The sequence below is a fragment of the Myotis daubentonii genome, chromosome 3 (assembly GCF_963259705.1).
Source record: "Myotis daubentonii chromosome 3, mMyoDau2.1, whole genome shotgun sequence".
Classification (NCBI taxonomy): domain Eukaryota; kingdom Metazoa; phylum Chordata; class Mammalia; order Chiroptera; family Vespertilionidae; genus Myotis; species Myotis daubentonii.
The window spans coordinates 203983913-204055181 of NC_081842.1; the positions used below are offsets into that span (position 1 = coordinate 203983913).

At 47.6% G+C, this 71269-nt stretch overlaps 2 protein-coding genes across 4 annotated transcripts in view; both read left to right on the forward strand.

Moving 5' to 3' along the window:
* Positions 1-37985: 37985 nt before the first annotated feature.
* STMN1 (stathmin 1) lies at positions 37986-44614 on the forward strand. The gene is made up of 5 exons (XM_059690740.1): positions 37986-38067; positions 39547-39619; positions 40115-40287; positions 42651-42842; positions 44101-44614. Exons 2-5 carry the CDS (start codon positions 39607-39609, stop codon positions 44170-44172), a joined length of 450 nt encoding a protein of 149 aa, XP_059546723.1. The 5' UTR covers positions 37986-38067; positions 39547-39606; the 3' UTR covers positions 44173-44614.
* A 23438-nt stretch (positions 44615-68052) lies between these two features.
* PAQR7 (progestin and adipoQ receptor family member 7) overlaps positions 68053-71269 on the forward strand; it is an 11479-nt gene continuing 8262 nt past the window's right edge. The window contains exon 1 of one of the 3 annotated variants that reach the window (XM_059690751.1): positions 68053-68223. The gene's annotated coding sequence lies outside the window, so the exon portion shown is untranslated. Of the gene's footprint in view, positions 68224-68969; positions 71095-71269 lie in introns of those variants that run through there. The other 2 variants (XM_059690748.1, XM_059690749.1) reach the window with 2 other exon arrangements.

The window sequence follows — 71269 nt, forward strand, 5'->3', positions numbered from 1 at the left end:
GCCGGGGAGGGATGCAGGAAGTTGGCCAGCCTGGGAGGGACCGCGGGAGGCCTCCAGGGAATGTCTGGCCCATCTTGCTCAGTCCCAATCAGCCAGACCCCAGCAGCAAGCTAACCTACCAGTCAGAGCGTCTGCCCCCTGGTGGTCAGTGCATGTCATAGCGAGCGGTTGAGCAGCCTTAGCATATCATTAGCATATTACACTTTGATTGGTTGAATGGATGACTGAACACTTAGCATATTAGGCTTTTATTATATTAGATTGATTCCAGAGAGGAAGGGAGAGAGAAAGAGGGATAGAAACATCAGTGATGGGAGAGAATTATCAGTTGGCTATTTCCTGCACACCCCATACTGGGGATCGAGCCCACAACCTGGGAATGTGCCCTGACTGAGAATTGAACCATGATCTCCTGGTTCACAGGTCGATGCTCAATCACTGAGCCATGCCAGCCAGGCTCTGTGTCATTTTTATCCTTACTTGGGGACTCAGGCTGGCAGAGTTGCCACTGTCTAGAAGTGTTGGAAGAGCATGGGGAAGCTTTCTGTCCAGAGGTGACACTCATTATTTCCATCCCCATGTCATTGGCCCAAGCAAGTCATCTGGCCATACCTAACACCCCATAGCATCCCAGGAGAGCCAGAATATCTGTGGCCAGTGGCAGTGCAATGGCACCCTTTGGCCTGTGAAGATATGATAGCTCTTTGCACCTATACTACGTGCCTCCCAGCAGCTGTCCTCTTATCCTGGGATTGCATTCATAGTCTGTGTCATCTCCCTGTGGTCAGGCGGCCAGCCATTACTCTCTATTGCCTTTGATGTGCCAGCCCCTAGCAGCTCTCCCATTCACTTCAGATTTATTCAGATCAGCTACATTATTTACAACTGTCTAAAGTAAAAGTAGGTAGTTACTGAGAGAGGGCTTTAGGGACTCTCCTGCAACTAAGATGCACTGCCTTTAGTGCTTAGAATTTGAAACCCTTCCTTTGCTCAGAGGGGGTATAGCAAGGTTTTTGGTCCTTTGCCTTGGTTAGCTTCCCGGGAATCGAAGGACACCAGATACACGGCCTTTAGAAAAGATAATCCTACGTAGTAATTGTCATGGGCTGATGAACTGCGTTCTGGTGACTCTTTTCTGGAAGCAAAGGTGTCTTGGGTTTCTTTTGCATCTTCTTGTTCCCATGCCATTATGAAACTGTGCTCATGGAGGCCTCCTGGTGGTGTATTGTGAAGGTTCTGTGCCGGGCAGGCTATGTCAGTTAGGAAGGGAGGTGAGTCAGCACCGGATGGAATGAGACTCCTCGTCCGTCCCACTTCCTGGAAGCATCAGGCTGAGGCTGGTTGGGTTCTTGCTATGCTTCCAACACAACTGCCCCCTTGCCCTTCCTCATGAAGTCCACTGGGCTCTTGAAATATCACAACTTCATGTGCCGGCCTTGCGGGGACCTGCATCCGCCCTCTTTTTCTTCTGGGGCACCACTTACCCCTGGACCTGCCAAGTGACAGAGTGACAGGAGGGGCCCTGCACTGCACTCGGGACCCAGTCCTCATTAGGAAGCTCACTTCCTGTCCCATCACAGCCAGATGCAAAGATCAAGTGTCCCTGGCCATAGCTGTGTGGCAGTGACCACGCCGACGACGATGCTGATAGTCACTGTAAGAACCAGCATTGGGTAGGCCCTGGGTGCAGGTCAGGGACTGTGCTCAGTGATTTACAAGCCTTGTCGCATTTGCTTTTTACAGTGACCCCGGGAGGTCAGGTGGCATTAGCCTCATTTTGTGTAGGAGGAAACAGCCGTAGAGAAGTGATTTGATTAAGTTCTCACAGCAAGAAATTGGCCAAGCTGGGATTTAGGCATCAAAGTCCAAGCTCTCAACCACTGGGCCATACTACCTAATACACATACTTGGTTTTGCACCTCCCCCTCTCTCTTTAAACTGTCAGGGTATGAGGAATATAATTTCATGATAGATCGAATCAAGAATGTCAAATTTTCCAGGAATTTCTTTGTTTTAATTTTTTGTTGTTAATCCTTACCTGAGGATATTATTTTCCATTGATTTTTAGAGAGAGTGGAAGGAAGGACAGGGGGAAAGAGGGAAAGTATGAAAAAGACACATCCGTTGGTTGCCTCCCATACACTCCCCGACCAGGGCTAGGGATCGAACCTGCAATCCAGCTATGTGCCCTGGACTGGAAGTCAAACCCATGACCTTTTGGTGCACAAGACAACAGTCTAGTCACTGAGCCACACTGGCCAGGGCCAGCAGTTTCTATATGACTTGCATTGAGATTCAGTGTGTCCTTAGCACTACCGAGAAGTGGATTGGAGAGAATTGAGCTTCATTGAAGACTGTAGGGCAAGTGTTCTCACCCATGACAGGTAAGGAAAGCAGTTCAGGAACTAAGAACATGGTCTTTTTTTAAATATATTTTATTGATTTTTTACAGAGAGGAAGGGAGAGAGATAGAGAGTCAGAAACATCGATCAGCTGCCTCTTGCACATCCCCCACTGGGGATGTGCCCGCAACCCAGGCACATGCCCTTGACCGGAATCGAACCTGGGACCCTTCAGTCCGCAGGCCGACGCTCTATCCACTGAGCCAAACCAGCTTTGGCAAGAACATGGTCTTTGAAATCAGACAGCTCCAAAACTATTATCCCTGTGACTTTATGCTAATTTATTAACTTATATGAGCTTCAATTTTCTCATTTATAAAATGGCAATTTTAATAGTGCTTACTGCTTAGAGTTGTAATAAGTGAAATAATGCATGGAAAGCATTTAGCACAGTGTCTGTACTAGGGATTATTAGACATTAACTATTGGTGTTCTTTTATTTGGTCCTCCTTACCTATAAGGTGAGGTATCATTTGCCCTTGTCCTCAACAGCCCCAGGTGGTCTTGGTCTGAGTTCCCATTCCACCTTCTCCTGTTTCACAGTTACCTCCCTCACATGAAGCCTGCTAACCACCACTCAGCTACTACCATTGTGTGAGGGTGGAACCAGAGGAAGAGAGAGAATTTTTCCATTCTCTTTGCTCTTATTTCCCTGCCCCTCACAGCAAACATCAAAATCCACCGTAGTTCTAGCCTTGCAGGCTCTCTTTACCAGGGTCTAGTTTGGGTTTTTAATTTCACACCTGATCATCCAAACACACACATCTATGCACAAAATATAAACGAAAGGTCCTAAAATGTTGAATGGGGTGCTCAAAGGAGAAGGTGTGTGTAGAGGATGCGGGAATAGGAATTTGTAGGAGGGGCCGGTTGTGTTCATTCTTGTCTGCTGCCTCTGAGGCAGGGGTCAGAGCAATGTACCCCATGACCTCAGGAGAAACTTCCCCAGCCTGAGAATGGCCTGCGAGTTACCTCCGCACAGCTCTCTCCCTCACGGCCATATCTGATTTCCTGCCAAGTTCTTTTGTTTCTTCCCGCTTGGTGGATCTCACTCCCAGCCCATCCTTTCCATTTCATTCCAGCCTAGTCCCTCCCGTGGACTCACCCCGGAAGTCATTTTTACAGCCTCCTGGACTCTTAACTTCTCCTTTCCGCTGCATTCTGCTGCCAGATCTGCCTGAAACACCACTTTTATATCAAAATACCAGCCTGGCAAGGTGGTCCAATGGAGAGACGACCAAACTGATGGGAGCCCTGGGTTCTTGTCTCAGCCCTCACAGTCTCTCGGTCTATGGCTTGTGCGTATGCTTTTCCTCTCGTGACTTCAGCTTCCCTAACGGTAAACCTGGGTGTAGGGTGGTGGTGGTTGAACTGGCTGGTCCCTCAGGAGGGCTGGCATTTCATGTCTCTGTCACTGACTGGACTCTCTTTTTCCCTGTTCAGTTGCATCTCACCCCCTCATTCTGTCTGGCCTTGCTCCACTTCTGTCCTCTGCTTCCTCCCAGGCACTCTGCTTTTTCCACATTCCCCTTAACATGCCCACCCATTCCGCAAACAAACGTGCATGCCCTTTCCCCTGGTCTTTTCTGGCTTGCAGGGGGCCTTCCCAGCTGCCTCTGTATATCCAAATATGGCTGACCCTTGGGCCTAGTTCTAGTTCCACCTCTTCTGTGGAAGCCATTTTTATGAATTACAACTAACATTTGATCTCTTGGCCTCCTGCTGCCCAAGAGAAATCTATTCTGTGCCATATCTAGTATTGTACTTTCTTACATTATTCCAGGTGCAGGCCTATCTGCTGGACAGGGAAACGCATCCTCCTGTTGACTGACATGGGGAGCAGGGATTGCTTTCCCCTCCCCCACACCAGCGGGTTCTTGCTCCCCAGCCAGACTTGGGAACAGCTGGTATTTGCCCAGCCCCCTGATGTCTCCAGCTGCCCCTGCTTTTTTTCTTTGGTTTTCTCAGATCCCAGCTGTAGGGCCGAGGGCAGAGCCACCGGACGATGCAGCCAAGGGCAGCTGGAGCAAATAAGATACATGGACATGTAGCAGTTGCGAGTTAGAAGGAAGGCAGAACTGAGCACAAATCACACCAGTGTGGAAAGTGAGGGAAAGCAGTTTGCCAGCATATTTTCCCATCTTGCTTTCATCTAAAAAAAGAAGCTGCCCAGAAAGACAGTCCTCCTCAGCCTGCGAAGCCAGGTGGTCCCTAGATTCCTGCCAAGTGTGCATATATAATTACTCATCTTCATGGATTCACACCCAGGTCTGAATCTAAACACTGGTACTTCTTTGCCATTTGATCTGGAACCAGCGAACCTTTCTTTTTCTATGAATTGGGGTCACTAATGTCTGCCTTGCCCCCTCAGTGTTTGCGGGGGGGGGGGGGTTATTCCATGTAAAATGTAAGAGCACTTTGTAATTTATAAAGCACTGGGCCAATCTATGTTGCTATTAATAGGAAATGTGCCATACTTTATTTTTACTACAGTGTGCTACTAAATGAGCACTTATTCTGTGCCAATTACTGTGCTAAATGCTTTACATACATTGTAAATACATTTAATCCTAACAACTTTCCTGTGAAATAATGCGTGTTATCCCCTTTCAACAGATCAGGAAAGTGAGGTTCAGAAAGTTTGGTGCTGCCAGGACTTGAACTTCAACTGCCGGGTTCCAAAGGCAGTGCTCTTAATTCCTGTTCATTCCTGTCTCACAAAAACAAAATGGTTCTTCACCCCGCGTAAGCTAAGATAGCTCACAGTTTGATCTCCAGTAAATGCCCTGTGCGGTTGGGTCATATAAAGAGTCATTTTGTCAAAGACATGACTGAGTCCTGACAGTACACCTTGAATTGCTTTTCTGCCAGTAGAGATGGTCTGGCTCCATCCGTTCACCCATCCATCCATCCACCTACCTCACATAAAGTTAACCATAAGTGCCATACAAACCATGGAGCCACCAACTGGCAGAATGATATTTTTAAATCTCTAACTCATATATTATAGATTAGTGATTCTCAACTCTAGATGCACATCAGAATCACTTTGAAACTACATAAGAATACACATATCCTACACTGGCCAGGTAGTTCAGTTGGTTAGAGTGTCTTCCCAATACCTCAAGGTTGCAGATTCGATCCTCAGTCAGGGCACATACAAGAATCAACCAGTGAGTGCATAAATAAGTGGAAACCAATAAATTGATGTTTCTTGCTCCCCATCCCCCGCCCCCTCTCTCTTCCCCTCTTCCTCCCTCCCTTCCATTCTCTCTAAAAATTAATGGAAAAAATATCCTTGGGTGAGGATGAACAAAAAACATGTTCTGGCCATATCTCCAGAGATCCAGAGATGCCCATTCAAGGTATAGGGTGGAGCCCAGGGATGTGTGTGTGTGTGTGTGTGTGTGTGTGTGTGTGAGAGAGAGAGAGAGAGAGAGAGAGAGAGAGAGAGAGAGAGAAACTATTAGCTTTGCCCTGGCTGGTGTGCTCAGTGGTTAGATCATTTCTCCCTCTCTCTCTCTCCCTCCCTCCTCTCTACTCCTCTATCTAAAAAACATCCTCACTCCTCTGGTGAGCATTACAAAGAAGAGAGATAAAACTATTAACCTGTCTTCTCTTCTATGAAACAAGAGTATTTGCTGGCTGAAAAAAATAGAATCATTAAGTTTTAGACTTGGAAGAGCCCTTACATCATTTGATTCGTGAGGAAACCAGAGCCCAGAGAACCTCAACAAGTAGCTGGCAAACTTGAGTCAAAATTCAGATCTTCTGACTCCCAGTCTAGTGTTTTAGATCTATCCAGGGGCGCCAGGGCTGTTTGAATTACTAAGAAAGACCTCAGGTCCCACTCGCACGGCATCCATGATTCCCAGCCGTCACACCTTGGCGTTTTTGTGTAAGAGGAAGCCTGGCTAGAAGGCGCGTGAGAAGCAACTGAGATGGCAGTCCTCATGTGCGTTCACTTACTCTGCAAGCACTTACTGAGGTGCTGTGCGCTATGGCTGGCACCGTCCCCGGGGACTGAACCTAGAGAACAAGGAAGGCAAGTCAGCAGCTTGATGAGTGCTAACCAGGGCGTGTATGAGGCGCAGAAGTGGCACAGGGTGGGCTCAGCCTCAGCAGAGTAAAAAGGCGCCACAGAGTATCATATACTTGAGCTTGGTGTTTGTATTAGTTACCTATTGCTGCATAATAAATAGTCCTCAAATTTAGCAGCTTAGAGCAACAAGCATCTCATACTTTCTGTGGCTCAGGAATTCAAGAGTGGTTTGGCTTAAGGTTTGTCATGAGGTTGCAGTCAAGATGCCAGCTGGGCCTGGCTGGTATGGCTCAGTGATTGAGCATTGACCTATGAACCAGGAGGTCATGGTTCAGTTCCCAGTCAGGGCATATGCCCGGGCTGCAGACTTGATCCCCAGTATGGAGCATGCAGGAGGCAGCCAATTGATAATTATCTCTCATCATTGATGTTTCTCTCTCTCTCTCTCTCTCTCACTCTCTCTCTCTCTCTCTCTCTCTTTCTCTCTCCCTCCCTCCCTCCCTCCCTCCCTCTCTCCCTCCCTCTCCCTTCTTCTCTGAAATCAATAAAAAAAAATTTTTTTTAAATAAAGATGCTAGCTGGGCCCTAGCTGGTTTTGCTTGGTGGTTAGAGCACCGGCCTGGGGACTGAAGGGTCCTGGGTTCGATTCTGGTCAAGGGCCTGTACCTTGGTTGCAGGCTTGATCCCTGGCCCCAGTCACGGAGCATGCAGGATGCAACCGATCGATGTGTCTCTCTCACATCGAAGGTTCTCTCTCTGTGTCTCTCCCCACCCTCTTCCACTCTCTGAAAATCAGTGGGAAAAATAGCCCCAGGTGAGGATTAACAACAACAACACAAAGATGACAGCTTCGATTCCTATCATCTGAAGGCTTGGCTAGGACTGGAGGATCCCCTTCCCCGCCGGCTCGCTCACATGGCCGTCACATGGCCGTAGAGGAGGCCTCAGTTTCTCAACAGGCAGAGCTCTCCATGGGGCTGCTGCTCCAGCGTGGCAACTGGCTTCTCCCACGGCAAGTGATCCAGGGGAGTCAACGGAAGCCACAGCGTCTTCCCATCCTGGGAAGCCATGCTCCATCATTTCCACGGTGTCATATTAATACACAGGACAGGCCAATTCAGTGCGAGAGAGGGGGACACGAGGGCCTGGATACCAGGAGGTGGGGCTCTTGGGGACTGTCTTGGAGGCTGGCTACCATGGCATTGAAGATGGATGGAATTTCCCAGGTGGACAAGGGAGGAGAAAGGCATTCCCGGCCGAGGAAAGGCAATAAATAGCAGGGCATTGTAGCTGGATTTTTGAAAACAGGTGGGAAATAAGGATATGGGAGAGCTTACAGAAATCAGCCTTCTATGCCCAGCGCACAGGTTAGGCCTTATCATGTTGGCTAGTGGTTTGCAAATGTTTCTGCAGGTTGCAGTCACCTGAGGAGGTTTTAAAACTTCCAATGCCAAAGCGACACCACTGTCAATTAAATAAGACTTTCTGGGCAGAGACCTGGATATCTGTAGTTTTTATTATTATTATTTACTTTTTTATATTTTTATTGATTTCAGAGAGGAAGGGAGAGGGAGAGATTGAAACATCAGTGATGAGAGAGAATCATTAATCAGCAGCCTCCTGCACGCCCCCCTCCCCACCAGGGGTGGAGCCCACAACCCGGGCATGTGCTCTGACCGGAATCGAACCTGGGGTCCTTCAGCCCACAAGCTGATGCTCTATTCACTGAGCCACATCTGCCAGGGCCTGGGTATTTGTCCTTTTTAAAGTTTCTCAGTTGATTCCAAGGCTGAGAACCAGTGGTGCAGGCAACATGGAGTAAGGGAAAGCTTGAAACAGGAGAGTCATGTGATCAGATGTTCGGTCTCTTCTCCTGGAAGTACAGCTATACCTTCCTTCTCGGCTCCCCTAGGAAAGTACATATTAGAACTAGAAAGGCCCTGTCATCCGCGCTCACCTCCTCACTTAGGTGTTATGTTTCATCATTTCTACTACCAAAAATTGAGCAGAAACATTTAAACTCTAGCAGCCCCAAGTAAGTTCCCAGCATCCTAAATTACCTATTTAAATTTCCAAGCCCAGGGTCTATGTCAACATTCTAATATCAACATAACCACTTTTGAGGGTTTTCCCCACTTTCACATATGCGTTTCTCTGTTTGTGCATGGTCCTCACATGCAACTGTCCGAGGCAGTAGGGTGTAAAGGTTAGGGCATGGCCTTCAGAGTCGGGTGGACCTCTGGATCTGAGTCCTGATGTCATCATTTATTAACTGGTTGGGTGACTTAACTTCTCAGGGTCTCAGCTAACATCTTTAAAAAATGGCTATAATACCTACCTCAGGCCCTAGCCTGTTTGGCTCAGTGGATAGAATGTGGGCCCATGGACTGAAGGGTCTCCGTTTTCATTCCGGTCAAGGGCACGTACCTTGGTTGCAGGCTCAATCCCCAGCCCTGGTCGGGAGCATGTACTGAAGGCAATCAACTGATGTGTCTCTCTCTCTGTCTCTCCCCCTTCCCTTCCTCTCTCTCTAAAAATCAATGGAAAAATATCCTGAGGTGAGGATTAAAAATAAATAAATAAAATAAAATGTTAGTGCTTCCTTTAAAAAAAAAAAAAAATACTGCCCAGCCAGGGTGGCTGTCATTAAGCATCGACCTAAGAACCAGGAGGTCATGGTTTGATTCCTGGTCAAGGCACATGCCCGGGCTATGGGCTTGATCCCCTGTGTGGGGCATGCAAGAGACATCCGACTGGTGATTCTCTCTCGTCGTTGATGTTTCTATCTCTCTCTTCCTCTCCCTTTCTCTCTGAAGTCAATAAAAAAATATTTAAAAAAAATACCTACCTCAGAAGATGCTCAAGGATATGAAATGAGACTACGCATGCCAAGACCTCTGCTCCCCCTCCCCCCAAAAAAGACCTCTGCCCAGTGCACATAGTGTTGAATAAATGTTAGTTATTCAACATTCCAAAGGCATTTAATATTCTGTTGCAGCAACACCCATCCCCCCCACCTCCTGGGTCTGCCTAGTAGTTCTCCCCATTGCCAGACTATATAAGCCATTTCTTTCTTTTTCTTTTTTTAAAACATATTTCTTTATTGATTTCAGAGAGGAAGGAAGAGGGAGAGAAATAGAAACATCAATGATAAGAGAGAATCATTGATTGGCTGCCTCTTGCACGCCCCCTACTGGGGATCAAGCCCACAACCCGGGCATGTGCCCTTGGCCGGAATCGAACCTGGGACCCTTCAGTCCACAGGCCAACACTCTATCCACTGAGCCAAACCAGCTGGGGCTATATAAGTCATTTCTAATCCTTTTTAGTTATATTATACATTTCTTTGTATAAATTGGTGAGATGGATTTTTTAAAGTTATTTCCCTAATTTCTTTAGTTCTGGAAACTAAAGATTGGAGAGGTGAAGTATCTTGTCAAACAAAAGTCATACTACTTGTTAGTAGCAGAGCCAGGACTAGGGCCCAGGGCCCAGGTCCCCTGAGTCTTGACCTATGTTCCCTCCACCAGGACACCCAGCCTCCACACTCACTGGAGACTTGAGGACTAGCCCTCTTGCCTTCTCTCCTGAATGATTCAGATCTCCCATTGTGTCCTCTGACATCTCTCCCACCCTTTCATCAGCTCGAGTTTCCTCATCAATCCAGTATAATTGGAGCAGCATCCCTGCTTGTCCCCTGGGGAGTGGGAGCAGACAAGGACTGATGCTTTGGAGACCTGGACTCATCTTTGGCGCCTCTGGGTCTCTGTTGGCTGATGTTGTGCAGTCAGACGGAGATGGGGATCCTGTCTGGCTCAGACATACTCCTCCCTCCTGCCTAGAATGCTGTCTGGTTTCATCAACTCCACTTTCCCGGAAAATAGCACATAAGGGACCCTGAAGATTGTTCTCTAACCTAGCCCCTGTTAATCTATAGTAATAAAAGCATAATATGCTAATTAGACCAGATGGCCAAACGACCTTCCCGACAATATTCTGAATGACCTTCTGGACAAAGCCAGGGTTTCGAGGGCTGAGCCCCTTGCACAAATTTCGTGCATCGGGCCTCTAGTTAAAAAATAGCTGAGGCTCAGTGATGAAGGTTGATCACTGGCCTATCTGGGACTGAGACCCAAGCCTCCTGACTCCCAGTGTGGTGCTGGCAACAGGGCACTGGGCCAGGCTATACCAACTGTGTGAACTGGGACAAGTGAGTTAAAAGATGCTCAATTTCCTCTTCCATAAAATGGTAATATCCAGCTCAGGGGTGTTATAAGAATTAAATGAGATAACTGATGCAGAGTCTGGAGCACTGTGCTCTGGCAATGGTAGTTATTATTCAGTAGGGTGCACTGGTTAGGAGTCTGGGCTCTGGAATCAGAAAAACGATTAAAATCCTAGACACCCACTTACACGCTGGGTGATCTGAGACGGCTTATTTAAAAAGAGCTAATAATTACTGAATTTATTCTAGGCATCAAGCCAAGTGCCTTAGAAATATTATTCCATGTAACTTTCCCAACAGTTTTAGGAGGAAAGTACTATCAGTATCCTGATTTTATAAGTGAAGATACTGAGGCATGGACCAATTCAGTAACTTTACTTCACTTTCCCATTGGTTTTCCTGGTTATTCTCTAGTTTGAATTCTTTCTGCCAAACACCCATCTTCCCCTCAATGCTTAAGAATTGTCTCCTGACTTTGAACTTTGCAACAGGCTGTACTCTCTTAAGCGCGCCCTTACCTCTTCTCTTCACCAAGTCCTGTTCCCCACTCTGTTCCAGCATCACCGACTCTCCTCTGAGAAATCCACCCTGCTCCAGCCGCTCTCTCTCCTGCCCCCTGTCATCTGCTGGATCTATTCCCAGGTTTGTTAGTTTCACTTTTCCTGGTATGTCTTTCCTAGCCAGGTCTCTGTGGTGCACCCTGGTTCCCCCTGACACCAGGGCTTCCTGAAGGACAAGTGCCCCTGCCAATCAATTCAACCAACACCACACCTGATGGTGTCACCTCTGGACCAGGTGTTGGGTGCTGCCCTGATCATTAAGTCAGGCTGACAAATCACATACTGCTCACCCCTGCTCATAAGAACAAAACTCAGACTTCATACCCAAAACGTGTAAGTCAGAAAATATGAGCGTCAGCAAAAATTTGGAACGTTGGGAACAACAATCCCCTTCTGGTGGGACAGCAGTAACCACTTATGTGATTAACAAAACCACCCATGCCATTAACAAAACATTAAAAAACCAATGTTTTCATTTATCTTAGCATTTTACGGCCTCTTTTTCCTTTTTGGCATAAAAGATATGTGCCTTTTTTCTAATCTTTGTACGTCTATGTTTCCCACCTTTTTATTAAGAAAAACTGCAAACATAGAGAAAAGCTAAAAATAATAATACAAGGAACACCTGTAGTCCACCATCTCGGTCCGATAATTTGGAGACTCTTACTCAAGCAGTTTATAAAATGTTACCTTCATAGGTCTTTTGGGATAGTTGTTCTGTTTCCTGTATCCCATTTTCTTTCTGGGATTCCTTTTTTTGTTGTTTTAAATATATTTTATTGGTTTTTTACAGAGAGGAAGGGAGAGGGATAGAGAGTTAGAAACATCGATGAGAGAGAACCATTGATCAGCTGCCTCCTGTACACCCCCTACTGGGGATGTGCCCGCAACCAAGGTACATGCCCTTGACCGGAATCAAACCTAGGACCCTTCAGTTCGCAGGCTGATGCCCTATCCACTGAGCCAAGCTGGTTAGGGCAAGGATGCCTACTTTTTGGGAAGGTTTGCCTGAGAGGGAAACCTGGAGTCCTTGGAGGACCTCGGAGATGTAGCTACTTTGGCTGGGGAGAGAATTCTCGGGCCTGTCTTTCCCCTCAGAACTTGGGAGGCCTTACTCCTTTGTCTTGTGCATACAGCACTGCTGTTAAGAGATCTGATGCTTTCGAAGTCTTGGTCCTTTATTTCTAGAAACCTTGGAAGCCAACCTTTATCCCCAAAGGTCAGACACTTCACTAATATGCGTCTAGATATGCATCCCTTTTTGATTGAAAGACATCCTATCTAATAAAGATGGAATATGCAAATTGACCATAACTTCGTGACAAAGATGGTGACGCCCACAGCCAATAAGGAGGGAATATGCAAATTGACAAGGCAAGAGGCGGAAGGCAGCTCTGGCCAGAGCAAAGGCGGAAAGGCAGCTCCAGGCCGGAGTGAGGGCAGTGCCGGAAGCCAGGGGAAGGAAGGCCTATTCTTGCACGAATCTTTGTGCATCAGGCCTCTAGTTTATGAATAAAGGAGCTGGTGATTAGTATGGATAGCTAGCTGTAGGCTTCCTCTGAAGCCTGGGAGGTGCTCTGTCACAGAGGATCTCTTTCCTGAATGGGATATCTGACTGTGGGATCTGACAAGTGGGCAGAGCCTGTCAATTAGCAGGCTTCCCTTGAGGTGATCGTGGGGTCCCCGTAAGTGCCAACATAAGGAGTGGAACACTGTGTTAGGGGTCTGTTAGTTGCCAGTGACAGAAAGCAGACTGGATCCAACGTAAGCAAAAAGAGAACGTATTGGCTTAGGAACTTTGAAGAGGGGTTGTTGGCTATCTGCATGGCTACCAAGGTAGTGGCCAGCAGCCCCAGACTCCACAATCCCCAAGGAAGATCTTGGAGATGTTCTTTCGCAGGGACCATGTTATCGGTCCCTGTGAAAGGAGGCTGACTCTGCTTGAATCCTGTGCGCACCTCTAGGGTCGCTGTGGACAGGTGATCAGCACTGAAATGGTCCAGGTCTGAGCCAAGGCCCAACTCTTACACCAGGGCAGGCACAACCCTGTGACTGATGGTTTACCAGAAATGTGGGGAATGGCAGAAAGACAGGCAGCCCCCGCCCCAAAGGGAAGAATTCAGGCAGACAGACCACTGATATCCTCATAAGGATCCTAGAGCAGCGTTTGCCAACCTTTCGGACCTCATGGACCACCAGTTGTCCGCGGATGACCGGTTGGCGACCTCTGTCCTAGAGTATTCATTCCCAGATAGAGCTGCCTCTTTCTCTCCCTCTGGGACCTCTGGCTTTTTCACTTGGAAACCCTCTCTAAGGTCTTTCACTTTAGAAAGCACTTCCAATACCTTTAGAAGATTTTAAAGCAATCATTCAACCATGGACGCATTGATACAGCACTACTCATATGAGGACAATTACCCTAAAAAACAAATCATCAGATTTATAGCTTTTATTTATTTTTACTTTCAAGTGGTACATGCAAAGCAGACATCCTCACTTCCACTCCACCCAGTGCCAACTCTCACCTCTGGAAACTGGAAGTGATCCACAGTGGAGAGGGGTCAGTGGCACGATGGAAATCAGGAATAGAGTCCAGGTCAATGGTGGGATGAAAGCTAGGGGTAAGGTGAGCATCAGAGAAAAAGGGTTGGATATGTCTTTCATAAGCTACTTGATAATTTTAAAATGGACTAGGACTCAGTTCTATCAAAATTTCTGCTGCGTCAAAATGTCCCCCGTATCAAATTGGCTTTGCCAAACTGCCCTGCTTTGAGACACAGTTAGACTGAGACTCAGATGGCTGACTCCCAGGCCAATACTCTTATCAGATAGGGCACCGTCCTGGGCAGAGTGGGCCTGGGTCCAGGCAGGACAGGTTCCAGGCCCAGATCTGCCCTCATTTGTCTCCCATGAGCAGCCTGAGCAGTTGGCTTGAGCAGATGCTCCACCCATTCATTCTCTGTCTTCCTTCGCCAACCCCCTTCCTCTCCCTCCTGGGTTGCAGATCAGGGAGGTGAGGGTGGGATGGGCAAGGGTGAGCTAGCTGCCTGCTTCTACCCACAGCCCCCACCCCAGCTTCCACGACTCAGTCTCTCTAGCCTCCTCGTCCTCCATAAATAAAACTATCCCCAGAGGATGCCCTCATCTTCCTGCTCCACCCAGTTCAAAACACCGAGTTCAAAAGCTGCAGAGCCTGTGAGACTTCCTCTCACCTGCTGGGTGGCTGGGGCAGAGATCCACTGCCCCTGCTGTCAACAGGGCCACTGACTCCCCAGGAGCCAGTCCCTCTTCACTTTAAGGTCTCAGCCTCGAGTTGCTATTTTTATTTTATTTTTTGTTTGTTTTAATTTCTCTTTGTTCCTCCCCGCCCCACACACCTGCTCTGTGTTTGACTCCCACCCCCACCCCACCATCCCCATTCTTTGAGTAAGAGATGCTGTCTTAGTCAGCTGAGGCTGTCATAAAATACCACCAGTTGGGAGGCTTAAGCAACAAACATTTATTTCTCACAGTTCCCATGCTGGGGAGTCCAAGATGAGGGTGCCAGCTGACTTGGTTTCTGGTGAGGGTCCTCTTCCTGGCTTGCAGACAGCTGCCCTCTCTCAGTGTTCTCAGAGGGGAGAGAGAGAGAGAGAGAGAGAGAGAGAGAGAGAGAGAGAGAGAGAGATGGCCTCTTTTCTTCCTCTTATAAAGGCACTAATCCCATCATGGGGGCCCACTCTCATGACCTCATATAAATCTGATAACCTCCAAAAGGCCCCACCTCCAAATGCCATCTCATTGGGAGTTAGGGCTTCAACAAATACATTTGGGGAAGAAGCAAACGTTCAGCCCATAATAGATGCTTATTGTAAAAATTTTGAAAAATACAGAAAGTAAAACAGAAGAAAAGCACAACCTATCCTACCATCTAAAGGTAATGTTTAAACTTTTAGCATATATATGTTTAAGAATAACCTTTTTAAAAAAATATATCTTTATTGATTTCAGAGGGGAAGGTAAAGGGAGAGAGAAAGAAACATCAATGACAAGAGAGAATTATTGATCAGCTGCTTCCTACACACCCCCAGATGAGGATGGAGCCCGAAACCCAGGCATGTGCCCTTGACCGGAATCGAACCATGGATCCTTCAGTCCACAGGCTGAAGCTCTATCCACTGAACCAAACTGGCTAGGGCTAAGCTTTTAGCATATTTGCTTCAAGTATTTCTCAGCACTTACTTTTAAAACTATAGATTATACATAAAGTTTTGTATCTTATAAACATTTTTCCGTATTAAACAATCTTTAACATTTATTTATATATTCACCATTTGTTGTTGTTGTTTTGTTAATCCTCACCCGAGGATATTTTTCCATTGATTTTTTTAGGGAAAATGGAAGAGAGAGGGAAAGACAGAGAGAAACATCGATGTGAGAGAAACACATCGATTGCTTGCCTCCTGCACAAGCCCCAACCAGGGCCTGGGACGGGAAGGAGTCTGCAACCAAGGTATGTGCCCTTGACCAGAATCAAACCCGGGACCCTTTGTCTGCAGGCCAACGCTCTATCCACTGAGCAAACCGGCTAGGGCTGTATTAAATGATTGAGTAATATTTTACTCTATAACTGTACCATGTTATGTGAACGTTCTCCTAGTATAGGACACAGAGATTGTTTTTACTTTTTTACAGTAATAATTAACATTATTCCTTGTGGTGGAACTGTTTTGTCTTGACTATGATAATCCCACAAATCTACACGTGACAAAATTGCATAGAACTAAATACACACACAAATGAAAGCACATAAAATGGTGAAATATGAGTAAGGTGTGTGGCTTCTATGAATGTTAATTTCTTGATTAAGATTATATAAGATATTATTGCTATAGACCATAGGTTTGTATCCCCTCAAAATTCATATGTTGAAACCTATTTTCCAATGTGATAATATTTGGAGGTGGGACCATTTAGGAGGTGACTAGGTCATGAGGGTGGAGTCCTCAGAAAAGGTGCCCCAGAGAGTTCCCTCACCCCTTCTGCCATGTGAGGACACAGCGAGAAGACTGCCATCTTCGCATCAGAAAAGGGGCCCTCACCAGACACGTCATCTGCCAGCACGTAAGTCTTAGACTTCCCAGACTCCAACACTGTGAAAAATAAATGTTTGTTTTATGGTGTTTTTGCTATTGCAGCCTGAACGGACTAAGACAGTTAGCATTGGGGAAAACTGGGTGAAGGGTATATGGAAGCTCTCACTTTTTAAAAAATATATTTTCAATGACTTCAGAAAGGAAGGGAGAGGGAGTGAGAGATAGAAACTGCCGGGAGCCGGTCCATCCTTGCTGTTTCAAAGGACCTGGCATACATGGCATACTGTTCTTAAAATGTTTGCTCACCTTCTTGGCACTATGTGTTTTAACCAAGGTTTCCTCTCTGAGAAAGGTTGTTTCCCCAGGTAGGGATTTTCCCCTGAAGTTAGAGAGGGAATAAAACCCCTCAACTAAGTGCCAGGCGGGTAATTAATCACTTTAACTATGAACAATCATGCTTAAGCTACATAATCTTTACACCCTGGAATGGAGATAAGAAACGCCCTAACCTTTGTAATAGAGATTGATAGGATTGAATCAACTGGTATAAATACAGATGTAACAAGACAGAAAGAGACAGAACTTAGAACACAGAACCAAGAGGCACAGAACCTAGACCAGAACCTACAAAGAACGTTCTCTAGAGACAGAAGAACTTTGCTGGAGAGAATATGGCAAAAGATCCTGGACAGAAACTGGCCTCAGAACCTAGAGACAGAACCTAGCGAGAGAACATGGCAAAAGATCCTGGACTGAACCTGACTACAGAAATTGGCAAGAGAACCTGACTAGAACCTGGTGACTGAACCTGGCTAGAGATCTCAGACAGAACCTGGCTGGAGAACCTAGCGAGGGAACATGGCTACAGAACCTGGCTGGAGATCCTAAGCAGAACCTCTCTGGAGATCCAGACCAGAACTTGGCTGGAGATCCTGGCTGGAGATCCTGGCTAGGCTGCTGATCAACTGAACACTGCTTCCGTGTCATTCCTTCTTCGCCGACTCTGTCCACACCTTTGGGGACCCCTGGACCCGCTGGGGTTGGACCCCGGCAAGAAACATCAATGATGAGAGAGAATCATTGATCAGCTGCCTCCTGCACACCTCACACTGGGAATTGAGCCCACAACCTGGGCATGTGCCTGACCGGGGGAATCGAACCATGACCTCCTGGCTCATAAATCGATGCTCAACCACTGAGCCATGCCAGCCGGGCTCAAAAAGTTCCTTAAACTTTTGTGGACATCTTTTCTATGTACATGTGTACATCTCAACTTCTAATTATTTCCTTTGAGTAAAATTCAGTTGGAAATAAAAGCTCTCCATCTTAGCACATTGGGAACTAGCTATCATTTGAGAAGCCTTGGGCATATGTCAGCAGAGGAAGAGAGGTTCGCCATACTCACAGACTGTCCTATGAAGCCGTGTGCCAGAAAGCCAGAGGACTAATTTACAATGAAAAATGTCAGTGGAGACCAGACCTCCCCCAACCTGCCCAGTAAAGCGACCTGTGGGCCCTCCGCCGATAGAGGCCACATTATAATCAGTCAGAGCAGGGAATTAAGTGACATAATCCAAATGTTAAAATATCAGGCTAACGCCTGCTGTACACATCTCCACATAGAGCTAAACCATTGTCACTCGGGGTAGACAGACAGGTTCTTGGGCCACGGCACCTTTCCCTCAGGGCTTGCATGGGGACAGCTTCTGTAACTCTCCCAGGGTTTACTAACCGCTGTTCCAGTCAGCACATTGTATCTTTGAGTGTGTGATAGCCAAATCCTGTTGGCTGGGAGCTGACCTCATTAGAGCACTTGTTCCTAACCTTTGGTTCAGTGGACCTCTGGAAGGTTCTAGAAGAGTTCCCCTGAGAATCCTATATAATAAAAGCCTAATATGTTAAGTGTCCGGTCATCCGTTTGTCGGTTCAACCAATCAAAGCATAATATGATAATGATATGCTAAAGCCACTCAACCGCTCGCTCTGATGTGCACTGACCACCAGGGGGCAGATGCTCAATGCAAGAGCTGCCCCCTGATGGTTAGTGTGCCCCCACAGCCAACCTCCCGTGGTCTCTCCCCTGTCCCTCTGGCCCTGTCCAGCAGGCCCTGTCTGGCAGCTGGCAGGCCCCCAGGCCCCAGCCTGCAGCCCCAGCAGTTCCACCCAACGGGACTGGGTGAGACTGCCCCCAATAGGCCCTGATCACAGGCCAGGCCTAGGGACCCCACCCATGCACAAATATTGTGCACCGAGCCTATAGTATAGTCAATAATATTCTGTAACCATGTATGGTGTCAGGTGGGTGGGAAATTTATTGGGATGATTCCCTAGTAAGTTATATAATGTCTAATCACTGGGGTTTATACCTGAAACTAATATAATACTGTATGTCAACTGTAATTGAAAAATTAAATAATGATTTTTTTTAAAAAAAAGAGCCCCCCTGAAATTGTATGTATGGTCAAATATCCATTTTCCTGGAGAGAGTTTGCGATGTTTACCAGATTTTTCAGAAGAGGATATCAATTTAATAGTGACATCATGTGGCCCCCATGTTCCAGATCTTGTCCTGAGGGGTTTTTGTTTGTTTGTTTGTTTTTTAATTTTGTTTTATTGCTTAAAGTATTACAAAGAGTATTATATATGTCTCCTTTTTTTCCCCTTCTTGACATTCCCCTGGCTTCCCCTATCCCCCAGTGTCTTATGTCCATTGGTTATGCTTATAGGCATGCATACAAGTCCTTCGGTTGATCTCTTACCCCCCCTCCTGCCGCCCAACCCTCCTCAGCCTGAGGGTTTTACATACATACATTGTCCTGAGGGTTTTACATACATACATTATCTCATTAAATTCTCACTGAGGTCAAGAACCTTGCCCCACGTTAACGTTTGGGCAGGTGGAAGAACTACTGCTTTAAAGAGGCTTTGTAAATCTTTTCTCTGGTACATTCGATGCCTGTGCTACAGGGAAGTGTTATCTCCCCACCCCTCTGTTATCTTCCTCAATGAAGAAAAAGGTGCTGCCAACAGGCGCACACGATCCGGCCAGATGGAGCCGGGGACTGGCTTTGTGGGTCCTTCCTGGAGACTGCGCGCTGCTGTCTGCCCCAGCATCTCTGGTTACCGTTTTATTGTCTCATTCACAGATCGCTTTGTGCACCTAAATTCACTTGTGAACTAGCACCTCGTATCGGCCTCTCACCCACTTTGACAGCTTGGATGCCGTCTTCTATAAATGACCTTCCTACCAAAAAGCAGGTCGACTGTCTGTCTGCCCCCCCTTTCACTCCATCAGAGTCCGGAACCTTTAGGTTTTCTCAAGGATCATGGGGTTGCTTTTTATTAAAAGAGGTGTGCTTGGCTTTCCAACAGAAAGCAGGCGAAGTTATTCACTGAATACTCATCAGTTTTCCAGATACTGTTCTAGGCATTAAGGACATGGATAGCCCGACCGGCATGGCTCAGTGGTTGAGCGTCAACCTATGAACCAGGAGGTCTGGTTCGATTCCTGGTCAGGCCACATGCCTGGGTTGCAGGCTCGATCCCCACTGTGCGGGATACAGAAGAGGCAGCCTATCAATGATTTTCTCTCATCATTGATGTTTCTATCTCTCCCTCCCTCTCCCTTCCTCTCTGAAATCAATAAAAATATATATATGGATAAAAATCTTTGCCCTCATGGAGCCTAGGTTTTAGGGGAAAAAAATTAAACAAATAAAATATAGTCTATCAGATGCTTTAAAGTATCCTAGGAGATAAATAAAATAGGGTTGGGGTATAGAGAGTGCCAGGGATGGAGGGTTGCATGTTTACCTCGGGTGATAAGGGAAGGCCTCACTCAGAAGTGACAACTGAGCAGAGACCTCTGTGGCAGAGTGGAGAAAACAGGTTTCAGGGTCAGACAGGCTAAGTTCAAATCCTGACTGTTTTTTTAATTGTGTGGCCTTGGGCTAGAGGACTCTTAGACTGAGCTTTAGTTTCTCCATTCTCAGCAGGTAGAGAAAGTACCTACTTCTGAGGATGGGGACAGTTGTCTTGAGGGTCCATCCAAACCAGCGTTCCCTTATTTCTGGAGGGTCTTACTGGGATCCAGAGGCCCCAGGGGAGGGGCTGGGGTCTCCTCCTTTCCCTGAGTCGGGCAGCAAGATGAGGTCTAAACCTTCTCTCCGGGTATTGAGAAGGAAGTCACTCTGCAGCAACATGAACACCTCTCTCTGAAAACAAAGGGTTTTTGTTTTTAAGAAAGACCCCTCATGGTCCCCTCTCCTCCTTGCCTGGTAGCGATGTGGTCTTCAATCCAGTTCACTGGTTGCAAAAACCCGGATTGGTTCAGCACACTTGATCTATTTTCATCTCTCCACCACTTGCTTAAAATAAGGAGCTCATTGCTATTCCGCCCACGGCAGCGTCTAAATCATAACTGGGCTGGGAGTTGAATACATTTTTCTCTCTCCTGCTAAATATCATTTTTATCTTTGCGGAGCCCACATGCCAGACAACGGTGTCTGCGTTAGCAGCCCGTGCTCGGGAGTGAAGGAACAGAAAGGTGTTGAGAGGCCCCTCCCTAGCTCAGAGTGAGCAGCCAGCCCCACGACCTGTTTGTTCCCCGCTGAAAATCCCCCCACACCCAGCGCTAGCGAATGCCACCTTCCACGCTGTCACAGTCCCTCCTGCTCCCACCATCCTCTGCCCTTGGTGGGGCAGGGCGTTTGGGAGCCTGGGAGCCTCCAGTTTCTCCTGCGAAGGCTTGAATCTAAGCCCTCTCTGGGCTGACGTCTCCCCTTTTTTTATAAGAGGTAGAAAATTAGCGAAATGAGGAATTCAAGGAACTCCAAAGAGCAGTTCCATAAACATGAGTTAAAAGAGACTCTTGTCCTAGCCTGCAGACCGAATGGTCCCGGGTTCGATTCAGGTCAAGGGCACCGTACCTTTTGGTTGCAGGCTCTTCCCCGGCCCAGACCCTGGTCGGGGCTTGTGCAGGAGGCAACCAATCAATGTGTTTTTCTCACATCAATATTTTTCTGTCTTTCCCTCTCTCTTCCATTCTCTCTAAAAATCAATGGAAAATAACCTTGAGTGAGGATTGAAAAATAATTTTTTTAAAAAAGAGAGACTCTTGACTCCTAAAAGGAATGATGTCATGCTCTAAATTCAGCCTGAAACTCATGCTTTTTCATCTCCAATCCTCTCCCATCCAAGCCTAGCTCCTCCCACGTACCTGCTCTCCTTCTCCTTCCCAGGAGAAAGGTTGACACTATTATCATTTTACAGACAACCGAGTCAGCCCCGCTGGGGAGGGAGCCAGTGGCCGGGTTCCCATTCGGACCGAGGCTCCCCTGAGGACAGCTGGAGCCTGAGGCGTTCTTCGACTGTCTCATTGTTTTAATCAGTTTGAATTTTCCCTTTTCTCTTAGCCCCTGTGCACTTGTGATAAGAAATCCTTGCCACCCACCATTGCGGACCTCAGGTATGATGAAAGGGACTAGGGAATAAAAAATAGAAAATAAAAAGAAAGAGGCTAGGGGAAAAAGTAAGCTCCCCATTCTGCTGTTGGGAAAACTGAGAGTAACTGGGGAACAAAGGGTAAGGGCCCCAGAGAGAGGAACACAGGGAGAGAGCGAGACAGCTGGCCTCCCAGCTGGAGCCATTCAGAAATGGCTCTATCGCCTGAAGGGTTTCCCAGCAGTGGAGGTGGAGAGCGGAGAGCCAGCTGCAACAAGGGCAAGAAAATGCTCTGAAGTGAGTCGGCCTCTAGCGAATCCTGACTCTGCTGTTTTTTAGCCGTGTTACCCTGGACAAGTCACTTTGCCTTTCTGAGCCTCAGTTTTCTCATCTGTAAAATGGGAATAATAATATTTCTGCCCTTTAGGATTGTCATAAGGATTATATGAGGTGACACCGTGCAGCGCTATTCAGGTTACAGTCTCAGCTCCAGCGTCCCATTCCTTTCCATGGGTCCTCGTGTTGGTTGTTGGTGGCTCCTGAGAGAAAGAGGGTCCGCTTGTGTTGGTTGGCTGCTGGCCAGTGTAACCTGCTCCATTAGTCAGGGATTTCTGTCAAGCCACCATGGTAGGAGTTGGCCAGCCATTGGCCATCCCATCCCAGGTCCGAGCAGGATTGGTTTTAATCACAACCCTCTGCGACCTTATGCAGAGAGAACTCAGGACACCTTCCTCAGAAGGGGCTGGGAATGGAGCAGGTACTTCGCTTCCAGAACTCGTCGCTTGGATGGCATTTAATCTTTGTTGTCTATTCTCTGAGCCCTTTTCCGTTGGGACATTAGGGTCCAAAGTTGCCATTTCATGATTTTTTTTCCCCTTTAATGTACCCCGAGTTTAATGCAGTTTCTCCTATGGAGAACTGTGTGGATTTCTCCCTTGGCCAGAGAGAGTGGGAGCTGAGAAGGAACCTTTAGAGGTCACAGTCCAACTTACTTTACAGATGGGGAGACTGAGGCCCAGAAAACGTGACTTGCTCAAAGTTGCTCAGCAAGTTAGCTGCAGGGCTAGGCCTAGGACCAGGCCTCCTAACTTCAGTCCGAATTTTTGGTCGATAAAGGTACTTCTGTGCTGTGGAGGTGTTCTGAAGGCACCCGCTGAGCACAAGGCAGTGTGCCGTCTCCTGGGAAGAGGCAGCCATGTTATCCCTGTCCTCTAGGGAGCTACAGCCAGGGTGTCAGAGCAGAAACAGAGAAAGATAGCTGTCCCATTTAAAACAGCCCTGAGGGGCCCTCGCCGGTTTGGCTCAGCTGATAGAGCTTCGACCTGCAGCCCAAAGGGTCTGGGTTCTATTCTGGTCAAGGGCATGTACCTTGGTTGCAGGTTCCTCCTGGTCAGAGCTTGTGCAGCAGGCAACCAATTGATGTTTCTCTCTCTGTCTTTCCCTCTCTCTTCCATTTTTTTCTCCTTTAATTTACCCATTGATTTTTAGGATGGAGAATCCTAAAAATCAATGGGAAAATATCCTTGGGTGAGGATTCAAAACAACAAATAAAAATAAGTAAAATGGTCCTGAGGTAAATGTTACTCTGTCCAAGGCAGAGAGAGACCTGTAAAGCTCTGAGTGCCCACCTGACCCTCACAACCTTCTGAGAAAGATGATCGTCGTGATTTTTTATGTTTTAGTTTTGTTAGACCCAGACAGGCTCCAGCAGGACTTCTGGACCCAGCCATAAGCCAACAGACAGCAGTGAGGAGCCTGAGGGCATGGAAAGGGGGAGGTTGGGGACCTCCTTGCATGTGGCCTGTTCCCTAAGCCATCTGTTCTTGCAGATCCCTAGAGCAGCCAGAGCAGCTAGTCAGAGGGACAGGGGTCTTTGAAACACAAATCATTAGTAATTACAAAGCCATGGGGTGTGAGCCCGTCTTTCCGCTCCACAAGTGGGTATGGTTATCAAGGACAAGCGGTGTGTCTTTTCTGGCTGGCCCAGCGTCCCTCTGACCAGCGGCGAAGGGGATGCTGTCAGAGGCTCCTGGGAGCTGGGAGTGGCGGTGGACTGGCTTCCAGAAAGACAAGTTAAAACCCAGCTCCAAGGTAAGCGGCAGAGCCTGGACCCTGGCAAATTAGTCTCTTGGCCTGGTTGCCATGGAGACAGACAGGCAGCAGCTGCGAGGGAAGAGGGACCAGCAGCTTCACCGACATCCAGGATTCTGAGGCAGCCATGATGGGGGAGGGGGCTTGACACCGCCCCTTCTCCCCCAGACGCAGAAGCTCCTGTCTGCCCCTGACGCCCAGACACAGGATCTGGTGAGTTGCCAGGGTCACACAGGGAGACACGGCGGTACCGGCTCCTGAGACCCCAGGTTTTCTGCTTCTAGGCCAGTGCCCTCCCGCCGACCACAGCTGCCTGCTGCTCGGCTTTTGGAGCAAACATCTCCCAGCGATGAGCTCCTGGGCCCTGGGAGGTTCCCAGGCTCCCTCCGTGCCATTAGAGGTGCATCTTGCAGTGTTGGCCACTGGAGGCCAATTTGGCCCTTGCTCTCGCCATCCCTCTGGAAAGCTTGGTAGAGGCCATGCGGGGATGTGACCAGCCATTGTCTGGGAAAGGAACTTGAAGCTGAGCCCAGAGGGAACTCGGCAAATGATGGGGTTTATTGTGTTCTCATTTGATGCTACACTGATACCATTCATTTGTGGCTTCAAGCCCTGTCCTCGCTGGCCTGGAGGCAGCAGCCCTCCCCTCCCCTCCTCTGGGTTATCTCTGGAAACCGAAGGTGGGAGAGAAGGGGCCTGGCATCCAGGTCGCCTGAGTCCACTTTCCCAGCAGAGCAGCCAGGAGGTTGTCTCAGCATCTCGGCGTCCTCCTCTCTGGTAAGAGGAGAAGCGAGGCCGGTCCTGTCTGGGGCTCTGCGCTCCTGGGCGGTGCACGTGAGCAGATGGTTACCTAAGAGAACAGAGCCCTAATGTTGAGGGACAGTGGAGCTGGGGAAAAGCAGAGGCTCCGGCCCACCAGCTGGGCTTTTAATGTTGTTTTAATTATGATTTAATATAAAGTAAATGGATAAAGTGTCCCAATCCCTCATTCCTGCTGGAACTACTGGTAATATTGTTGTGAATCTTTTCAGATCTTCCTCTAGGCTTATACTCCCCTATTATTATTATTATTATTATTATTATTATTATTATTATTTTAATTACACAAATGATATGAGAACGAATTTTTATAAACGATGGGAACACCACAGATAAATGTAGTTAAAAGCAAAAGTAGTCTTCTAGTCTTTGCCCTTCACCAGAGACAGCTATTGTTAACAGTTTCATGTTCTCCAGGCATTCAGCTTTTCTTGCTTTAGCATACATGCAACCATACATACTCATTGTTCTGCAGGTAGCTTTTCTCACCACAATAATGTTACCCTGTAGATTTTTTCCATGTTGACATACCTACCCCATTGTCCATAACTGTTGCTTAATAGTCTACATTTATGGGTGTTCTGTACTTACATAAGTGGTTTCCTCTCATAGACACCTGAATTGTTTACAACCTTTTGTTATGAATAATGCTCTGAGCCCTTGTGCATCTATTTATACAGGGTTTATTTCTGAAAGTAGAATCGCTGAGTTAATATGTCTGTAGATCTTTAATGTGTCTAAATACCATAGGAATTTATTTTTAAGTTTTTTCTTTAAAAAATTGTCCAAGACATGGGTGGCCATTACAAAAAAATAAAAAGTGGTAAGTGTAGAAAGCTATACAGGGGAGATAAGATCACTCACAATCCCTGCACCCAGTGGCCGTGACCGTGTACTCTTTGGCGTGTTTCCTTCCAATTATTCTCTATGCTGCTGTTGTCACCGTGTTCGGATTATAATGCACAGACAATTCTCTATCCAGCTCTTTTTTTTTTTTTTTACTTAATGTTATAAGCATTTTCCTATGTTACTAAGGTATTTTTGTAAGTGTCCATTTTATTATTTCATGATAGGTATTATATGTACTTACCATAATTTTCTTAGCTATTCCCCTGTTGTTGGATTTTTAAGTTGCCTACATTTTGTCACTCTTATACCCCAGTGAATATTTTTTTTTGTACAAATCTTTGTAATTTCCTTAAGCTAGATTCCCAAAAAGGAGAGTTACTGGGTCTAGAGGTAGGTTTTTAGTGAATCTATTTTTTTTAATTAAATTTTGAATTGCTAATATGTTCACAGGGTACAAAATTACAAAGGTTATAAAATGAAAAAAATGTCTTTCTCTGACTTAGCTGTGATTTTCCTCCTTAAGACCAATACTAATCCAGGAGGCAGAAAAGCATTAAGCGATTCAAAGGCAACACCATTGCTTGGTTTCTTGTGTACTTTTCTTAGGAAAAAGACCAAAAAATGAATATACACATATATAAACATACATTCCTTTTTTCATATAGAAATAGTAGCACATCAGATACATACTTTATACTTTTCTCTTTTAATATTTTTGATGATTATTCCATATATAAAAAAAATAGAACTGCCTCATTTTCTAGAAATATTTATATAGAATTTCTATAGCCCAGCCAGCATCCACCTATGAACCAGGAGGTGATGGTTTGACTCCTGGTCTGGGCACATGCCCGGGTTGCAGGTTCGATCCCTAGTGTGGGGTGTGCAGGGGGCACCGGATCAGTGAGTCTCTCTTATCATTGATGTTTCTGTGTCTCTCTCCCTCTCTCTCCACTCCTCTCTGAAATCAATAAAAATATGTATATGTAAAATAGAATTTCTTTAAGTGGATTTATCGTAATCAATCCTATTGATACATTTTGAGGTTATTTCCCATCCTTTGCTATTTGGGCAGTGCTGTGGTGAGTGTCTTTACCATTGTGTCCATGTGCTAAGGCAGCCATCTGTAGAAAGGATTCCTTCCTGTAGAATTGCTGGGCCCCAGGAGTGTGCATTTCACATGCCGGTAGCTACTGCTGTCTCCTTAGGCAGTGGTTCTCAACCTTCCTAATGCCGCGACCCTTTAATACAGTTCCTCATGTTGTGGTGACCCCCAATTTCATTGTTACAAATGGAACATAATTAAAGCATAGTGATTAATCACAAAAACAATAGGTAATTATATATGTGTTTTCCGATGGTCTTAGGTGACCCCTGTGAAAGGGTCATTCGACCCCCAAAGGGGTTGCGACCTACAGGTTGAGAACCGCTGCCTTAGAGGGTGACCATTTCCTCATTAAAGGGGATGTATAGTTTTGTTGTTCTTGATTCAAATGGCTAAACTGCTTTCCAGAATTGTTACCTACTTACACTCACCAGCAATACACCAATTACTCCTCCCACGATTCAAAAATAATATGGTGATGTTTGCAGTGTTTGTTCTCAATGGTCATTTTATCAAAAGGATCTGTGAAAGATTACCAAAAGTGAGCAAATAGTTAATTAAAAAAACAACTTTTAAATAAAACACAGCATCTGGGAGAATGTCCTAACCCACTTTTGCCACTACATATGTGTGATCTTGGGGAATTGCTTGTCCTTGCTGAGCCTGTCATATCTTGGAGTTGCCATGAGGAGGAAATGAGATCATACACCAAGGGCTCAAAAGGTGGTAGCTGAGGGGAAAAAAATGTTTAAGAAAAAAAAATGCTGGCCCTCCAAGTAATCCCAACTGAGAGGAAGGGAGCCAGTCTTCTAGGCTCTGGAAGGTAGGCTGGCGGGAGCCAGCTTTGTTCTTCCCCAAAGTCTCCCACGGGCTTTCCTGCCTTGAAGAGGAAGATGGAAAGCTGGCCACCAGCTCCTGGGGGAGAACATTCCACACCAGGACTGGCCCTTGGGGGGGCCGGGGCGGGGGGAGGGGCGGAGGGGTCAGGGCCTCACCCTCATTCACCTTATGCCCCTGGAGGAGCCCAAGCAGAGTTCACTCTTCGCCCTCCGCGGAGGCCCCTGCAGAGGAGCTTGCTCCCTGATGGAGACTGGGACGTGAGGAGCGCCGACCAGCCTCCCATTTCTCCCTCCGTGGTCCATCCTGCGTTTCCGAGCTGCGGGGCGCGGCTGGAGGGCGCTGGCTGGCGAGGTCCGCATGACATCTTAGCGCCAGGGCCGGCCAGGGGCAGCCCACCCGCCGGGCCCGGCCAGTGGCAGGAGGTGGCCCCGGCCACCGTGCGCTCCGCACCCACAGCCCAGCGAGGCTCGGGTCCCCCTTCTCCCAGAGCAGAGCCGCCCGCTGCAAACCCGCGGCAGGGACGCCATTGTGTTCCCGCCGTGTCGGGGCGGGAAGAGCCAATCAGCTCCCGTGTCGCTGTGAAAGCTGCAGGTGCAAACTGCCTCGGGTGGGCGAGCAGATCTGTGCGGCTCGGCGGAGCCATTTTCTGGGAGGATTTGGAGTCGTTTCCACTCATAGTATAATCACCATATTGGAGAACTGCAGCCACTCCCTCTTCGCCGCCGCCCCCAGCCCCTCGCACTCACCGGGTCTTTCCTTGGGCTTCCAGGGAGGGCTACAGGGACCACAGGGCGTGGTGCAAAGATTGTGCCCTGGGGAACCAGCTGACCTGGTGCTTACACTTGGCCCTGAGCCTGCTCTGTGGCTGTGATGAAGCGGTACAACCGCAGACCTCAGCCTTCTCAGATATAAAAATGTAAGGAGCAGCAAAATCAGACCACGGCAAGCATTGGTAAGGTTGTGGGGAAATGGAGGCTCTCAATTTGTCCTTGTCTAGGGAAGCTGAAGACATTCATACCCTGTGCCCTGACAATTCTCTCGGCTTCTACCCTGGAGAAATACTTGCACCTGCACTACAGGAGGCTGCCCATTGCGGGACCATAACTAATCACCACTGAAAACAGCTCAGTGGCCATCAACAGGGCAAGTTTAAATAAAATAGCGTTTATATTCATGGTGGGTCACCATATCGCTGTTAGAAGGAGTAAGTTAGATCTCTAGATGTAGGGACATGGATAGAGCTCAAAATCTACTAAGCAAGCACAGAAAGTTGCAGAATAATGCATACACTATGATACTATCAACAATAAGAAATATATTTAAAAAGGAAATAAAAAGAATTATGGAGGGCCGTGTGTGCCATGCTAGGTGCCAATATTAAAAAATCAGAAGAGTTCATAGGAAATACTAAATTCCAGCTTCTCTGGACACACATTGTTCCCTGAGAGCCATCAGGCAAAGCTAAGTGGGAGCCCCTTCTACGGATTGAATTGTGTCTTCCCAATAGATGCTGAAGTCCTGACCCCCTGTACCCATGAATGTGACCTTATTTGTAAACTAGAGGCCCAGTGCATGAAATTTGTGCACAGGTAGGGCCCCTAGGCCTGGCTGGCGATCAGGGCTGATCTGTAGGGCGACCGGTGGGGTGATCGGGAAGGAACCCCCACTCGCACCCACCTTGGCGACCAGCAGGGTGATGGAGGGGAGGGGGGCATTGGCACCCGTCTTGGCTGGCCTGGGGCCTGTGAGCTGGGGGCAGCTCCTGCGTTGAGCGTCTGCCCCCTGGTGGTCAGTGCTCATAATAGTGACCGGTCGTTCAACCTGTCATTCTGCCTTTAGGTCAATTTGCATATTAGGGTTTTATATAGGTAGATTGCATCTTTGCAGATGATCAAGTTAAGGTGAGATCGTCAGGGTGGGCCTTAATCCGATATGCCTGGTGTCGTTATAAAAGGGGGAAATTTGGACACAGAGACAGACACCCATAGAGGGAAGACGATGAGAAGATGTGGGGTGAATGCGGTCTGCAAGCCAAGGAACCAATGAGGCTACCGGAAGCTGGAAGGGAAGCATTGCAGATTCTCCCTCACAGCCCTCAGAAGGAGCCAGCCCTGCTGTCACCTTGGTTTTGGACATCTGACCCCCAGAACTGGGAGACAATAAATTTCTGTCGGCTAAACCACCCAGTTAGTGGTACTTTTTCAAGGCAGCCCAAAAAAAGTAATCCAGCCCCTCCTCCCACTTAAATGGGGCCTGCACTCTCCAGTGATTTGAGTTGGCAGGTGACCATGTTGGAAATGGAGGGGAGGGACCAATTAGAAGGCTGCTGTGGAAATCCAGTGGGTCTGCGAATGCCCTGCAGTGCTGATGCATACTAACTGATGCAAGGGCTTAGCCATAAGCCCCCGAAGGTCTGTAAATCAACCCTGAATTCCAGTGACACATCTTTTCTTCCCCTCGTGTATTTCCTCTTACACAGCATCCCACCTTTCTCTGCCTGACACCCCAGCCACCCCCACCTTCCAGGCTTGAATTCTACTCAGTGTATACTTCCCCCGCCTCGGAATGGGTGTGATTTCAGCAGTCTTGGTTTCGACTTCCTGTGATAGCTGTAACCTCTGTTCTCACTGAATTGCTAAGATTGTTGATGAGTGCCAACTGCTTGGAGTTTTGTGAGTACTGGGAATGTGTTCCCATGCCAGGCCATGGGAAAATGGGCTATGGAATGACCCAGAAATTTATTGAATTAAAAGTAACTGGTAAGACCCCTCCTCATTTTTGTTTTAAATAAATAGATTTTTTTAAATTTTTATTTTTATTCATTTCAGAGAGGAAGGTGGGGGGTGGGGGGAGAGAAAGAGAGATCAATGATTAGACAAATCATTGATCAGCTGCCTCCTGCACGCCCCCACTGAGGATTGAGCTTGCAATTTGGTCATGTGCCCTAACGGGGAATCGAACTATGACCTCTGGGTTCATAGATCAATGCTCAACCACTGAGCCACACCAGCCGGGCTGTTTTTAGGCCCACCAGTGCCCATTCGAAAAAAGGACTAGATCTCAAATGAAAACCACCCTCCTAGCCCCCAGAAGCCCAGCAGAGGATGAGGGCTCCGACCTGACCATCCCCCACATCATTTTTCTTGCTCACGTTTTGATTATTTGGAAAAGGTGTATTGGAAGAAACAATAGGAAGCAATCACCTTCAGCCTCCGCATTAAAATAAATGTCACTGGTTAAGGAGACATGCTGCCACATGCAAGGTGGTGTCCTGAATTGTATCCTCGGGGGATGCCTTGCCTGTGAGAAGGGGCACAGCTGGAGGAGGAAGGGCAGAGAGAACACAGCCCTTCAAAGTGCAGGGTCGAGGGCCAGGACCCTATTTGACATGTCTACAGAAGACACTGTCTCTGTGCCTCAGTTTCCATTAGGGTGGCCAACTCATCTGGGTTTGCCTGGGACTTTCCCAGTTTTAGCACTGGAAATCCTGCATCCCAGAAAAAGCCCTCAGCCCCAGGCAAACTGTGACGGTTGGTCACCCTCGTTTCCTCACCTTTATAATTAGGCTAATAATAGCTCATAAGATTGTTAATGAGGACTAAATGAGTTATTACATGTGGAGTGCCTGCTGCATGGTAAACATTCTATGAGCATGTATTAGCATGTTAGCTATTATCTTTTTTTCAATTATTTTTATTGTAATAAAATATGCCATCTTAACAAAATTTTTACTTTTTAAAAAAACATTTTTAAGTATTCAGTCCAGTGGTATTAAACACACTCACAATGTATTTAATAGTCACCATCCGTCTCCATAACACTTTCATCTTGTGAAACTAAAAACTCAATTCCCATTAAATACTAACTTCCTATCTGTCCCTCTCCCCAGCTCCTGGCAACCACTATCGTACTTTCTATTTCTATGATTTTTAAAAAATGTTTATTTGTTGTTAGAGAGAGAGAAAGAGAGAGAGAGAGAGAGAGAGAGAGAGAGAGAGAGAGAGAGAGAGAGAGATTGGTTTGTTGTTCCAAACAGCAACAATTTATGCATTCATTAGTTGCTTCTTGTATGTGACCTGACTGGAGATTGAACCCACAACCTTGGCATATCAGGACAATGTTCTAACTAACTAAGCTACCCAGCTAGGGCTCTCTGATTTTGACTAAGTATCTCACATATGTGGAATCATACAGCATTTGTCTTTTTGTGACTAGCTTAGTTCACTTAGCATAATATCCTCAAGATTCATGCATGTTGTAGCATGTGTCAGAATTTCCTTCCTTTTTAAGGCTGAGTAATATTCCATTGTATGTATCTACCACATTTTGCTTCTCTGTGTATCTGTCAATGATATTTAAGTGACTTCTACATTTCAGCTGTTGTGAATAATGCCGCTGTGAACATGTTGTGCAAATGTCTCTTCAAAACTCTGCTTTCAGTTATGTTGGCTGTATACCCAGACATGGAATTGTGGGATCATATGGTAATTCTATTTTCAATTTTTTGAGGACTCTCCATACAGTTTTCCACATTGGCTGTACATTCCTGCCAACAGTACACAAGGGTTCCAATTTCTCCACAGCCTCTACAACACTTGATATTTTTTTATAGCCATCATAATGGATGTGAGGTGTTATCTCACTGTGGTTTTTATTTGTATTTACCTAATGTTAGTGATGCTGAGCATCTTTTAATGTACTTGTTAGCTATTTGTATGTCTTCTTTGGAAAATGTCTATTCAAGTCCTTTGCCCGTTTTTGAATTGGAATTTCTTTTTAAAAATATATATATATTTTTATTGATTTCAGAGAGGAGGGGAGAGGGAAAGTGAGATAGAAACATCAATGAGTAGAGAGAATCATTGATCAACTGCCTCCTGCATGCCCCCTACTGGGGGTTGAGCCTGCAACCCAGGCATGCGCCCTGACCAGGAATTGAACCATGACCTCCTGGTTCAATGTTCAACTGCTGAGCCACACCAGCCAGGCCAACTTCATTCTTTTACATGAGGATATCCAGTTTTCCCAATATCATTTGTTGAAAAGACTGTCCTTTCCCCATTTAATGGTATTGGCATCCTTGTCAAAATCATTGGACCATATAGGCAAGGGTTTCTTTCTTGGCTCTCTATTTTATTCATTGATCTATATGTCTGTCTTATGCCAGTACCACATTATTTTGATCCTTGCAGCATTGTATTAAGTTTTGAAATCAGGAAGTATGAGTCCTCCAGCATTGTTCTTCTTGTAGCTATTATCATTTTAAAGGTTCCATTCTACTAGAAAAATGCTAAGTTTCTATAATTGGAGGCATGGAGGGTGAGAAAGAGGGAAGAGTTGAGTCTGACCAAAGTTTTAAACCTGGAGGGCAAGAGTCCAGCAAAGCCACTAGCTGAATGGGAAACCCTAGATGTTGTCGGTGGGAAGATGGTAGTTCAATGTGACTCATATGGAATTTGAGGGCCTTATGGGGTAGGGACATCCATGAGGAGATGTCCTTTAGGATTTAGAAATAGTGTGGTTTTGGAGTTCAGGAGAGAAATGAGAACCCAAGAAACAAAAGGGAGTCATCCCCATAAAAAGAATCATCAGAAGAAGGCGTGGACTTTTTTTTTTTTAATATATTTTATTGATTTTTTACAGAGAGGAAAGGAGAGAGATAGAGAGTTAGAAACATCGATGGGAGAGAAACATCGATCAGCCGCCTCCTGCACATCTCCCACTGGGGATGTGCCCGCAACCCAGGTACACGCCCTTGACCGGAATCGAACCTGGGACCCCTCAGTCCGCAGGCCAACACTCTATCCACTGAGCCAAACCGGTTTCGGCAGAAGGCATGGACTTTGATAAGAGGGATGAGGGTTAGAACATGGAGTGGGAAGACTGGCAAGGGCAGTGACGTCTTGACCTCATTCCACTCACACATGTAATATGTGTTTACCATATTTCACTGACTCAAAATGACATTGAATTTTAAGACATACCATTGTTTCATGTACCACTAAGAAAATATGCTGTCAATAATGATGACGTTATTTATTGACTATGAGATACAACTGATTTCAAAGATACAGAAATGTGGGGGAAATACGTCTTAGAATTAATTAAGTTATATGTCAGGCATTGTACCAGGCATCAGGAGGAAGGGAGTGGGATAAAGCTCTGAGAAAGACCCTGCCCTCAAAAAGCTTCCAATCTCATAGCAACACCTACAGGCACTTCTAAACCGACAGACTGATGGAGACAACTGCTACAGCGCAGACACCAGCTCTGTTCAGAGATCAGCAGCTGCTTGTCAAGTATTTATAGGAGTTATTAATATAGACAGAACTGACAGCCACCTCTTTCTTGGGATTTCTAGTCCTCCCCCTCCTTTTCCCTGATGCCTGAAATGTCTAGGGACAAAGCCTTTCAAACCATTATTTTTGAATGAATTGAGGTAATTCATTGTGGGTGTTGAACTGGTACAACTCCTATGGAAGGCAATTTAGCATTATTCAAATTACAAATGTGTTTGCCCTTTGACCTTGCAATATATATAGTGTAGGAATGTATCTTGCAGATATACTCACCCATGTGGAAAATGCTCTATATACAAGGTTATATTTATTCCTGCATTGTTTGAAATAGCAAATAATTTGGAACAACTTAAAAATCATAGACAGGGTTAGATTATGGAACAGTCACTCATACAGTGAATCCCAGATCAAGGGAGTGCTTGCTCTATGAACAGATCTCTGTATGAAAGGATTCCTGATGTGTATTGTTGAGTGAAAAAATCCTAAGTGCAAAATAGTTACAGTAGACGACCGTTCGTGTTTTAGAAGGGAAGAATACATATCTACTAATTTGCTTGTGTACATATAAAGAAACTTTAGGATAACAGGAAGAGAACAATGGTTATGCTGGGGGAGGGGGCGGTATCAAATTTGGCAGGTGGACTAGAGAAGGGAGAAGGACTTTCCATACTTTATTTTTAAATTATGTGAATGTATTATCTATTCAAAATGTTAAAGGAATTGAAATTTGTAAAATACCCCATGGGAAGAGTTAACCCAGTGACTATGATTCCCACCAAAGGGTGAAAGTCTGATATTCATTCATTCATTCAATAACCTATAGCAATCAAAAAACTTCTTTAGCAATAATAGTTAACAAGCGTTAGGCCAAAACCGGTTTGGCTCAGTGGATATAGCTTCGGCCTGAGGACTGAAAGGTCCCAGGTTCGATTCCGGTCAAGGGCGTGTATCTGGGTTGCAGGCACATCTCCAGTGGGAGATGTGCAGGAGGCAGCTGATCGATGTTTCTCTCTCATCGATGTTTCTGACTCTCTATCTCTCTCCCTTCCTCTCTGTGAAAAATCAATAAAATATATTTTTTTAAAAAAACAAAACAAAACAAAAAAAACAAGCGTTAGATACTCCTGTAGCTGTCTACACAGATCAAATTAGGTACTTTTGAGAAGCACCGTGCTGAGTACTTTCATGTACACAGTCTCATTATAATCCTCGAGCATCACAGAAGAGGAAGCTGAGGGTGAGAGTTGTTCTTGTCTAAAGTCAACTGCAATGTCCAGGCCCCACCATCCTGGACTAGGCCTGGATCCGGGCACTAGGGATATCACGACAAAGATACAGCCCCTGCCTTCTTGGACGTACTGCTCTAGTGAGGGAGCCAAGCGTGTGAAACGGCAGCTTCACAGACAGCATCTGAACAGGGAGGGGAGTGTTAGAGCACAATGTTAGGGGACAAAGGGAACAGAGAGGCTGGGGACAAGGAGAAAGCCTCTCCCACGACACCCTTCTGCCAAGGACAGGCCCTGTAAGCGAGGCGGAGCGAGTGCCTATGTGGGAGACAACCCCTGCGGCCTCAGCACCAACAATGGACAAAGGCTGCCGGTGCTCCGTAAGAACAGAGGAGATCTGACAACTGCCCCGGCGCGACTGATCCGTGTAGACATCCCTTCTGGACTTTGAAGCCTGAAGTGCTCCCCTGTAGCTGTCTACACAGATCAAATAATCTGGATGGCTGCCCTATCTCGACTTCACTCTGTGCTGATCCAGTTCCAGCCAGCTCCAGTGCAATCCGACCAAACCGTCTGAGCAGAGGCAAAAGCAGTTCTCATGGGCAAAGAGAGACAGAGCCAAGATGTGAGCATTAACTTCGTGCTGCCACTTCAGGGGGGACCGGGTTTTGAGTTAGTTTTAGGAAGCGTCCAAGAAGGGAGCTCTGTCCCTCTCCATGGTGAAGTGGCAAAACTGTTTTGTCTCCTTATACTTGACAGCCCTTCCTATTCCAGGGCTCATAGATGAACACCCCTAAGAGCTAACAATAGATAGCTCTGATCTGGCTCTCAGAAAGACAACCCTACCCTAAAAACAGGCATCATCCCACTGCACCAGCACCTTTTTATTCTTGGGATCATTCTAGGGGAAACCTTATCCCAGCCCCCTCAGTCCCCAAGCAACAGCGAGGCTCTCCGGAAATCCTTGTCACCAAACTGGCAGGACCAGGCATCTAACAACAAACCCAGAAGCTAAGTGGCATCCTTAACAAGGATTAGAAATCTACATGAGTTCTGACATCTTCTTGCTAGCTATGGTTTCCATGGAAATAGACATCTGCTCTAAGGAGAAAGAAAAGGTGGGGGAAGCGTTGTAAATGCTTTAAAATAATCAGTGTTTTGAAAGATTAATTTTTTTCCTGTCACAACATTAATAGTCAGAAATGTGAGATTTTTGCGTGGCAATTTCTTTCCTTTTCCTTTTTTAATGCAGCAAATGGGTGGGACCTTCCTCTGGAAACCTCCAGATCAAGTACAAAGACTTCAAGATAAAGGGTGGTTCCGGGGATAATAGAACTCTTGGTCTTGGGTTCCTTGCTCGGTTGTGTTGCCTGCCAATCTGTCGCTTCAGGGAGGTCGAGTCCTCACCTCTCTCCAGCTTTTCTAACGATTTCTGAAATTTCACTCAGAAAACTGAAAAAGATGGAAACACTTGGATGTTTCGTGGCCAAGTTTGGTCTGAGAAGGAGAAGCCTTTCAGGGCTGAGAATCTGAGTGATTTCTGGTCCTGCTCACATGCTAAGGGAAAACCACTTAGATTGGGGGCAGGGGAAAGGCTGACCCCACAGAAGGGCAATTGTTGTAGAAAATGCAGCAACAAGCACATTTCAGGCCACAGTACATTGCTAACTGTTTGCTTTGTGTGGTGTGTCTGCTGCCTGTATGATCCAGTTTTCCTTGTCTTGGCACCGATTCACTGCATTTATCTCCAGCACATCTTTAGTGATTAGCAGGACATGGAGAGTCTTTTAAAATTGGGACTGTTGTTTCAGCAGAGTTGGACATATTTGTTTCTGGGTTTGGGGAGAGGGAGCCCGTTGATTAATAAAATGAAGGTATTCTTCTACCCAGTTAGGATGTCAAAGCAGGTGCATTAGTGTAATGACCACTACCTGAGGACACAGCCTTGATCAGGGGAATGGGAGGAGGGGCCTGGGAACCATATTCATTTTATTTTTTTCCCTCGGGCCTTTTTGTGGGAAGAGGGAGGCCAATCATTCTAATCAGATAGCCAGGGTCAGACCAATTTCCTTTGTACCTCTGCTGTGCTTGGATCTATCCAGGCGTGGAGGAATAGTGACCTTGTGGCTCCTTTTGTTTTAAATTTTTTTTTAAAAAAGGCCCTGCATCGCTCTGGGGAGCACGTGCTCCGAGAACAAAAGCAACACTTAAGGGCAGTCTGTGTAACTGCTTTTGCTCTTCCTTCTCTATCATCTGGCCAAAGGCAGGCAGAACAGATGGAGTCTGCATTTAAGCCAAGTGACTGTTAGACCAAAGGAGATCAAATTCCAGAGCTTTTGGTCTAAGTCACTCACGCTCTCCCTCCTCAGCTCTGATCGCCAGTTTGGGGACCCGTAGGATGGTAGCGAGAACGCACAGAGTGAGGAAAGAGCCACGCCCGTGATCTGTTAGGGCGGAGTGGTTTAGGGATTATGATGATGTCACAATACAGGTGATACGCAGGTGCCAAGGTACGGCCTCGGGTGCAGGGGGCCTTTCCAAGGGTCGTAGAGTGGCATTGTCCTGTCACAAGGGCTTGGGCATCTTAGGTAGAGGCACCGGATGGGAAACCGTTGGGGCACTGCGCTATCTGAGTATTGTCCTTTCGACGAAGCGGAGCAAGTAGCCCAACCGAGGCGGAGTCCAGGCAGCCACCCTCGGAGAGGTGCGGAGGGACCCCGCCCCGCCCCGCCCCGCCCCGTCCTGCCCTTTTCCCAGGGATGGGAGAGCTGGTTCAGATCCAGACCAAGGGCCATGTCCTTTTCCGCCGCTAGACAACCGCCTGGGTCCCCGGTTTACACCTGGGGAGACCCCTAAACGCCCCCACCCCTCGCATTGTCCTCCTGCCACGCTAGCCTGGACTACATTTCCCGAGGTGCTCCGGGGCCCACAGGGGCGGGGTCCACTGCGCTGTCGGGGGAAGGGGCCGGCACGTGCCGCCCCTCTCAGCCAATGCAGAGCCCTCCGGGGAGGTCACGTGCCGCTGTTTGGCGCTTTTGTGCGCGCTCGGGTCTGTTGGTGCTCAGTGCGGCCAGGCGGCTCGGACCGGGCAGGTGGGTGTGGGGTTCTTGGAGGAGCCTGCAGGCAGCCAGGGGGACGGGATGGACGGGATGGGCTGAGTCTTCGAGTCGGCTCCCAGCTGGGAGACGGCGGGCGCGGCCGCGGGCCCCTGAGGGGCTGATGGGTGGGGGTCGCTGCGCTTTGTGTGTGGCTCGGGCGGAGCCTGGGCTTTGTCCCCACTCTCTGGGGGCGCGGCTGTCTTGGGGAAGGGGCGCGGCCAGCTGGGCAAGCCTCCGGCGTTAGCCCCCGGGTGCTGTCGAGGAGACAATAGGGGGCGTGGGTCCCCGTTTGCCTCCCTCACTCCTACTCCAGTCGTGGCCCCGCTGGGGTCCCCATTGTCTGAAGGGCCAGGGAGGCGCCTCCTGGCAGCAGCGCCCTTAGGGCCAGACTGCGCCACGCTTGGGCTGCGCCCGCTCCTCGCGATGCTCTTCACCCAGCGACTGTGGGGCCGCGCCCGAGAGGCTAACACCCCACGGAGACTCCTGCCCTGGCGATGCGGGGCGCGGACAGCCAGGGTGGCAGTGGGTTGGGTGGGAGCGCAGGGAGGTGGTGGTGAGCGGGTGTGGAGGCTGGCCCACGGCCCGCTCCCGAGCCGCGGCTGGGTGGGGGTGGCTTCAAGGTGATTTTGGCGGGAGTGGGGGGGGGGGCTCCACGGGGAGAAGCCCGGGGTGGGCGGAGTTATCCGATAGGACCGTTAGTCCCGCCCACCCCTCCCCTTTCCACGCTCGCGGGCTCCTGGGTGTTGTGAGTTCGGATTCGAAAAGGCGCGGGGAGGAAGGGGGCGGGGCCAGGGGCCGGAGCATTGAGCGTGTTCTGATTGGTCGGGGGCCGCTTTCGGGCCAGGGCCACGCCCACCCTGGGGGCCGCTGCTGCGTTCAATGCTCTGCTAATGTTAGAGCATTTCTCTGCCTCTGATTTTAATTTCCAGCCGGTAGGGACCTGTAATCTTAGGTTTTTGATACTAGCGTAGGGCCTACAAGAATCATGACCTTAAAAATATCAAGATAGGATGTAGAATTTTTCGTGACATAAGGCAGCAAATAGAACGTAAAACGTAGACATTGATAAAACTCATTTTGCCCGCTGTTGGACAAGGAGCTAAAGCCCCAAGAACAATAGGAGTTCAACATTACTGGCTAATATTAGCCTGGGCGTTTTGTTTTCCACCATGGCAGACATAGACAAAGCAGGGGTGGGTATTTCATTTGCACAATGAGTTGTAGGCACTATTAAGATGGCTCCGGTCTTACTGTTGAGTGAACTACAACCAACGTTCTATTCAGTTGAAATTTCCCAATGGTTGGTATTTTTTGAGATTTCCATAATTTCTAGTTAATGATGTCTTACTTAATTCCACGATAGTGATTTTTTCTGACATTGATTTATGTGGATGTGATTTGAGGTCCCCAAGGGATTGATGATATATAGAAATGCAAAGAAATTGATTGCATGCTTTTGAAAATCATTTTCAGGGCTTTCCTTGCCAGTGGATTGTGTAGAATATATTGCCAGGCTCTTGTCTTCTGTTCACCATGGCTTCTTCTGGTAGGTAAACGATTTGGGAAAACGGAAATTGTGATGGGCTTATGGTTTAAGAACAGGAGGTGGCTTAAGTCTTAGCCATTAATTTGGTACCTGTGTTTTGGTTTTATAAAGAATATATTTTATACATCGGAGAATAATTAAAGAAGAAAAAACGGCTATCATTTGAACGTACCCAGAGCTTATAATTAATTGTTTCATTATTAGACGATTTGGCTTGCTCTGAAGCAAAATGTGGAGTTTTGCACAAGTCTTTCTTTTGTTCATGAAAGTGATTGTCAAATACTGATATATCAAAATGGTATTTATTAATCAGAAAATGCTGAACTTTGTTTTTTGGGGACGTGGTATTTACATAATTTTTTGCTTGCAAACACAGCTTCATTAGCCCTAATTCTATTCATTACATTGATTTGGCTTTTAGAAAATTATAGAACAGTTTATTAGAATAGGAAAGCCCTGTTTTTCTGAATACATTATAAATACGATCAAATCCAGATATCCAGGTGAAAGAATTGGAGAAGCGTGCTTCAGGCCAGGCTTTTGAGCTGATTCTCAGCCCTCGATCAAAAGAATCCGTCCCAGAATTCCCCCTTTCCCCTCCAAAGAAGAAGGATCTTTCCCTGGAGGAAATTCAGAAGAAATTAGAAGCTGCAGAAGAAAGACGCAAGGTAAACATCACAATTCACAGAAAATGGTCTTTATTAAAGTAGTGTGGCAAATCAGTTTTATTTCCACAACAGGAGGAAAACAGAATTGTAGCTAGACAGTGGTTATACTTACGTGAAAATTATGTAATGCCAGTGAGCTCCTATTATACATCATTTATTGAGCTCCTATTATACACCAACTTATTTACTTATATTTTTCTCTTTTAATACAGTGACTCTAAAAGGGTAGGTGATAGATACCAAGCTTAGAAAATGGTCTTGAGAATGTTGTCATTTCCTAAGTCATATAGCCAATGAGTATTGGAGCCAGAATTCAAGCCCAGGTCTGTCTGAAACCAGAGTTCATGCTTCTCATGCTTTTTCTTTGAAAAGGAATTGGTGGATGACTCTTTTTCTGTCTTTTTAGATTTTGGGGGTTTCTTTTGATTTGTGTGTGTGCCTGTGTAGTATTTTTGTTTTTGTTTCCTTGAGAACTGTACAATAAAAACTTCAGCCCTGGCTGGTTTGGCTCGGTGGATAGAGCGTCAGCCTGCGAACTGAAGGGTCCCAGGTTCGATTACCGGTCAGGGCACATGCCCAGGTTTTAGGCTCAATCCCCAGTGGGGGGCGTGTGGGAGGCAGCCGATCCATGATTCTCTCATCATTGATGTTTCTGTCTCTCTCTTCCCTCTCCCTTCCTCTCTGAAATCAATAAAAAAAAAAAAAAAGAAAGAAAGAAAGAAAGAAAAAGAAAAAACATTTTAAATTGCTAGTAGTGTGATTTTGTTGCTCAGCTGGCATTCTGGTATTGTGGCAGCTTTTCTCTTATGTAAGCTATTTAAAGTAGACATCTTTAAAAATAACTAATCAGAAAAATCAATAAGCATTAATATGCTTGTTATAGAAAAATTGGGAAACCCAGAAGTTTATAAATACGAAATTGAGTATTTATTATCTTACTTCCTAGAAATAACCATTAACATGTTGGAATATTTCCTTCCATTCAACATTATTCTATTAATCGAGAATTTTACATAAATTCTCATTTAGTCCCCCTTACCAATAACCCTGATTGGGGTTAATGGGTTTAATTTTGAAATTAGGGAAACTAAATCAGAAAAAGGTGAAGTAATAACCTGCCCCCATCAACACAGCAAGTGCAACTTAAGTCCAATACATGTAACCACACACGTCCACATATAGGCCCCTTTTTAAGCTTCTGTCGCAGGTGCTGTGCACTTTTCAGTGCCACCGTTGAATGCACGTACCATCAACACAGCAAGTGCAACTTAAGTCCAATACATGTAACCACACACGTCCACATATAGGCCCCTTTTTAAGCTTCTGTCGCAGGTGCTGTGCACTTTTCAGTGCCACCGTTGAATGCACGGACACTAGCCCACTATCAACACTGCAAAGCCTTTCCCCAGGAAGATGGCAGTGTGTGCAGCGATGCATCGCCCCTACCTGCTCTCCTCTGTCGTTTGTGTTCATGGAAGAAATGCAGCCTAAGCTGGACAGAGAAGCATTGAGAAAGCCACCGTGGCCCTGTAGCCATTAGCCTGTGCTTTATGATTGGGATTTTGCAAAAGAGAATTAACAGCACCAGTGGCAGATGCTCTGTAGTTTTCCTGCAAGTCAGTGCTTCCGAACACATCGGAGCCTGTTTGGTAACAAGCTATTCTGAGTCTGTTGAAGGAGGCACACCATGGTAGTCAAGCTCCAGGGTCTGGACGTTACTGCAGCTTCCACAGAGGAAAGCTTTTCTCTGAGACAGAAATCCTTTTGGCTTAACTAGTAATCTGGAGGCTTAAAATTTCTGTCATTCATGTATTTTATCAGTATGGTTACACTTTTTATAATGAGCTAATTTTCTCTGGATAGCCTTTGAAGTTAAAGAACAAAATTCTTTATAATAAAGTTCCATTTTTTTGCCCTAACTGGTTTGGCTCAGTGGATAGAGCATCAGCCTGCGGACTCAAGGGTCCCGGGTTCGATTCCGGTCAAGGGCATGTACCTTGGTTGCAAGCACATCCCCAGTGGAGGGTGGGCAGGAGGCAGCTGATCGATGTTTCTCTCTCATCGATGTTTCTAACTCTCTATCCCTCTCCCTTCCTCTTTGTAAAAAAATCAATAAAATATATTTTAAAAAAATAAATAAATAAAGTTCCATTTTTAAGTGCATCTCACTCAAGTCATCTTGATACCATTAAGCAGTAAATCTTACAAGGATTTCCTTAAGGAGTAATTGGATAAGGTTCTCTGAGCAAACAGTTTGCCAAAGTAAACACAAACACTAGAAAATGATGTTCATAATATTTAGATACAGATAATCCAGGGCCCGCTTCAGTGTTATCTGAAGAGATCTCATGTTCTGCCTTTAGTCCCATGAAGCTGAGGTCTTGAAGCAGCTTGCTGAGAAACGAGAGCACGAGAAAGAAGTGCTTCAGAAAGCAATCGAAGAGAACAACAACTTCAGTAAAATGGCAGAGGAGAAACTGACCCACAAAATGGAAGCCAACAAGGAGAACCGCGAGGCACAGATGGCTGCCAAACTGGAGCGTTTGCGAGAGAAGGTGGGTGTCTCCGCCTTGAAGGAGGCTTGAAGTTTCATGTACCGGTGAACTGGCTTCCGCTAATGGCCTTGATCAAAGGTGTTTGGCATCTTTGTCATCAATCTGGGGGCTTAACATGTTAAATGAGAGGTGTCCTTCCTGCGCTGGTGCCATTTTGGGGCTCAGCCCATCTGGTTTTCCAGATGACCTAATAAATTCATGCTTCTTTACCCAAAAAAATAAAATAAAATAAAAACATAAATGAGAGGTATCTTGTTTTAAAATTAGATGGAATAGCCCTAGCCGGTTTTGCTCAGTGGGTAGAGCATCAGCCTGAGGACTGAAGGGTCCAGGTTTCGATTCCAGTCAAGGGCAACATGCCTGATTGTGGTCTCAATCCCCAGGAGGGGGCATGCGGAAGGCAGCTGATCAATGATTCTCATCATTGATGTTTCTCTCTCCCTCTCCGTTCCTCTCTGAAATAAAAATATATTTTTTAAAAATGAAATCAATTAAAAAAAATACGATGGAATATTCAACAATTTCCATCATAATAGCACTTTCTTTGGAAGAACAGTAGGAGGCTGAATCATTAGATTCCTCGGGTGATCCAGGAAGTTTGAAGATTATGTCTTAGAACTCTTAATTATGTGATTCACATAATACAATTATATAGTAGTCCTCATCTGTGTGGGCTGTGTTCCAAGACCCCCAATGGATGCCTAAAACCACGGATAGTAGCAAACTCTGAATGTATACACTGTTTTTCCCTGTGCATACTTGCCTGTGATAACGTTTACGGCTTCTCTTTGGCATATCCACATTGCCAGCATTACTACTCTTGTATTTTCAGGTCATTAAGTAAAAGAAGGGTTACGTGAACATAGATACTGTGATATCGTGACAATTGATTTGATAACTGAGACAGCTACTAAATGACTTAATAGGCAGGTAGTACAATGTGAATACACTGGGCAAAGGGATGATTTTACCCTGGCAGGACGAGCGAGACAGCATGAGAATTCATCATGCCATTCAGAACGACATAATTTAAAACTTTATGAAATGTTTATTTCTGGAGTTTTCCATTTAATATTTTCATACTGCAGTTGCTCGCAGTTAACTGAAACCACGAAAAGCAAAACCGAGGAAATGGGTGACTACTATATAATATTATTACTTATATAATAAACGTACTGACGCTGTGTTGGGCCTCTTCAGGCAGTGTGACTTGGCAGGCTGCTTTATTTGACTGATGATATATACTGTTTCTTTACAGGACAAGCACATTGAAGAAGTGCGGAAGAACAAAGAATCCAAAGATCCTGCTGACGAGACTGAAGCTGACTAATTTGTTTTGAGAACTGATTTTCTCCCCCTCCCCTTCCTAAATATCCAAAGACTGTACTGGCCAGTGTCATTTTATTTTGCCCTCCTGACAAATATTCTAGAAGCTGATGTAGGACCATAGGTAGATCCAAATTGTATGATGTTGTTTTAGGGGTTAAAGGGGAGAAACTGAAAGTGTTTTACTCTTTTTCTAAAGTGTTGAGGTCTTTCTAATGTAGCTATTTTTCTTGTTGTACCTTTTCTACTTCAGTACACTTGGTGTGCTGGGTCAATGGCTAGTACTGTTTTGGCTCTGTGAAAACATGTTTGTGAAAAGAGTATGTAGTGGCTTCTTTTAAATTGTTAGATGCTGAATATCTGTTCACTTTTAAATCCCAATTCTGTCCCGATCTTACCAGATGCTACTGTACTTGAATGGTTAATAAAACTGCACAGTGCTGTTAGTGGCAGTGACTTATTTCGACCCAGGTAATAAATTGCCCAGTGATGGAGACCCTCCTAGCTTCTGTTGTGCTGGGTGGGGCCTTTGGGCTGGCGGGAATACCCATCCTGCAAGTTCTCTGCCCTGAGACTTTTGCACCAGAGTTGTTTGCATTGTCTTCTTCCACAATCGTCACTTTGTTGTCATGCTGTGGCCCAGATCAGCTGTTACACAGTCTTTCTGATGTTTATTTGCAAACAAGCGTTTTTTTGTTTCTGTGTCCCTGTTAAAAAGGCAGACTTCAAGCCACAAATGATGTTTCTAGAGAATAGTTTAGAGGAAATCTTTAGATCCTAGTTAAAGGTATTTTGCCGGGGTCCAACCCCAGCAGGTCCAGGGGTCCCCAAAGGTGTGGACGGAGTCGACGAAGAAGGAATGACACGGAGGCAGCATTCAGTTGATCAGCAGCCTAGCCAGGATCTCTAGCCCGGATCTCTAGCCAAGTTCTGGTCTGGATCTCCAGAGAGGTTCTGTCCAGGTTCTCCAGTCAGGTTCAGTCACCAGGTTCTAGTCAGGCTCTCCTGCCAATCTCCGCAGTCAGGTTCAGTCCAGGATCCCCTGCCATGCTCTCTCGCCAGGCTCCGCCTCCAGGCTCCGAGGCCAGTCCCTGTCCAGGATCCTCCGGCATGCTCTCTCCAGCGAAGTTCTTCTGTCTCTAGAGAACGTTCTGTGTAGGTTCTGTGCCTAGGCTCTGTCTCTCTTGGTCCTGTCTTCCAAGCCCTGTGACTTGCTGTCTTGTTACATCTGTATTTATACCAGTTCATTTTAATCCTGTCAATCTCTATTACAAAGGTTAGGGCGTTTCTTATCTCCATTCCGGGGAGTAAAGATTATGTAGCTTAAGCATGATTGTTCATAGTTAAAGTGATTAATTACCCGCCTGGCACTTAGTTGAGGGGTTTTATTCCCTCCCTAACTTCAGGGGAAAATCCCTACTTGGGGATTCAACCTTTCTCGGAGAGGTGACCTTGGTTAAAACACAGCGCCAAGAAGGTGAGCAAACATATTAAGAACCGTATGCCATATATGCCAGGTCCCTTGAAACAGCAAGGATGGACCGGCTCCCGGCAGTATTTGACAGTTTGCTTGGTGTTACAGTTGGGGATGGGGTGCATATTAACCGTTTCCTGCTATGGAACCTATGACTCAAGAATTGGAATATTCATAAAACTTTCTGTGCCCCTGTGGCAACTCCTGTGACGTGATTAAAGGGAACCGCATTCCCGGGAGCAGCATTTGACTTGGGTGCTTAAGATTGGCAGTTACTTCATCTTGTATCCAGAGGCTGTGTGATACTGTTGTCAGAGCACTGCCTCTCAGTTCAGGGAAAGCCTTTGGCAGCTTTCCCAGGGTATTTGGGAAAGAGCCTTAATTCCATATGATTATTTGCTTCTCAGCCATCTGTGTACCAGCTCTTGGGAGCCAGCACCTATGGTGAGGAGGGCTAATACTGCAGTCAGGTCTGCATGCCTCCGAGAGTGCTCTGCAGCTCTGCCTTTATCTTGATGAGGGTTTTACCAAACTTAGAAGGATAACAGCTTCTCTCAGTCTTCCTCTATGTTAGGATTAAGTGAGTTGGTATATGTAAAAAGAGCACGCTTAGAACTACTTAGTAAATATTTATTAGCACGACTCATAAAAAAGTACTTTTTTTGTCCAGAGGCCAGTGAGTGAAGCTAAGTTTACACTTGGAATTAGAAATGATTATGCAGCTTTTGTGTACCTTGTACTGGCTTATATATTTACTTAGACCAAAATGATCAATTATAGGAATTCAAAATAAAAATGAATTTAAAGAGTTAAGGCCATGTAGAGCCAAAAGGAACAAGATCAAGTGTAGTTTAGTAACACAGTGGGTTCAGACAGTGTCTAAATAGAGGTCAAGGTGAGGCTTGTGTGCAGGAACTCGGATCCTCAGTCTCTGGCACTTAGTAGGTGTTAGAGGTTTGCCTGGGTCAGATGGTGGATGGAACCTTTAAAACAAATTCTGAGTAGCTGGGATATAAAGATGGCCCAAAGGTAGAAATTTGGAGTAATGATACAAGGTGTCCTGTAGATGGCAGTAAGCTTTTGTTTATGTAGGGCTCAGAAGGGAAAAGCAAGAAAAGGATCAAGCTGGATCCTTTTAGTTACAACCAGCCGAGGTGGCCCTCACAGTATCAGAAAGTGGTCCTCCGCTCCCACCTCATGACAACGATGTCAGACTAAAGGGTGTGCATCTTACCCACAAAGTCAGAAGCCCTGCTTTTCTGTTTCACTCTGACCTTGGAGAGACACTTAGTCCTGGGCCTAGTTTTCTCCTAGATAAAACAGAAGGTTGAGCTAGGTTAGTTAACTACCTTCCACTCCAAAATCCTTTGCATATAATTTGGAGGGAAGGAGGAATGGTGGGTGCCCAGGGGTTCTCTCCTGGCCTCAGTGTGTGCCTCTCCCAGCAAGGCCTCTCCAAGGAGCACACTCTACTCCCTTTGGTTTGAGTGGAAAATAAGGCTTGTTCCTTCTTTCTGAAGCTTTTGCACTTGAACATGGTGGTTGCGTGGCCTCGGTGGAAAAGAGGTTTGAAAGATGTGAAGAAGCCCTTAAATCTACATTTAACAAACACCTAGAATGTGGACCACATTGGACTACGTGCTAGCAATGGAGAGATGAAATGGGGGAAGGAGGAGAGTTTACAGCAGCTAAGAACGCTGTTCTGGACCCTGTGCTCGTACCAACCAAGGGGCTTTAGTGCTTTGGTGGCGGGAGTAACCTGCTATTCTGGAGAAGAGAGGTTTTGGCCCCGACCCACCAGACGTTTAGGAAGGTTTCCTCTCTGCTCTGGGTGCTGTTTTCCCAGCGGAGAGTCCTGGTTTCCAGGGCTGTTTTAGCACCCCTTGTGTGTCTGTCCTTCCAGGAACAATTTGGCTCCCCAACTATGTAATGCAGTTGTCCGGGTCCCTGTTAAACATTCACTTAGGAGCAATACGAAGGTGAAGGCCTGGCTCCCCAGAAAAGGGCTCCCCCTTTGGGCAGGAGGTTACATTCGGTGCCCTGAAGATCCCCTCCAAATCCAAGCCTGGTTCTGGGTCCTCTCTACCTGGTTAGATTGCAGACCCCTGAGGTCAGGGGCCATTCAGGATTTCCCCACTGAGGTGAACTCCAAGGCCCCAGAAACTGCTGCTACTTCAGTCTCCTGCCACCTCCTCGCTCTTCTCTCAGGTCAAACAGAAGGTCCACAGTGTCCCTGCGTCTGAGGCCTCTGCCAGCAGAAGCTGGTGTTGTGCCCTGAAAGGGCCGGGGAGGGTGTGCTGACTTGTTTTGTGCACACCCAGATTTTAAAAACTTAACTGTAGGATTTGATGAGCTCCAAAAGGGAGGACTCAGAAGGGAAAAGCGCTCTGCGAAAAGCAAGCGTGGTCAAGAGTGGTACCTTCCCTGTCCTTGGGCACCAAGTCCAACGAGGACAAGTGGGCTGTGAAATGGGTCCAAGTGAAGAAGCTACAGGTGGGAGATTAGCCAAATCCCCGCGGCCGCAGCAGAATGGTGGGTGTGAGGGGCACTGAGCCTCTGGGCGCAGGTGGCCTCGGGCCCAGGCTTCCATCCTGTGGCCTTCCGCCCCCCTTCCTGGCAAGAAGCCCCAGTATCCCTGGGATTGGGGCGGGCTTGGTGGGGCTCCCAGCGAAGCTAGACACCCCTTTTACGTGCTCTCACAGCTCTCTACAGCATTATAATTCAGTATGTGCATACTCGATTGCATGCTTACCACCAAAAATCTAGTTTCCTTCTGTTACCACATATTTAACCCCTTTTCTCCAATTTTCCCTACCCTTACCCCATCCCCTCCTACTATTTAAAGGAAACTCTATACTCTTTTCCCGAGTGACTGCGTTGATTTACATCCCAATGGTGCCTGAGGGCTGCCTTTCCTTCACATTCTCTCCAGCACGTGTTATTTCTTATCTTTTTTAATAATAGCCATTCCAACAGGTGTGAGGTGGTATCTCATTGTGGTTTTGATTGGCATTTCCCTAATAATGATGTTGAGCATCTTTTCACATGCATGTAGGCCTTCTGTATGTCTTCCTTGGAAAAATGTCTATTCACATCCTCTGCCATTTTAAAATCAGATTGCTTTGTTGTTGAATTGTGTAAGTTCTTTATATATTGTGGATATTAATTCCTTATGGTAAGTATCATTTGTAAAAATCTCTCATTCAGTAGGTTGCCTTCTCGTTTTGATGGTTTCCTTTGCTGTGCAGAAGCTTTTGAGTTTGATGTAATCCCATTTGTTTATTGTTGCTTTTGTTCCCTTGCCTTTGGGGTCAAATTCACAAAAGCAACACTGAGACCAAGGTCCAGAAGCTTGGTGCCTATGTTTTCTTCCATGCATTGTTTCAGGGCTTATGTTCACATCTTTAGTCCATATGGAGTTAGTTTTTGCGTATGGTGTCAAATAGCAGTCTAGTTTTATTCTTTTGCATGTGGCTTTCCAAATCTCCCAACACCGTTTACTGAAGAGACTTTCCCCATTGCATATTCTTGGCTCCTTTGTCCTAAGTTAGTTGCCCATATAACCATGTGGGTTTATTTCTGGGTTCTCAGTTCTATTCCTGTGTGTCTTTTTCTGCCAATACTATACTATTTCGACTACTGTAGCTTTGTAGTATAGTTTGAAATCGGGGAGTGTGCTACCTCCAGATTTGTTCTTTTTTTCCTCAGGATTGCTTTGACTATTTGGGGTCTTTGCGTCAAACCCAAACTTGTAACTCCCATGCTATACTGCCGCCCATCACGTATCACAAATGAATGAACTATTATGCAATTATTGGTTTCAAGTGTGTCTCCCTAGCTGGACCAAAGGGTCCCCCAGAACAGGGACTGTGCCTGTCACATTCACCACTGGATCTGGCACATGGTGGGAGGTTAAGAAATATGTATCCAACGAAATGTCCGAGTGGGTGAGTGATCCCTGTGGTCCACCTCTAGGCACTTGTTTTCCCCCGTTCTTTGTGTACCTCATGGGGAGTCAACCAGTTTTCCTGGAAGCAGAGGATGGCTCTGCTCTGGCTTTGCAGACTTGCCTCGGAGGTGCCCAGTCCTTGCTGGCAACCTAGATCTAAAGGCACCAACTGGTGGCCTGCGGCCAGAGTCAGTCCACAGGCATGTTGTGTTCAGCTCCTGTTGTGTTTTACATTTTTGAATTAGTTGATCATGAATTCCTCTTGAAAATCTAATTTCGGCCTAATCTTGAAAAACTGGAAGATCTGGCAACACAGGGCTCACTTTCCTACCTGGACACAATCAGCAGGCGCTGGGCAGCTGCTGCCCCCTTGCGGTGGGATGTGCACTCCACAGCTCTCCATTCCTCTGGACCACCCACTTCTGTTCTTTAAGGACTGTGGGCGCCTCCCTGCTGTAGGCCTAGAGTTTGCAGTAACTGACATAGATGACAGCCACTTCATCAGTCAGTCCAACTATTTTTAGGTCCAAAGTCAGTAGAAAAGACATAATAAACAGTAAACAGTATAATAAGTGACTCCTCCCTCTGACACCCCCAACTCCTCTTCCACAGACACGCTGCACTTCTGAGCTGCAGTCATTGTCACCTCTCACGGGCCAGACCCCACCTGGGCACCAGAGTCACATGGCACTTTATCAAAATTCAGAGACTCAGGACCCTCGTCTCACCTTTGAAGGTAGAATTTCTAAAATTGGAAGCTAGGTGTCTTAATTTTATTGATTTTAGAGAGAGAAGGGAGAAGGATAGACAGAAACATCGACGAGAAAGAACATCGATCCGCTGCCTCCTGCACACCCCCTGCTGGGGATCGAGCCCACAGCCTGGGCATGTGCCCTGACTGGGAATTGACCTGGGGACCTCTTGGGTCAATGCTCAACCACTGACTGGGCAATTTATTTTGTAGTTTTTTATTTTTTAAAGCCAGCAGTGTTTCCTGTTGCTCAGCCAGGCAGAGACTACTGTACTCAAGATGTGATGTCCCAAACCCAATTCCTGCTCTTCAGTTCCCCACAGTCTGGTGGAGTCGGGCCCGGAGCTCCAACCATCTGCTTAGAGTTGTGCAGACGGTATGCTGCATGGGGCACCCAGCCAAGGCCTGAAATCTGGTCATCCCCTTGAACCAAAGCACATGGTAACAGTGCCCCACCCCCCAGAGGAGCAGGCACCGCTTTCAAATGTATCATATCCACCATTCAGTGCAAATACAGGCAGATCTGTGCTGTGCGGTGGGGGCACAGACAGGCTCCTCATCCTGCAGGCCCAGGAGGACTTCCTGTAGGAGGTGGTGCTCGGGCCAAGTTTGGTATACGGGTTAGAAGCAAAGAAGGCACACCTCTATGGGTACTTCTCCCTCCCAGCTCACCCACCCACAACTCCCTACGGTTATCAGGGGCAATTGATGGGGACACTGACCAAGTACATCAAGAAGGCCTGGGAGATGGACGGACTGGGGTGGGAGGAGGGGTCCAGCCTCACGTGAACCGGTGTGTCCGCCCGAGGCTGCGTGGCATCCAGAGCACCTGCTTGGAGGAACAGAGATGCAGGAGAACTGTTACTTCTGGAAAGTCCTCTAGGACAGTGGTTCTCAACCTTCCTGATGCCGCGACCCTTTCATACAGTTCCTCATGTTGTGGTGACCCCCAACCATAAAATTATTTTCGTGGCTACTTCATCACTGTCATTTTGCCACTGTTATGAATCGTCATGTAAATATCTGATATGCAGGATATATTCTCATTGTTACAAATTGAACATAATGAAAGCATAGTGATTCATCACAAAGACAATATGTAATTATATATGTGTTTTCCTGTGGTCTTAGGTGACCCCTGTGAAAGGGTCGTTCGACCCCCAAAGGGGCCGCGACCCACAGGTTGAGAAGCGCTGCCCTAGGGGCTCTGGAAAGCCAGGGCCCAGCTCTCCGCAGGCTGACTCAGTGCAGTCACCAAGCAGTCTTCGGACTGCGGCAGGCCCACAAGTGTGGGCCTGCAAGGAGACAAGTACAGACACTGAGAGTAAGCATTTGGAAACTTAGAATCTGCCGAACACTATTAAAGGCTAGTATTTTGCATCATTTTTTTTTAAGTGAACATATCCTCAAGGTTTTATTGCCACATGAGAAGACAAAATAGGAAGCTTAGAGCTGGATCCATTTTTCTTCCTGTGTCCTCCCAGCTCAAAATGCTCGCATCGCTTAGTGGCCAGCATTCCCTTAGATCTGCAGTTGGGCGCAATGCATTCCAGCCTCAGCATAATCTTCTCTGCAGTTTTAGTTTTTCTGCAGAAAGTCATCTTAGTCTGCCCACCACAGCCGCTCTGCTTCCTGTCACAACACAGCTTTCCCTGCGCAGAGAGGATGCTGCCCTCCTTGTTCTGTGTTGCTTTGTGGGCTTGGCGCTTGCCACACTTCCTCCAGGAAGTCCGGCTGATTTTAGGAACATTCATCATGTTTGCAAGAGCACTGTGGGAACTGAAAGCTGCATCTTTTAATTTCATCAAAAAGTAGTTATTGTGACATATACGTAACAAGATGAGTCATTTTAACCTTTGTAAGGGTACAATTCAGTGGCATTAAGTACCTTCACAATGTTGTGTAACCATTACTCCGATCTACTATATTTAATTTTTACAAAAGGCAGATTAAAAACATTTTTAAAATTTAGGTTGAGAAGCACTGGTCTAAATCTTGACCTGTGGGCTTCCCAAAGCCTCAGAGATTTGGGGGGAACAGGCACCTCGTTGAGGTCTTGCTATATTGTTTGGCTTCATTTCCTCAAACTGTTGAGTTGAGATTTGCCCCAGAGAGTGGCGTGGGCTGGGGATGGGCACCAGCCTGGAGCGCAGGGCAGGAGGCATTGCACTGCCCGGGGCTGCTGCAGGTGGAGGCCTCCTCTGGGCAGGGCTCCTGGGGCAAGAGGCCGGATGAGGGCGGATGAGGGCGGATGAGGGTGGATGAGAGGCTTCGGGGGCGTTCTGGCAGGCTTTCCTCTGACTCAGCCCGGATGGACGCTGGGAGGGGTTAGTTGAGAATTCCAAGAATGTCAGCTCCAGCTGGAAGGGCCTGGTGTCTACCCTCCTTGTTTACAGAAAGAACTTGAGTCCAGAGAGAAAGGACTTGTCCAACGCTACAGCCAGTTCGTGGCGGTCCCAAGCGCAGGCCTTTCCATTTCCAGGCAGAAGCAGGACAGTTTCTGGGGTCACACACAATGGGATTCAAGATCCAGCTCCATCCGCTAGCTCGTCGGGGGCTTCGGCATCCACACCCTCATCTGAAAAATGGGGACAGTCCCTCACAGGCTGAAGAGAATTGAGCCTGTGCTGGTTTTAATGAAGCGCCTAGCACAGGGCCTGGCGCGCAGGGGATGGGCAGGACAAGTCAGTCCCCTGCCCTCCGTGTCCTTCCCTGCCCCTTGCTGCCCAGTGCTGCTCCTGCCACTGCAGGGCGTCTCAGTCTGCCATCGCCCTCACTGCAGACGAGGGGACAGGGAGGCTCGTAGTCCACCGCCCCCGCCCCCATGAGCAGGCGCCATCTCTCTCTGCCAACTCTCTGAGCATCTTAGAGAAATTGTTGTCTTTTCTGGGACTCAGAATATATTTGTAAAATGAGAGAGTTGAACCAGAACTCAAAAATCCATCTTGGGAAGGGGGTAAAGTGTGGATGCTTTCAAGTTCTGTGTCTTTTCTGGGAGTCAAACTCCCAGCACCGACTGGGCTGGCCCTGGGTTACTAGTCCCTCTCTCTGTCGCTCTCAGCACTTTCTTGCTCCCTCCTGTCTCTCTCTTATGGCGGAGGTGTTCTGAGTGCTTACTATTTGCTGTGCGCTGTCTATGCATTCTATTTTATTTTTATTTTTTAAAAGAAGCATGTGTCTATCATTTCACTTAAAATTTTTTTTAAATTTATTTCAGAGAGGAAGGGAGAGGGAGAGAGAGATGGGAACATCAATGATGAGAGAGAATCATTGATTGGCTGCCTCCTGCACGCCCCACATTGGCGATTCGAGCCCACAACTTGGGCATGTGCCCTGACGGGGAATCAAACTGTAACCACCTGTTGATGCTCAACCACTGAGCCAAGCCGGACAGCCTGTATATGCATTTGACATCATCCATGTTATTGGATCCTTAAACCATCTTTGTGAAGTCAATACTATTCTTACCCCGTTTTCCAGAGGAGGAAACAGGTTCTGAGAGGCACTAGGCACTAGGCAGCAGGCGGCGTTCTTAACACCAATCCCCAGCCCTCAGGTCCCGGTCGGGCCTGAATTGGCAGGTTTAATATGCCAGTGCTCACCCCTCCCTTCTGTTTCCCCCAGATGGACTCAACTCCCATCCTGGACATGCTCCACTGGCAGGGTCACTTGGGCATCAGGGAGGAGGGTTTGGCCCTTGGTGGGAAGATGGTTCCAGTTTCTGACTTGTATCTCAAGTGTTACGTTCCCTCCCAATCTTTTTTTTTCTCTCCTTTCTCTTTAGATGTCCAAGAGCAGAAAGGTCTCGTAAGGGATTACCCCAAACAAACCTCTCCATTCATTCATTCACTCATTCATTGAACAAATACTGAGTCCTCCTACATGCCAGATACAGTTCAGGCCATGGGGACAGAGCTGTGCACACAGCAGATAAGGCCCCTTTCCTCAGGAGCTTCCATTCTGGTTGAGGAGGCAGACAAAAGACGATGATGCGTGCAAAAGAGAAAATGAAAATGGGAAACGTAACAGTGCTGTACAGGGGTGCAGGTCTCTACAGACAAGGTGGTAGGGGCAGTACTTTCCTGGCTGAGGGAGCAGCTGGTACAAAGACCTAAAGGCAGGTGCCAGCAGGTGTGAGGAAGGAGCACAAACAAGGCCCCCATGGCTGGATAAAGGTGAGCAAGGAGGGCCCAAGCAATGCAGGCCTATGGCCCAGGACGAGGGCTTGCATTATATTCTCTGCGTGTGATGTGGAGCTTTTGGGGCTTTACCGTGGGGGTGACATAATGAGATTATGTTTGGAAAGGATGAGAATGGATGTAAGAGGAGCAGGAGTGTGGGAGGAAGGGATGAGGGTGGCTTGGACCAGAGTGGGGTCAACAGGATGGAGAGACCAGGTCAGACTCAAGATCTGTGCCACAGCAAAGCCAATAGGATGCTTATGAACTGGTTGTGGGCTGTGGGGTGAGATGGCTCCGGGATTTTTCACTTGGACAGCTGAATGAGTGGAGGTGCCATCTACTCAAATGAAGAAGCCTGCTATCTCTGTTCTCTCCTTAATTAGAACAGAAGCTGGAAGGTTTTGTGTTTTTATTTTATTTTTAGTTTAAGTATTGATCTGTCTGGCCCCTTCTCTGCCTTTTGCTCTTTTTTCATCCTCCTCTTTCCTGCATGGAGACAGGATATGAGAGGCACAGCAGCTATCTTGTGATCACGAGGCTAAAAGCCACATGATAATGTTCCTGGAACTGGGAGATAAATGAAGCTCGGTCCTTGATAATGCTGCAGAAGACCAAAGAAAAACCAAGCGACGCTTTTAGAGAAAAGGAGCGACGCTGTTTATTTATGCCAGCGGACTCGGGGAATAACTTTCCAAATCTGAGTAAAGTAACATGCAGGGGGCTTCTCTTTTATATCTTCCTGGGGTCTTTGTCCCGCAAATACAGATTATGTTCCCGGTCCTTTGCACAGGCCTTGCAAGAAGGCCCCCAGGTGTTGGGGGTCTCCAGGCCATCTCTGATGGTCTGGCCTGGCGCCATCGTTAAAACCCTCCCTCCGGGCAGTGCACTGTTCACTGATTTATGGCCTCTGTAACAGGTTCTGCAAGACCAGTTTCTGGGAAGGAGGTAGTGACTTAATTATAGGTTATCAAGAATGTACACGGAGCTTGCTGGCATGGATTCAGATTGCTACCCCCCCCCTCCCCCCGCCCCCCGCCCCAAATACCAGGGTTACACTGGAATTAGCCTTTTAGCCTCCTCAATAATACCACCGAGCTGACACACCGGTCTTGGCTTGCCTAGTCCTTTTCTCTTTGCTTCTTTACAGTACGAATGGCCTTTACTGTTTGTAACGGGAAGTGGAAGAGCGGAGGGAGGAGGGGATAGGACAGCTCTGGCTCCGGGGTGGCTCCAAAGACTTGGTTTCCCCTCTTTAGGTTCCTGTTGTAGGAGGCAAGTTAATCCTTATTTAAGCCTCTGTTCTGTGGCTTTTCGTTGCTTGCTGCTGAATCAGTTAGTTATAGCTATGGAGTCATGTTGAGCTTGAGATTTTTGGAGGATGAACCAGAACGCAGTCATTTCTTCAGGAAATATTTATTGAGCACCTACTCTCTAGGAGCTGCGGAGTCAGCGGCGAATGAGACAGGCAACAATGCCAGCCCTCGAGGAGTTGACACTCTGCTGTCATCTAGAAGCCAGACCTGACTTCTGGGCTGTGCATCTCCATTTGATCCAAAGGTGGTCTGGGTTGAAGTATAAATGTGAGATGGGGGTGGACTGTGGCATGAATGTTCCCCTCACCCACCCATTATGTTAGCAGATCATAACGATCAGCATATTTCTCTCTATGAGCCGACCATGGGGCTACCTTCCTCTCTATGAGGGAGGTGTGTTACCCCCATTTTGCAGGGAGATGCTATTCTTAGCCCCATTCACACAGTGGCTGTGCTGGAACGTGAACCCGGGGCTTCCGGGTTCCAGAAATGCCACTGCACTGACCCCCTGGGTAGACTCTTGGCCCCTCCTTCCTGCACCCCTTTTGGCCATTCTCTTAATTAGAACAGTCTGGCAGACTGCTTCCTGATTTCTCCTCTCTCCTTGCTGGACAGGGACTAGGTCTCTTGTTCATCTCTCTCTTCCAGGCACCTAACAAGGGCCTGACACCCTTCATTCATTCATCCCACTTTTCAAGAAGCTTTTTCTGCACTAAGTGCTAGGAATACAGGACAAGTTACAGAACAGCACACCCAGCCCAGGAGGCGGACAGGCAATTAACAGGCATCGCAGTGTGATGGGTGCTGGTAGGGTATCAGGCCAACAGAAGCACAGAGAAGGGCAACCAAGCCAGACCACAGTGGTGGGGACCAGTCAGGGAGGGCTTCCTGAAGGAGTCAACTCTTGAGCTGAGTCCCAGAGGAGAAGCAGGAGTCGAGCAGGTAATAAAGCTGTGGTGGACATTTCAGACAAAGGGAGCAGCACAAAAAAGGCTGGGAGAAGCAAGGTAACAGTAAGTGGGGCGACTGGACTATGGAGTAGGAGGGCGCAGGGGGGCATGAGGCTGGGAGGTCACGCATGACCTTGTCAGCCAGGACAGGAGTTTGGGTTTGTTTTGGTAAGCACTGGGGAGTCACCAATGGCTGATGAGCAGGGTAGGTCTGGGCCCTCCCTACTTGATGGAATGAACACATGAAAGGAATGATAACTGTGGGGTTCCCTGCAGGTATCCTACAGGGAGGGGCTGGTTAAATGACCTGACAATGGGAGCAGATGCCTGGATACCAGCCAGGACTTCCCTCACCACCACCTCCCTGCCTGGGCCACACCATCACTCACTGGGATCTTTAGGGGATCCTCCACCCCAGCCCCCACTGCTGTCCTGGCCCCTCTGCAGTGTGTGGTCTCAGCCACCCGGGGACCTGAAGTCAGGCTCCCACTCTGCCCAATGCCTTTGCCACCTCAGCTACATCCAATGGAAGAAGAGCCCGGCCGGTGTAGCTCGGTGGTTGAGGTTGACTTATGAACCAGGAGGTCATGGTTTGATTCCCGGTCAGGGCACATGCCTGGGTTATAGGCTCGATCCCCATTGGGGGTTGTGCAGGAGGCAGTGCAGCTGATCAATGATTCTCTATACTCATTGATGTTTCTCTCCCTCTCCCTCTTTGAAATCAATAAAAAAATTTTTTAAAAACACACAAAAAACTGCAAATGGAAGAAGAAATTGCTGCACTTGTCCCCCGCATTGGCTCTGGCATGGGCAAAGCTGGATCCAGTGGGAACGATGCCCCCAGAGTGTCGTCATAAATGTGGGATGGGGCAGATATGTGGGTGAGGAGCTCAGAGCAAGAGGAGCATCCTAGCCCTAGCCAGTTCGGCTCAGTGGATACAGCGTCGGCTTGTGCACTGAAGGGTCCTGGGTTCAATTCTGGTCAAGGCCACATGCCCGGGTTTCGATCTCAACCCAACATGACAATAGGGGGCATGCAGGAGGCAGCCGATCAATGATTCGCTCTCATCATTGATGTTTTTATCTCTCCCTTGCCCTCTGAAATCAATAAAAATATTTTTTTTAAAAAGAGGTGCGTCCTGACCCTGAAGTGCCCCACTGAACTCGGCTACACGGAGAAAGGTCTGGCATCATACTCTCCCCACAGCTGCCTGAGGAATACCCTGTTCTCTTTACCAATGCTCTGCTGGACTCTAAGGCCAACAGGGACAGGATGACCCAGATCAGGCCTGAGACCTTCAATACCTCCCACATGGCTGCTGCCCAGGCCTGGCCTCCCTGTGTGCCTCTGTTCACATCACCAGGATGCTGTGGTGCCACCCTCAGGGCCCATTAGTGAGGGTGACGTCCTGCCCATGCCAGCATCTGTACACAGCTGGCCATGAGAGAGGACCTCACGGAGACCCTGACAAAAAGAGGTTAAAGCTTCACCCAGCTGCAAGGGAACGGTGTGTGGGTGTGTGACGTGGATGGGATGCTGTGCTCCGTCACTCTGGACCTGGAGCAGGAGACGCCCCTCCTGTGTCCTCCCTGGAGAAGGACTGTGAGCTTCTGATGGTCAGGTCTCCCCTGGCAACAAGAGGTCCAGATGCCCAAAGCATCTCCTCGAGCCCTCCTTCCTGGCCTTGGAGTCTGGTGGCATTTCATGACACAGCTTTCAACTCAGTCCTGGAGTGTGATGTTGACGTCCAACAGGCTCTGTGCGTCCCACACGACATGATTAGGGTGCCAGCAGAAGCCAGAAAGACGTCAGAGCCAATGGCACAATCTCCGTCCAGCAGACGTGGGTCAGCAAGAAGCAGGAGGAGGAGTTGGGCCCGTTCCCTGTCCACCGCAATGCCTCCAAATGATGCAACTGCACCGTGCTTGTTGCCTGAGTTCATTCACGAGTGTAATTTGCCCCGGCCTCGTGAGCCTGGAGCAAGCCTCCGAGAAGAAGCCTGGCCTGAAATCGACAGAAATAGCAGCCCTGGGTTGTGCAGTCAGTCAGTTAATTAGCATAAGACAGAGCTGCCACTCCACTGCTCAAAAGCCTGTGGTGGGGACTCCGTAGCACTAAGCATCAAAGCCAAAGTCCTTACACGGGAGCCCCTGAAGGACACTCTGATCTTATCACCTTCTGCTCCTCCCCTGCCACCCTCAGAATGCCAGCCAAGCCCCGCTTCAGGGCTTTTGTACTTGCTGTCTCCTGTAAGCGCACGTGTCACCTTATCCGATCAAGGCCTTTCCTGCCCCAGCATCATGCCTGTTTCCTTACCCTGCCTCATTTTACTCTCAGTCTTCGTATCTATTCTCTTCCCCATTAGGAGATAGGTTTCCTGTTGGCAGAGACGGTGTCTGCCCTGTCCTGTGTCCCTGGCACCTGGATTAGGGCCCAGCACACGGCAGGCGAGCTGCTCCATGAATTATTTTGGAAGGAGGATGCCTGGACCCGTTGCACGCTATGTGGCCTGTCTCTCCCGCCGTTGCCATGCTCTCGTCTCCAGCTCCAAGGCAATGTGTCTCCTACCAGCTGTCGGGGAAAAGCGGAAATTTCCACTTGAAGATGGAAAAATAACTATGTTCCCTGGCTGGGCTAGAGGGACTAAGAGGAAATTTCCATGAACTGTGTCTCGCAGGGTGACAGAATGGCAGGGGTAAGGGAGTGGTGGTGGGGCATGAACCTCTGCCTGCCTCCTGCCCAGACTGGAGGCCAGCGTCTGTTCACCATCTGCAGATCAGAAACTCCGTCTGGGCGTGTCCAGCCTGTGGGGCCTGGAGCACCCTCCACCCTGGAGCCAGAGGAGCTTTCATCATCATCAAATTCAATCTCCTCCTTTTCCAGATGGAGAAACTGAGGCCCAGAGAGGGGAAGCAATTTGTCCCAGGCCACACAGGAAGTCTGTGACAGACAATGGACTCAAACTCACTGCACTGCCCGGGTTTTTGCTTCTCCTCCATTCCCTCCCTCTTACCCTTCCACCCTCTTCCCACTAATCTTTCCCACGTGCCACTTTGGGCCAGCGCAGTGTCCCAGGCCCTGAGGAGCTCCCTGCCCTGGAACCTCAGGCTCCCTGAGGTCACTGCCACTGCCTCCCTTCAGCTCTCCGGAGCTGCCTGCCCCTCCTCCCCGCACCCTGTACCTGCCACAAACTTTGCTACATATTTAAAAATCCCAAAGCCCAAGTTGCCCCTCATACCAGTTGGGTCAGAGTGTCTGGGGTGGGGTCCAGGCATTAGCATTTTAAAGATCTCAGGGTGATTCCATTTGCAGCAAAGTTTGGAAACCACTGTTTTAGCTTTAATGAATGGCACCTCCACCGCCTGTCCCTTGGACCCCAGGCTGCAGATCACCTGCTGACTTTTTCCCCCCGGATCTTTCTGAACACGTGAGCCTGGGTCCAGGGCAGACCTTGGCTGAGCAATCCTCTCTCTTTGTTGGGGAGTATGAACTTTTCCCTAATACAAAGGTTATTTCAGCTGGTCTAATAATTACATTGACATGAGACAGATTAACAGGAGAAAAACAAATTTAATGTTGTACATTTGGGAACCCCACATATGTGACAGGTTCCAAGATGAAAAGTAATATGACGTTTCTATAGCATGCATGTAATGTCTTGAGCCAAGGAATAGGATAGCGTCTTAGGATTTCAGACGGGAGGAGGGTAATTCACAGGACAATAATAGCAGATGTTCAGTGATTAGATGTTTGCTCCGACATACAGATTGGTCATAACATTTATTTCTGGCAATAACTCTTAATCTGAGCAAGGCCTCCTGTCACAGAAAACCGGAGAAGAACTGAGCAACGCTTAGAGAGATGGAGTTTCATTTATTATTACACGCGGGCCCAGAGAAAAATGTCTCTAGAATTCTGGGCAAAGTCACACAGGGAGTTTCCTGTATTTGTACCATTTTACCCTCTTTGTCTCCCAAATATGGGGTTTTCTGGTCCCCTTTGCAAGTTCTTAAAGAGCCCCTATGTGCTGGGGCTTTGAGACCTTGACCAAAGGCTTGGCTGGTGCCAGCACTGATAATTTCGTCTGGGGAAGGTTTAATGGCCTCTCTGAAATGGGAGTAGTCTTATTTTCCTTATTATTTAAGCCAGCACGCATTTACAGAAGCCAAAATGCAGGGTTAAAATTTCAAACAGCAGTTTTTATATAAGATGGATGCTTCACTCCAATTTACACTCTTTAAGGGAGAGATGAAGGCTTCTCTTGAACCCACAGGGTCTTTAGCTCAAGATAATTGTCATGCCCAAGTGTGGGTACATCTTGGGGAGGCCTATTCTGAACCCCTTCCCCCTCCTGCTCCTGCCTCTTGCCTCACCCTAGGCCTCCAGGCTGCTTAGATTGCCTGGTCTGACCTTCACCAGGTAGTAATTAAATATTTTCTGATGCCCTGGCTGGTATGGCTCAATTAGTTGAACGTCATCCCATCTAATGAGAAGTCTCTGGTTTGATTCCTGGTCAGGGCACATGCCTGGGTTGCGTTTCAGGCTCAGTTCTCAGTCGGAGGTGTGCAGGAGGCAGTAGATGCATGGTTCTCACTCATCAATGTTTCTCTCTCCCTTTCCCTTCCTCTCTCACTCTAAAATCAATAAAACATCTTTTTAATCCTCACCAGAGGATATTTTTCCCAATGATTTTTAGAGAGAGTAGAAGGGAGGGAGGAAAGGGGGAGAGAGAAATATCGATGTGAGAGAGACACATCTATTGGTTGTCTCTTGCATGCACGCCTACCGGGCTGGAGAACCCGCACCGGAGTTACATGCCCTTGACCGGGAATCGCAACTGCAACCCTTTGATCAAAAGGCTGACCCTCTAACCACTGAGCAAACCAGCCAGGGCAATAAAACCATATTTTTTAAAAAATTTGCTGTTAATGATGGCAATAACCTCAGTCTGGCCAAGAGGAGCCTTGACATGGAAGAAAGAAAAAGGCTTTGAGGTCAGGCAAACTTCAATTCTAATACCAACCAGTTCTGCTGGGCCTGGGCCTCAGTTTACTTGTCTGTGAAGGGGGTGGGGCAGGTGAAAACGCCCACCTTGTAGTTTGTTGCCAGGATCAAATAGATGGAGAGGGCCCCGCAGCTCACAAACCAGTTGCTCTGAGAACAGGCTGGTGGTGGGGAATGGATACTGTTTTCATGGTGGGAACTAGAACCTTAGGAAGGAAGGTGGCTGTGAACCTTCTGAAAAGGACCCACCCACCGGGGCCTCCTCCTAGGACAGGGCAATGGGAGAGGTGCAGAAGCAAAGGGCTGGAGGTCATAAGCAGTCAGCTAGAGAGTGCCACTGTTTGCCAGAGAATGTAGTGTGGGAGGCCCCCTGCCAGGGAAGGCACCATGGCTTTCTTTAAGTTATGTTGACTGAACCCAAGGCTTGGGCATAGCCCTACCTTGGGGGCATTTCTGGCCAAAAGGTGAGAATGCCTTCAGCTCGACTCTTCAAAGCCCAGGTGCGGGAGGAGGGGGGGTGGGATGGGTTTTTATTATGTAAATTCAGTCAAGTACCTGGAATACCTTATCTTGAGTTTTGGTGAAACCTCCTGATACTTTTGGGGAATTGGGACTATAAAATAAACTTGCTGTCTTGGGACTTGGTCTTTCTGCCTCTCTGCCAGAAGAGGACAGAAGCCCACCCAGGCCCAGCTTTCCTTTCTATTTTGTGTCTGTCTTTCATTTTCTCAATCCCCGATACACCTCCATTTGAAAGAACCGGTTCACGCTCTCTTTCCCGTGCGGATCGCGGAAAAGGGAGCACACGCCCCGGAACAAACATCTGTTTGTGTGTTTATTGGCCACTCATACAGCTTCTGCTGTAATGTACCCCGCGAATCACAGAAGGACGTCTCAAGAAGTCGAATTAAAGAGTCACATTTATTGCAATCCGGGACTATGAGGGGCCATTCCCCAAATCTCATAGTGATAAGATGGCCGCAACACCAGATTTATATAGGCAAAGATCACAAAGGTATTGATTACATCCCAAGGTTTGGAATGAGGAAACTGATTTGCAAAAAGCAGTTTACAGAAGCAGAAGCAGCATGCTATCTAAATTACAGTGTTTGGGTCTCCGGAACACTGAGCCAACAGGGACACGTTAACTGGAGCCCTCTGACCTTGGGATAACTGTGCTGTCCTTCCCAGGTAAAGGAAAATGTGCTTTCTAAGACCAGTATGACCACAACCCATGGGATTTCACATTACAATCAATAGGGTATTTAATCGAATGGGGTAATTTATATAATTCAGAAAATCGAAATAACTTTTCTATTGTTAAACAAAGCAAATAAGTACAGAAGCCAAGCAGCAGGGTTAGAGTTAAACTATAGTTTCTACCTGATGTGGACGAAAGGGGCCACATGCTGACCTGACAAGCTCAGGGGAGGCCTGCCTGGCAGTTGTGCAAACTCGGAGACCTAAAGTAACCACAAAGGATGGTCTGAGGTTAAACTTTAACTAAAAGCAGTTATGGTGGGCAGTTACGTCCTAGGCCAGTATCTTCACTGACAAGGTCAACCTTTACCTTAACTGAGCCTATCTGTCTTTTTGCATCTATGATAACATGTCCTTGGGATGTCTGGGTAACTTGTGACTTCCCTGTATCTGGAGCCCCTGGGGCACAATGAGCTCGGCGCCAGGACAGATACCACAGATTCCTTCATCATCATGTTACTTGCTCCTGTACCCACCTAAGTACGTGTCCATCATTTTACTTTTTATCCAATCCCAGGGGGTTTCCCTGCTTTGCTTTATCCCTCCTCCTTAATCTATCACCAATGAATTTCATGTAACCCACCTATGTTCCTCCTTTGATTGGAATGTATAAACACAATTGTAACCCCGCCATTCTCCGGAGCACTATCTCAATTCCTTGAGGTTCTGCTTCCCGGCATATAAGGACAGTTTGGCTCAAATAAACTCACAAAAATTCTTTACAGGTTTCAATGTTTTTTTTACGTTAACACTGAGATGATTGCTACCATACTTCACTTCTTTGGTGAAAAGTCTATTTAAATCCTTTGCCCATTTTAAATTAAATTGTTTCTCTTTTTATTGAGTTGTAACAGTTCTTTCTATATCCTAGATACAAGTCTTTTAGCGGATATGTGATATTTGCAAATATAAGTCTGATTTATCCTTTTTCAGTTACTTTATCAGAAATGTAAGGGTTTATTTCTGGACTCTCAATTCTGTTCCATTGATTTATATGTCTATTCTTATGCCAGTAACACAGTGTTTTAGTTACATAGTTTGATATTATCTTTTGAAATCAGGAAGTGAAAATCCTCTACTTCTCCTTTTTCAGAATTGTTTTGACTATTTTAGATTCTTTGCATTTTCATATAAATTTTAAGATCATCCCTGGCTGGGTAGATCAGTTGGTTAAAATATCCTCCCCATATGCCCAGGTTGTGTGTTTGATCCCCATCAGGGCACATACAGGAAGCAACCAATGAAAGCATAAATAAGTGGAACAACAAGTCGATGTTTTTCTCTTTCCCTTTCTCTCTCTCTCAAATCAATTAAAGTTTTTAAAAAAGTGATTATGTGTTTTCCCTGGAAAAATCACACTGGTCATAACGAATGTTGAGGGTAGGGACAACATCTAATTCACCTTCCTTTTCCCAGGACTGAGCAGAGAGCCAGGCACAAGCCAGATGCTCGGTGCGATGGCACTAGTGTTGGCCACCAAATGTTTGTTTTACAACATTTACCATGACCTGGGTCGTGGGCACAGTCAGCAGGTAAGTATCCGGTCATCATAAAGCCAGTCCCGAATGGCTTGCATGCAAAGCATATCAGCTGCTTCATCTTGGGTGGCCCACTTGGCATGAATAGGGCAAGACGGACAGTCTCCCATGCTGGCTGAGCCCTTGGGAATAACGCCCTGTGTGCCTGGATCATGTACAGCCCCCTGTGACTGTTCCCCCGGGAGCTGTGGGTCCTGCATTAACCCAGACACACTCTTCCACTCTGCAGCATTCAAAACCACGTGTGTTACAGGAAGCAACCAGAGTATTAGAAATGCAAAGTAAAAGAAAGCCCAGATTCCATTTTTCACCTAGCAAATTAGCAGAGACCAAAAGGTTGGGGAACAGGCCCTTTTATACGTTGCTGGGGGGACTATAAACTATAAACTAGCCCAATGCGAGCACAACTTAGCAATATCTCCCAAGATTCCCTTTGACCTGGTCATTCTGCTTCTAGGACTGCATCTGACAAATGTCCTTGCACACGGGCAAAATGATGTAGGTGAAGGGGAGGTTACTCATCGCAGCATTGTTTATAAGCAAAAAACTGGAAACTATTTAAATGTTCATAAACAGAAGATTGGTTAAGTAAATTATGACCCATTCACACAATGGAAACTACGATATTCAGCCATTAATGGGAATGAGGAAGCCTTTTATGTGTACACAAGAATGATTGCCAAGAATAGTTAAATAGAAAAGGGAGGCAGCAAATCTGAATGGTAACTACATCTATGCAAAGGGGAGCATACATATGCATGTGGTCCCAGCAGATAGAACAAGGGGGGGACACGTGGCTGTCGTAGCAAGAAAACAGCTTTGTCTTTTACCCCCACTGACTGTGTAGACACTTTCTGCGGGTGGGGTCTTTTTGTCCCTTGGTTAAAACCTGGAGCAGGTCCCATCACTCTACTGTGTGCCGCGCCAGCACAGCCAAGGGTGATCCTGAGTGGGGGTGATGAAAGTATTAAGAAAAGACGGACAAGAGAATGAAAGCTGGGTCTCGGTGGGACACTGCTCTCTGATGAGGACACGGCGCCAGCGCCCACAAGCCGTGTCTTTATTTTATAGCAGATGCCACGAGGCAAAGTAGGGGCGTGATCACGTTGTTTACAGCATTCTCGTGAGCTCCAAGCCCACTCAACTACATGCACCTGAACTCTAGCACGCAGCACTTGGGGCCACGTGTTCGGACCACAGGTTCAAGCTTACAGCTATAGCTGTTGGCCGCATTTGTGCTGGGAAGGCTCTGCCCTCCAGCTGGGACTTGCACGTGGCCACGAGAGGACTGTGCCCTCTCATTAGTCCGAGGCTTGAACCTGTCCAAAACACTGTAGCCGCGCCCCATACTACTGGACAAGCTCAGGTTTAAAAAAAAAAGTTTCCAATTACTAAGTCGTAAAACAGTTTCAGTACTTTGACATCATAAGAGGCACAATTTCAGACTATTCAAAGATTTTCACTCCCCACACCTAGGCCTGCTCCACATGTAAAGACATTTTTGCTCCCCACCCCCCTTCCTTTCTCCCTCCATTGATCACTGTTCCATTTAGCTCTGTTGAGCACCTACTGTTCTAGTCCTGGGGATACAGCAGTGGCTAATTAGGCCTGGGTTGTGGGCTCCATCCCTAGTGGGGGTGTGCATGAGGCAGCCGATCAATGATTCTCTCTCATCATTGATATTTCTCTCTCTCTCTCTCTCTCTCTCTCTCTCCCTCTCTGAAATCAATGAAAATGCATTTTAAAAATATAAAATTAAGCCCAGTACAAAGCAGGTATTCCAAAAATGGAAGCTGAATCCAAGTAACCTTCCAAGTTTTAAATTTTTATTCACTGTGATAGAATATATTCCATCTTAGAGCATACACTCTTCATAATGTCCTTACTTGTTTTCATTTTCTATACTCTACCTTTTCTAAATAATTAGATTTTTCTATGACACTTTTCCTATCTCCGTAATGGAGATTTAACAAATTTCCATGGGTTTGTCTAAACCTGTTGAAGTAGAGACCTGTTTCATCCTATCATACTATAATTATATCAATTTTATTATAGTAAATATACATTCCTCCAGCTGCGGGACCGGTTCCCAGCTAGAGCTCTCGGTAGCCCACACTTCCCACCCTCCTTAAACGACTTCTGCTGCGGGTTCCATTCACAGTCCGGGCACATACCTGGGCTGCAGGTTCCTTCCCTGGTTAGGGTGCATACGGAAGGCGGCCAATCAATATTTCTCTCTCTCTCTCTCTCTCTCTCTCTCTGAAAATCAATTCAAAAAAATAAACATATCCTCACGGAGGATTAAAAACACTGGAGATAATACCAACCTGACTGGGTTGTTAAGAGGGTTAAATAGCCCTGACCGGTTGGCTCAGTGGATAGAGCGGTGGCCTTTGGACTCAAGGGTCCGGGTTTGAGCTGGGAACCGGTCCCGCTCCTGCTGCAACTGGTAGGGAGAAGCGCAACCAAGGTACATATGTGTTTTTTAAAATTGATTATCAGAGAGAGAGAGGAAAGGAGAGAGAGAGAGAGAGAGAGAGAGAGAGAAATACTGATTGACTGCCTTCCGTATGCACTCTAACCAGGGAAGGAACCTGCAGCCCGGGTATGTGCCCGGACTGTGAATGGAACCCGCAGCCTTTCCTCGTAGGGAGGGCGCTGGAACCAACTGAGCCACCCGGCCAGGGCAGTATTATCTCCATTTTACAGGAAATAAAACTGAGACCCAGAGAGAACAAGGAGACTTGCCCAAGGTCACTGGCGAGTTAGGGGTAGGGCAAGGACTTGGATCCTTCAGGCTGTGTGCTTCCAAGGTGGGGTGGGGTGTCTCCCCACTCTGCCTGGTCCGAGTCTTTGCACACCTGAGGACGGCTCAATGCCTGCCAGTTAATGAGACATTTCCTGAGGGCCTACTATGTGTAGGGATCCCTCGCCCTTTAGGTGCTCCCACTCCTGGGAGAGGTACACTTACACTAGGGAGTATTTTGTGGCTGTTTTAATACAGCTCCAACGAAGTCGCTGGGGTCGGGCAGACTGGAGACGCTGCCCAAGGACAGGGCTTTAGGGGGGCACTTGAATAAGGCAGGAGTGGGGTGCAGCCCACCAGGCACAGATGAGGATGGGGAAGGCCAGACCAGCTCAAGCAGAAGTCGTTTAAGGAGGGTGGGGAGTGTGGGCTGCCGAGGGCTCCATCTGGGAACCGGTCCGGCTCCTGCTGCAGCTGGCTCCCTCCGGACCAAGCCAACAGGCCCGGACTCCGGCTGGTGGTTCAAGGCCGGGGGCGGTGGGAGCCGCTCGACTGCAGCCTCCGCGGGGCCGCCGCGCTGAGCCCTGGGACTCGGGCCTCCGTTTCCCCATCTGCACAGGGACCGCAGGAACTCTGGCTCCATCGTGGGTGCGGGTGACCCTGCCCGCCGCCGCCTGCAGCTCGTGGACGCCGGGGGCGGGGCGGGCGGGGCGGGGGCAGCTGGCAGTCGCCCAGGCCCGGCCTCCGCCCGCCGAGTCCCCGCGCTGCCCCGCTCGCTCCCGGCCGCCGCCGGGCCCTCCTCCGGCGCGGGGTGGGGCCGCCCCTTTATCTGCGCGCTCGCGGCCCGGACGCGCCCGGCCGCCTCCCCGCTCCGCTCCGCCCGCGCAGGTACCCGGCTCGGGGGGCGTGGGAGGAGCGGGCGGGGCGCGGGGCGCGGCGGGCAGCCCAGGACCGGAGTTTGAGGCGCGGGTGCGGGAGGGTCACAGGGGAGGGGGGGGGAGGCAGGACCGCGCTGCGGGAGCCGGGCTCCTCGGGACGCCCCGGGAAACCCGCTGGAGCGGCGATCCTGCCGGGGGAGGGGAGCATCTCGGGGACCAGGGGGCGGGGGCGGGAGGAAGGGCTGCTGCTCCCACCGATTAGGGATCTAGGGAGACGGGGCAGGAAGGGGTGCGAGTCGCTGGGGCTGGGTCATGTGCGGGGCTCTCGCCTGGGGCGCAGAGGGGCTCCTGCTGCCTCGGAGCCTGAGCCCCTTGCGGTGGGGAAGCCTCCCTTGCGGTCAGGAGAGCGAGGGGGTTCCCGCACCCAGTGCGGGAGGGGAAGATGGGGCCTCACCACCCACAGCGTTCGCCTCTAGCCTAGAGGCTTTGAGGACCCAGAAGTTTCCCTGCGACGACCCCTGCAGGCCTGGCCGGATGGCGGCCAGGTCAGGCCAAGGCTGGGGAGTTTGAGTTTGATGGGTTCCCGAGCCTGGCGGCACCTGGGGGGGTGCCCAGCACGCGCTCTGAGAGGGTGCCGCGGGGCGTGGGCCACCTCTGGGCCTTCGGTGCGAGACCGCCCCTCCCCAGCCCCGTCCCCTGCGCAGGGGCTGCTGGCTGGTCGGTGCTGGAGCTCGCGCTGTGTCTGTCTCCTTCCTGCGCGGAGTGACTGTGGCCGCCGTACCCACCCTCTCTGGGTCTGCGTTCCTCCTCCAGGCTCTTCCCTGTGCCCAGAGCATTTATGAGTCTGAGCTCCAGGAGAATTCCTTGAAGTTATTTCTTTCATTCTGACTACATTGTTCAGCACAAATGGAGGCCCCAAGTGCAGTTACAAAAAAAACCCACCAAAACAAAAATGGTTTCTGTTCGATTTTGGGAGATATTTTCTTTAACTGCATTGGGCTGAGTTGGGGAACTGGTTTGCATGCAGGGAGGTGACCCAGTCGCTGCCAGCCAGGGATGAAAACTTGGCTTGTATAATCTGTGGCCACCCACTGGCTGCCTGGGAGTTGGCCGCAGCGGATGAAGGGCAGGAGAGCTGGGCTTCCAGTTGGGTGGCCGGGCTGTGCTCTGCCAACCCCGAGCTGTGACACCTGCTTAGATGCAGGTTGAAAGGGTTGTAAACAGCAAGTGACTGTAAATTATTAAAGTTCTTTGTAAACAGCGAGCGACTGTAAATTATTAATCCTAGTGCCTAACCGTGTTAACATTTCAGGCTGTGTCATACCATGTCATCCTTGTCAGTGTCCCGCAAGCAGTGGTTCTCAACCTTCTGGCCCTTTAAATACAGTTCCTCATGTTGTGACCCAACCATAAAATTTTCATTGCTACTTCATAACTGTAATGTTGTTACTGTGATGAATCGTCATGTAAATATCTGATATGCAGGATGGTCTTAGGCGACCCCTGTGAAAGGGTCGTTCGACCGCCAAAGGGGTCGCGACCCACAGGTTGAGAACCGCTGCTCAAGAGGGTTCGCCTCTGACAACCCCAGTGTGAACTCAGGTCTGGCCTTACTGTTATTTGTCCTTAATGAGATTAAACTTTGCTTTCCATGGCAAGTTAAGGTTGTCTTTAAGGGAGTGTGCTGAACAATCAGAGCCTAGAAAGGCAACAATACCTTTGAACCTTGAACAAGGAGGTGATTGGGGGATTGCCCACCCCCTGTCAAAAATCTGCTTATAAACTTTTTAAAAAAAATTTTAATACATTTTATTGATTTTTTTACAGAGAGGTAGGGAGAGAGATAGTCAGAAACATCGATGAGAGAGAAACATTGATCAGCTGCCTCCTGCACGCCCCCGACTGGGGATGTGCCCGCAACCAAGGTACATGCCCTTTACCGGAATCGAACCTGGGACCCTTCAGTCTGCAGGCCGATGCTCTATCCACTGAGCCAAACCGGTTATGGCTGCTTATAAACTTTTGATTTCCCCCAAAATTTACTAATAGCCTACTGTTGACTGGAAGCTTTACCAATAACATAAACAGTTGATTAGCACGTGTTTTTTATGTTATATGTATTATATACTGTATTCTCATAATAACAAGCTAGAGGAACAAAAATGTTATTAAGGAAATTATAAGGAAAATACATGTATGTACTGTACTTATTTATTGAAAAAGCCCTTGTATAAATGAACCTGCACAGTGCCAACCCTTGTTGTTCAAGGGCCAACTGCATTTTGCATACCAGGAGGCAAAAGAAGAAGTGGAATTATAACCAAATAATATTTATGAATAGGCGATTTTTAGGTAGGCTCTTCAACTCCAAAAGGTCAAGAAATTAATATCCTTAGGTGTTGCCCTGAACTGTTAATTAGCTGGGCTGTTATTCGATGAGGGTGGTATTTTAACTGCTTTGTTCATGTGAAAGCTCCCGGCCTGGCACACAGTAGGCCTAAAACAACTGTTGGTATGTCTCAGGGACTGAAGGGCCCTTTGAAGTTACCGGTGAAGTCACTCTCCTTGACATTTGGAGAAAAAGAGCCAAGAGGGGAATGGACTTGTCCAAGGTCACACAGGGATCGAGTGGTCGGGCCAGGAGTAGAACCCAACAAAAACAGCGGCGCCCAGGCTGTGCCAGAGCCAACACCCAGCATCCGTGTCTATTTCGCTCTTTTGCTTTTGCAAGAGCCCTTGAGGTGGTTAATTGTTAGTCTCTGATTATCAATGAGGAAAGCAGGCTCAGAGAGGCAAGTCACACAGCTGCTAAGTTCCAGTCTTGAGACCCAGTTTTCACACGAAAGTGGGGGCCTGGCTTCTTTTGAACTAGTCTGCTCAGGTGAGTGGTGGACACCCTCCCTTGGGGCAGAGTTCTCTCAGGCACCGCCCGGGTGGCTTCTGTCTGGGCTAGATTTTCCTAGGCCCTTGGGCATTTGGTCTGTTGGGTTTGTCAGGCAGGCTGCTGTCTGCTTCATTCACCATACGCTCCAGCCCTGGTGGTGGTCCTTGTGCCT

What these genes read in the sequence shown, in the direction of transcription:
- STMN1 (XM_059690740.1), top strand. An exon ending in CTGCAGAAGAAAGACGCAAG is followed by an intron (nt 40,288 to 42,650) that starts GTAAACATCACA and finishes TTCTGCCTTTAG; the next exon opens with TCCCATGAAGCTGAGGTCTT. An exon ending in TGGAGCGTTTGCGAGAGAAG is followed by an intron (nt 42,843 to 44,100) that starts GTGGGTGTCTCC and finishes GTTTCTTTACAG; the next exon opens with GACAAGCACATTGAAGAAGT.